Here is a 72089-nt window from a genome sequence, read left to right as displayed (position 1 = left end):
TTGATTCGGAGGGCTCCGGTTGTCTACCTCGGCCTGTTGTTGCCTTCTTATAGATCACTTTTTGGAGGGCGAGGGGTAAGGTGATTTTTCCTCTACCTCTGGAAGGTTCACCCCTCCCCTTTGATGTATCACCACAACCATATGATCTAACCATATTCTGCAAAAAATAGCAGTAAGAGTCAGTTCTAGTTAAGTGCAGGTAAGCAAACAAATTTCAGAACAAAACATGTTGCAGGTTGAGGAAGTGCGGACCGCACATTTTTGAGTGCAGCCGCATATGGGGTTGTGCGGACTGCATAATTTGAAAGTGCGGCCGCAATAATGATTCTGCGGTCCGCATAATTTTAAGTGCGGCCACACATCTGAAGTGCAGTTCGCACAATTTTGGGTGCGGCCGCACATTAAAACTTCAAAAATGGCAACTCTCTGAAGACAGTGAATTGCTTGATCTACGGCCGCATATATTTTTCTGCGGTCGTGGTTAAATTTTTGCGAACCGCACAATTTTGGGTGTAGCCGCATATTGAAACTTCAAAAATGACAATTCTCTGAAAATAGAGAATTGCTTGATCTGCGGCTGCACACACTTTTCTGCGGTCGCGGTTGAATTTCTGCGGACCGCACAATTTCAAGTGCGGTCCACACAATCATTCTACATCAAATGCCCTAGCCTACTGATCTGCGGACCGCACAATTCCTTCTGCGGCCGCACAATACAAAAATTTATCGGGCAGATTCTAGAGTTTCTACTTTTACGCACAATTTGGACATGGTAGTAGCAATTAAACTATATCAACCAAATACCCATCCCTCATATAGCAACTAGGAGTTTACCCACACAAATTATAGTCCACATGGTTATGAATTTGACAATTGGAAATAACTAAACAAATTATCAACTAAATTAAGAAAATTGAAAAATTCTAAGGATGATTTGAACATACCAGTAATGAAGTGGTGTTAAGGAGTGATCAAAGATGATGAAATGAGTGTTAGATGCGTGAATCAGTTGAGTGCACTGTGTTTGCCTTTGTGTTAAATGTTCAGAGTTCTTAAAGTCTCAATAGTAGTGAGAAGGATACTATTTATACTTGACCGGTTAGGGAAAGAGTTCAAGAGATGAGTGCGGCCGCACAATTTCATGTACAGTCCGCACTCATTTACCTGTTACACATTTACCCTTTGTTGATCTGCGGTCCGCATATTTTTTAGTGCGACCGTAGATTTTGTTGCAGATCGCACATTTCCTTGTGCGACTGCACTTTGGCCATTTCTCTAACAGGCAAATTTCAGAGAGTTTGCAATGTTTTAATATCTAGTTGTGCGGCCGCAGATCCCTTTCTATTGTGGCATTCAAAATTGTGCGGTCCGCACTTTTTTCACACTTAGCCATTTTTTCTAAGCACAGTCCTTGTAAAGCACAATCATTCCTACAACATACTTCAAAACCAGTTAGCACAAAAGAAGACCTATCTAAAGAAGAAGAAAAAGAACAAGAAAAAGAAACATGGGTTGCCTCCCAGGAAGCGCATGATTTAACGTCGCGACACGATGCAGATTACCATCACTTCAAATGAATCACTACCACCACGTGTCCATCATCAGCTTGTCCCAAATAGTGCTTCACCCGGTGACCATTGACTCGGAATACCTCATCATTTTTGTTCTTTAATTCCAATGCACCAAAAGGTGTCACACCCACAATTTCAAAGGGACCATTCCATTTGGATTTCAACTTTCTGGGAAACATCTTCAATCGTGAATTGAACAACAACACAAGATCACCTTCTTTAAACTCCTTTTTCCGAATGTACTTGTCATGGAGGTACTTCACCTTCTCCTTGTATAAGGACGAACTTGTATATGCATGGTACCAGAATTCATCTAGCTCATTCAACTGTGCAACCCGCAATGCGGCAGCTGCATCCCAATCAAGATTTAGCTTCTTCAAAGCTCACATGGCCTTGTGCTCAAATTCCACCGGAAGGTGACAAGCTTTTCCAAACACCAACCGGTATGGAGACATTCTGATAGAAGTTTTGAAAGCAGTCCGATAAGCCCATAGTGCATCATCAAGCTTCTTTGACCAATCTATCCGATTAGCATTTACTGTTTTGGACAAAATACTCTTTATTTCCCGGTTGGAGACTTCCACTTTACCACTTTCTTGAGGGTGATAGGGAATCGTAACTTTATGAGTGACACCAAACTTGGTGACTAAGGTATCAAAAGCTTTGTTGCAAAAATGTGATCCCCCATCACTTATGATAGCCCTTGGAGTATCAAATCTTGTGAAAATATTCTTCTTCAAAAACGCCACCACACTTATCACTTTATTGTTGGGTATAGAAACGGCTTCAACCAATTTTGACACATAATCAACAGCTACCAAGATGTAGGTGTTTCCACAAGAACTCACAAAGGGACCCATGAAGTCAATACCCCACACATCGAAAATATCAATCTCCAAAATGGTGGTGAGGGGCATTTCATTTTTCTTTGAGATTCCACCGGCCCTTTGACATTCATCACAATGCTTGACGAGATCACTTGCATCTTTGTAAAGAGTGGGCCAATAGAAACTGCAACTTAACACTTTGGTCGTCGTTCTTGCTCCACCATGGTGACCACCATATGGCGAAGAATGACAAGCCCCAAGAATTTCACATTGTTCCTCCTCTGGTACACATATTCTAATCACTCCATCCGTACAAATCCGGAAAAGGTACGGTTCATCCCAATAATAGTCTTGACAATCCCGTTTGAGCTTCTTCCTTTGGTTTGAAGAGAAGCCATCCGGGATAATACCACTCATAAGAAAATTTGCTAGATCCGCGAACCATGGCACCTCTTTCATTGAAATGGCTAAGAGTTGCTCATCGGGGAAGGAGTTATTGATATCAAGGCCATCATGCGGCCTCCCCTCCTCCTCCAAACGAGAAAAGTGGTCTGCCACTTGGTTTTCACTTCCTTTTCGGTCTTGGATGTCTATATAAAACTCTTGAAACAAAAGCACTCATCTCATCAATCGGGATTTGGAATCTTTCTTGCTCATAAGGTAACGAAGTGTCGCATGATCCGTGTGGACAATCACTTTTACACCCATCAAGTACGGGCGGAACTTCTCAATAGCAAACAAAATGGCAATGAGCTCTTTTTCGGTCAAAGTGTAATTGACTTGGGCATCATTCATTGTCTTACTAGCATAGTATACCGGATGAAAGATCTTGTTGATACGTTTCCCCAGAACTGCTCCAACCGTCACATCACTAGCATCACACATGAGGTCAAAAGTAATGCTCCAATTTGGGGCGGTGATAATGCGAGTAGTTGTCAACTTGAACTTGAGCAATTCGAATGCTCTCATGCAATCATCATTGAAGTGAAATTTAGCATCTTTCTCCAAAATCTTGCACAAGGGGTTCACCACCTTGGAAATATCCTTTATGAAACGCCGGTAGAACCCCGCGTGACCCAAGAAACTTCTCACGCCCTTCACGGATATTGGAGGTTGAAGTTTAGAAATCACCTCTATTTTTGCCTTGTCGACCTCAATCTCCTTCTTTGAAATCTTGCGTCCAAGGACAATACCCTCCTCGACCATGAAATGGCATTTCTCCCAACTCAATACCAAGTTCGTCTCTTCACATCTTGCCAAGACCTTATCTAAATTTTCCAAGCAATCATCAAAGGAATCCCCGACTATAGAAAAGTCATCCATGAAGACTTCAAGGTAGTCCTCTACCATATTCATAAAGATCGCCATCATACACCATTGAAAAGTTGCCGGTGCATTGCATAAGCCAAATGGCATCCTCTTGAAAGCGAAAGTGCCATAGGGACAAGTGAAGGTTGTTTTCTCTTGATCTTCCAGGGCAATAAGGATTTGATTGTATCCTGAATATCCATCTAGAAAGTAATAGAACGCCCGGTCGGCCAACCTATCAAGCATTTGGTCAAGAAAGGGCAATGGGAAATGGTCTTTCCTTGTGACTTTGTTTAGCTTCCGATAGTCCATACATACTCTCCACCCAATTATGCCCCTCTTCTTCGAAACGCATTGCACTAGAGTAGTTCACGAACTGTCAGAAATGGGGTAAACAACCCCAACATCTAACCACTTTATGATCTCCTTTTTGACCACCTCTTGAATTGCTTCATTGAGTCTCATTTGATGTTCAATGGAGGGTTTGGCATCTTCCTCCAAATTTATCTTGTGCATGCAAAATGCGAGGCTTATTCCCCGAATATCTGCCAAAGTCCACCCAATAGCTTTCTTCCTCTTGTTGAGCACCGCCAATGTAGAGTCAACCTGCACGTTAGTTAAACAAGAGGAAAGAATAACCGGTAAAGTAGAACAAGGGCCAACAAATTCATATCTGAGATGTGGAGGCAATGGCTTCAACTCCAAGATAGGAGGCTCTTCAATTGAAGGCTTTGTAGGGGGGGTTTTCCTATTTTTGAGATCCAAGGAAAGTTTCTGAGGTGCATAATTGTATGACCCGATCCCTTGCAAAGAATTTACACATTCCATGAAGCCATTCATTTCCTCATCATAAATATTTAGCAAAACGGCCTCCAATATGTCACCCACATTAATCGTGGCACTTGTATTATCAATAATAACATCGGTAACCAAGTCCACAAACGAACATACTTCATTGTTATTCGGTTGTCTCATAGATTTGCACACGTGGAACACCGCCTTTTCATCACCCACCCGGAAAGTGAGTTCATCGGCTTCCACATCAACAAGAGCCTTTTCCGTAGCAAGTAAAGGTCTACCAAGAATAATCGGCACCTCATAGTCCACTTCACAATCAAGAATAACAAAATCCGCCGGGAGAATGAATTTATCAACACGAACCAACACATCATCAATTATACCCAACGGTCTCTTCATGGTACAATCCGCCATTTGTAATCTCATAGATGTGGGTCTTGGTTGCCTAATTCCCAAAGTCTTAAACACCGAATATGGCATCAAATTGATACTTGCCCCAAGATCACAAAGAAATTTAGCAAAGTTGGCACTTCCAATGGTACAAGGGATTGTGAAAGTGCCGAGATCTTCCAATTTAGGAGCCATTGAATGCATAATTGCACTCACTTGATAGTCATCTTTATAGTTTCACAATTCATCGACCGCTTCTTTGTCACCAAGTCCTTCATGAACTTTGCATAACCGAGCATTTGCTCCAAAGTCTCAACCAATGGCACATTAATAGATAGACTCTTCATCATGTCAATGAACTTTTTGAATTGATTCTCGCCATTTTTATTGGCAAGCTCTTGAGGATATGGAAGAGGAGGTCTTGGCATTGGTGCCTTAGCCTTTGGCACTACCGGTTCCGCTATGTCAACAATGTGCTCCCTAGACGGGTTCACTTTCTCTTGAGTCTCCTCCATATAGTCATCAATATCAATTCTTACTTCATTATTTGCTTGCACCACATTGTTCGGGACCTCATCTTCTTGTACCACTTGCTCATCATCTACAAATTTCCTTTGACTTGAGGTGGGGGCATCCCCACCTTTTCCACTCCTTGTAGTAACAGCCATGGCATATCCGTGTTGTTCCCACCCTTTGGGTTTACCACTGTGTCACTTGGTAGTGCCCCCTTAGGACGAGTGTTTAAAGCTTGCGAGATTTGCCCAATTGAACTTCTAAATTGCGAATTGAAGTGTTGTGAGAGGCTAGTTGGGCATCAGAGTTGGCATTGTTCTCCATCATTTGTTTGAACATGTTCTCAATTCGTCCCATCTCATTTTTGAAAGAGCTTGGACCATGGGAAGGATAAGAAGGCGGGTTGCTCGATTGTTGATACATCGGGGGACTTTGAAAGCCCGACCCCCGATTTCCTTGGTTATTATTCCATACCCCTTGGTTGTTACCTCCCCAATATCTTTGACTATTGCCACTCTAATTGCCTTGGTTATTTTGACCATTCCAATTTCCTTGATTGTTTTGATTGTTCCAATTCCCTTAGTTGTTACCACAATTCCAATTGCCTTGGTTGCTAGAATTCCAATTCCCTTGATTACCATGAGGTCGCCATTGTTGTTGATTCGGACCTTGAGAGTTGTTTCTTTGACCTTGGAAGTTGTTCACATATTGTACTTCCTCCTCTTGTTCATTGTAAGATTCATCTTGATCAAACCCACTATCTTCTTGCACATAATGTTCCGCACGATTTTGCACTTGAGGACCACTTTTGCCTTCTCTTGTTTACCATCATATTAACTCCTTCCATTGCATTGACTTTCTTAGGACCTTGCACTTGTTGAAGTTGAGCCGGCTAATTGATTCATTGTGGTGGTCAACTCGGCAATTGCTTGCCCATGATCATGCAATTCTTTATGTAGGTGAATCACGTTTGGATCACCTTGAGGAACATTTGCTCTACTTTGCCATGTCTATGAAGTATCCACTATTTCATCTAAGATCTCACAAACTTCCGAATATGGCATTGTCATGAAATTTCCACCGACAAGTTTGTTGACCACGCATTGATTGGTAGTATTGATCCCCATGTAGAAAGTTTATTGAATCATAGCCTCCGTCATGTCATTGTTTGGGCACTCTTTTACCATAGTTCGGTACCTCTCCCATATTTCATGCAATGGCTCATTGGGTTCTTGCTTGAATGCTAGAATCTCATCTCTAAGAGTAGCCATATGCCCGGGAGAAAAGAACTTGGAAATAAATTTCTCTGCCAATTCATCCCAAGTACGGATGGAATGGTTTGGCAACCTTTCTAACCAATCCAAGGCTTTCCCCCGTAGACAGAAAGGAAATAGCCTCAACCTTAAAGTATCCTCAGAGAAGAATCCCTGTTGCTCTAGCAATGTGAGCATAACATTAGTGATTTGAAAGTTGCCCGCCTTAATGTAGGGCGGGACTATGGAACTTGCATACCCTTCATTTGGCAACACCCGGTGTGGAGCCGCTCTTGGTGGAGGTGGGGCCGGAACGGGAACGTTGTCTTGAGGCGGTCAGCCTCGTCTATTTGCTTGAGGTTCAAGAGGAACCTCTTCAACTTGGTCATCTTCCACGTCCACATCCCCCAAAGGCATGTTTCCGAGAGGATCATTATTGTTGAGAGCCATTATTTCACCTATAATTGTTTCACCAAAAAGATTAGTAATACGGAAGGAAAAGAAGATAATTCACACACAAAACTAAATATATAGCTAAATTCATTTTTAGCTCCCCGGCAACGGCGCCAAAAATTGATCTCGTCCAAGACACACCTCTATTTGAGGTTATGAAACGGTCGATGCAATAGTAATACCCAACAGAGAGTCGGGGTCAAATTCCAGAGGGAGCTATCTGAATAGGATTTAGAAGTATATATTGTGGTGAATGAGCTTGAACTATCTTAAATTACACTTCCACAATATTTGGTTGATTCTAGATCTAGTTTAAACTAAGATTGCAAGATAAATAATTAAAACTAAGAAATTATTTTTGTTGTTGCTTTCAAATAGTGTAAAAGGCATAGGGATATGACCTTCACCTAGGTGTTTGCCTAATGGGTTGTAAACTGTAAATCTTGTTTCGTTGGTCGGGGTGTATTATAGCTATCAACACTCAAGTACCCACTCAATACCTCTCGGTAAGAGAGTGATTTTGCCCAATTTGACTTTCTCAAGTCCAAATGGGTATTGAACAAAATAGTTGATAAAATGCTCAAGTCGGGTTTTAATATCTCTAGGTTCAACCCTTTAATTGGGACTATCAATCTCTTGATTTTGTCCCAAATTCTTGTTAGCCAAGATTTCCTAGACTAAGTCTCTCTTTCTCAAGAAGAGACCAAGTCAAATAGGAATGAACTAATGTTTGCAACCATTAATTCTACAATCAAAAGTAAGAACAAGGCTAAATAATAAACTCTCAACCATAAACAAGCCATAAATCAAACGCCCATTAGGTTTACACACTAGGGTTGGGTCACAACCCTAGTTAGAAATCTAGCTACTCATAATGGGTATAGAAGAAAATAAAGAAGAAAAGATGATAAAACTCATATTGCGAGATTAAAAGATAAAAATTCAATGTTAAATCACCAAAGTAAGCTAAAGTTTCCTAAAGAGGCAAGTAAAAATGGCTACAGGACTTTCAATATTTCAAAGACCTAACTTCGTGAAACTAATCTATTTATACAAAGCTGGAATTTTCGAACAAAAATGCCCTTTCGGAGGTTCTGCTGCTGCATAATTCCATGTGCGGTCCGCACTTCTCTTCAGTCTTGACAGGAGTTGACTCTGCCGCCGCACAATTCTAGATTGCGGCCGCATCTCTCATATTCTACGGTCTGCACAATTCTTGATGCAGCCGCACAGGGCTCTTCTGCGGACCGCACATTTCTGAATGCGGCCGCGTAGCTAATTTCTACGGCAACACAATTATTGTGCAGTCTGCATTTCCTTTTGAGCTTGAAATGAGATTCACTGAACTTTAGCTCTTGCATAGCTTTTGCATCCGCACAATAATTGTGCGGTACGCACTTTGCACTTGAACTCTGTTTTCCTTCACATTCTGCGGCCGCAGATAAAAATCTGCGATCTGCACTTGAGCTTTTGTGCCTGATTTTTGTCCTTGAGTTCAGATCACTCCTTTTTAGTTGGATTTCATCTTAGTGGCTCATTTTCCAATACTCATGCAATTAAGCATATTTTATCAGTTTTCGGGAATACAATTAAATACTTTTGGACTAAAACGAGAGCTAAAAAACACTAATAAGTAGTCAAAATCTCCACTTATGAATAGCCGCCTCACGTACTCGGCGGTAGTTTTCATACGAGCCTCGGCTGCTTCGACATCAGCCCTATACTGGGCGACCATCTCTTTATCATCGACCCTGGTTGCTTCTCACTTGGACCACGTTATTTTGAGCTCCTTGCCAAGGGTATCTCGTTCAGCGATGGCCGAGCCCAATTGAGCTTGAAGGTCCTCGTTTTGTCAATCCCGTGCATCGGCCTTCTCTTTTTCCACTCGGAGTTAAACTTCTACTGATGTCAGTTGTACGTGGGCGGTCTTCTTCTTCGAAGCCAGCTTGTCCATTTTGCCCTTCCAAACATCGGCCATGGCTTGGACCTCATTCATTTCAGCTCGGAGTTGGTCGATCCGGTCAATCTTCTGCTGAAACTAAGAGATTTGGTCGTTAGTTGCCATGGCTAAGTCTTCATTGCTAACTTCAAAAACCTTTACCTTTTCGACCAAGTCGGCATGCTCCTTCTTAGCCGCATCCAGCTTGACCTGGAGATTCTTGACGACCCCTTCGTGTTGCTCGCTGAGAAGCTTATACATGTTTCTTTTCTCGGCAAGCTCCTTGACCTCAGCCTCAAGCTGGTTAACCTCGGTCAGGTACCGAAGAAAGCATCCATGATGGAGTACCGAGGCCTGCGAAAGGGTAAAAGAAAGAAATGAGAAATATCAAGGACTAAGTCAAAGGTCGAAAGAGCGTAATGATACCTTACCTGATTCAGTGCCTGTTGCGCCTTGTTGAACAGGCACGGTACGTCCACCTCTTTCATTTTCGCCTGGTCTTCTTCATTCACCGGGAATCAACGGTGTCTCTCTACTCCCACGAGAGCAGAGAAAACCCAGGCATCCTTCGGGACAGTGATAATTATCGACCTCTTACGGCCGGGGTCCGTACTCGGGGCAGGAAATTGGTTGACTAAATTTGGGCTCGAGTTTAGCCCTCTGACCTCTGAAGATGAATCCTTTCTCGGCACTTCTAGGTCGCCCAACCCGGAAAAGTCTTCCAAGACAGATGAGTCCACACATTCAAAAAAGGAACGAAGGGGATCGTCCACGCCATGAGACCCTTCGTTAGATTTATCCTTCCTTTCTTGGTCTTCTTCGAACATAGACTCGGTATAATAGGGTGTCCTCGAGATCTCAGTTATAATGGGCACTTCCTTCGGTGCAGAACTGGCATCTTGGGAAGTTTCACCCCGGGGATCCGCGTTGGCTTTCTGAGTTGGAGGGGGTCGGTCTCGCGAGTCTCCCCCTCAGATGCCTCTCAATCCCCGGGATAGGTGGTCATTGCATGAGTTACGAAGATAGATTCCTTCTCCGGCTCATCCCTAAGCAGAAGGAGAGAGTCGGAGGCTAGCACACGGGAGTTGGATCCCGTCCTGGGCTTGCAGATCACCCGCTTCTTCGGTTTCTTTGCCTCGGAGCTCGGGGAGCCCGAGGGCTTTCTTTTTCTTTTCTTCTTTCCCTACGTGATGGAAACGGAGGGATCAACGGGCGGGGGAACATCTTCGTCCCCTTCCGAAAGCTTAAGTTTGGTGGTCTTAGGAAAACCTACAATGATAAAGAAGAGGGATTAGTGTAATATAAAACGGATACATAATGTTGGTTATTCGGGAAGAGACCTTACCATGAGAACGGGCTTCCCATCGACCCTTTGAGAGTCTGCACCACATGCGCTCGAATTAGGACATCTGAGTGTAGATGCCCTTGATCCATTTCTTTAACCGGGGGACTGCATTCAGAACCCGGGCAACAACTGCAAAACCATAAACATAAATGAGAAGATCGAAATAAAAGAAGAAGAAATTTTGATGAAGGAGTTGCACTTACGAAACGCATTCCATTCCTTAGAAAATGGCATGTATTATGAGGAGATCAAATCCTTGGTCTTCACTTGGATGAAGCGTCCCTGCCAGCCACGGTCTTAGTATTCGTTGTTACTGGAGAAGGGGGACTTGCTGGGTTGGCGTGTAAGCTTGATCAGTCTCCCTCGAAACATACAGGGACTGTATAATTGGAGCAGGTGGTCGATCGTGAACCGACGAGATTCGGTCTTGTTCACGAAGTAACAAAGGAGAGTCACGATCCTCTACAGTGATGGATAGATCTGTCCGAGGCACACTTCGTAATTCTTGCAAAATTCCAGGACAATCGGGTCCACCGGGCCCAATATGAAGGGATAAGTATAAACACTTAAGTACCCCTTCACATGGGTAGTAACGGCGTCCTCAGACCCGGGGACTACCACATACTTGCCTTCCCAACCGCAGTCCTTACGAACTATGGGAAGAACGTCCTTGGTCACCGAATATATATATCTCAAGATCCCTTTGCCCCGGTCCTGTTTGCGAGAGGGCTTCTCGACCTTGAAGTCGTCAGCAATCGAACAACCCCCGGGGATAAACACCGATAAATGAGGCTCGGGGGCAGGTTCGTTAACAGCCGATTTGAGGGCCACCGCCTCGGGGGCGACCTTTTCAGTACCAGTGGCCAATTGGGAAGATGAAAAAGCAACTTCTTGAGGAACGATTTTAAATGTTTTCGCCATTTTCATTTGAGAGATTTTGAAATTTTGATGAATAAACACGAAGCTTAGGAGAAATGGGTTTTGGAGATGAAGAACGGGGTATGAAGATTTGAAGAAGTTTTTGGTAGAAATTTGGAGATTGCTATGAAGATTGAATAACAGGGATGAAGATTTGAAGATTTAATGAAGGTTTTGATAATGGTTAATGGCTCGAATAGTGGCTTGATCGGAAAGAAGAAAAAGGAAAATGGAAATGGGCTTTTATAGGGAAACATCGACGCTTCGCATTCGGAGATAACCTGCCGATAAGCGACACGTGTCCAAAGTCAGAACGACGTGATTGATGTGACGTTTCGGTTCCCCGTCGTAACTTATAAAGGAAGGAACCAGAGTCATCTATCGTTTCCCATCGTTTTGGCTAGCCTACTCTATGAGAAACGAGGGGACTATCTGTATACAGGTAAAACTGAGCCTGTCGCATGACTCGACTTCCCGGTGAGTCGAGAGGAGTGGGAAGATGACTGTAACGTATCGGAGTCAGAACGAAGACCCCTTGTTTTAGGGATCAGGCAAACACATGTCCTCGGGGATATCGGGGCCATGTCTTTGAGGTTCGTATTAAGGGTTGAGACTTCGGAGAGCATCATCGAGCAGCTGCACACGACTAACAAAGGGTCGTGATATCCATACCCAATCGGATATTATAGCGCGAATCTCCACTCGTATCAGTGATCGGCGTAACGGAAGATTTTTATCTTTTTTAGAATTGTACTTAGGGTAAAACTCTCCTACTATATAAAGGGGAAAAATGATTATTCATGGACACATTGTAACACGCATATCAAGGTAATATACTCTTATTTTCTATGTTATTCAAAGTTCTTACTTTTGTTCATCAGTTCTCCATTATTGTAAGCCCGGGATCGAAGGCAGGCATTTTATTAAGCTGTTACTAAGTCCGGGATCACTTCCCTTAATTGATTTGACAATTTATTACATCATTTGTCTGTTTAATCTAATGTTATTTATCATTTGTATTAAATTAATCCGCATATCCTTAAAATCACATATAAATTCAATTGTTATCCATTTTTTTTAGGGTAAACTAAATAAAAGATAAATGTTCTTTTTTTTCTTTAACCATATCTAGTATTTCGAACTCACCGGCCCGTCTAAAATAATTAATGTATCTCATAGAACTTGAAACAATAAATTTTACTCTGATCCCAATTTGTTTGAAGTTGAGACATAGTTATTATTGTTATTGTTGTATTTATTTAAAGGTATCATTTTCATTTCTCCACAATCTTATTTTAAAGAATCACTATTAGCTATCTCGCTCGCTCTAAAAGCAGCAGCGTAAGATATAATTAATGTGTAGTATAGTCATATTATCATATACGTCCAATAGAATAATGGAGATGCTTTGTTCATAATGGACACAATCCTACCCAAAATATTTAGAGAAATATATTTTTAGCCGCTTTTAAAAATAAAAGTCGACAGAAAGTATATTTTTTATATACATGTGTATTATATACAAAAAAATACATATTTTATATATATTTTTGCTAGCAAATGCAATTAATTTAATTTCAACCGACTAACCAATTTTGTATTCTACTCAAATATGTTAACTCATGACAGACAAAGGACACAACAGCAAAGCGAAACGTAGATCTGATATTGAATTTAACTAAATATACTATACTTTAGTTGCTCGCTTTTACAAAGTGTTCACAATTACTCACAAGCATTAGCACTAACAATATGCTTTCCACCATCATCCAACAATATAATTAACCAAAAAAGGTTGTAAGACATTTCTCATTTGTATGCAATGATCCAATCTTTAATCCTTGACAAAAATCTCGGATTTGCATTTTTAACGGAAAAATTACACAACAACAAATTGAAAATAGACTAAAAATACTAAGGAGCGGATGGGATGGCCGGAACCTTTACCCTAATCAGACATATTGGATTCGAGTACTACAAATATAGAAACTCAAGATAGGAAGTACTCCTCATTTTAATGGATCTAACACAACATGAATCTGGATTAGTTGACCCGTACTTTTCCGAACACCAAATGCATCAAGAAAAAAGGAAAATGGAACTAGAAAATGAATTTAGATACTTATGATAGTATTCATTGTACGCTTCAACTAAGGATTTTTTTCATTCAACCATGCCAACATATCATTACGAACAAATCTCAATATTTTCATCGATCACTCCAAATAACAATGAAGTGAAACTGAATTAAAAATCCACCAAGGAGCGGGTCAGATTGATGGAATCTTTAACCCTTAACCAAAATCTCGGGTTTGCATATTTAAAGGAAAAATTAGAAAACAACGAACTGAAAATGGCTGAAAATGGACTAAAAACATCAATGGAGCGGGTGAGATGGCTGGAATCCTTACAATTATAATCAGACGTCTCAAATTCGAGTACTGCAAACATAGAAACTCAAGGTAGGGAGTGCTTGACACTCCACATCGCGAATCCAAATTAGTCGGAATCTCTCATTCAACCACGCCAACATATCATTAGGAACAATCTCAACATTTTCATCAGTTTCTCCAAACAACAAGGAATGTACCATCCCATCATAAATCTTGATTGTCTTGTCTTTACTTTTAGCCTTTTGCTACAATTCCTTGCTCACTTCTGGATCAGTAACAACATCAGCACTCCCATGTAGAACCAAAAATGGAATACTTACATCATAAAGTTTAGTACTAACAAAATCAGTCACATGCATAAGTTCCACAACTGTCCCTAATCTTGGTTTTCCAATATAGCCATTTGGGTTCATTCTTGCAATTTCTCTCTTTTCTGAGACTTTTACAGATTTATCCAAAAGATCAGTTGTTGGTACAATAGCCAAAGTTGGTGCAAATCTTGCAAAAAATGTCAAGATTTGTGGAATTGGACATTTTGGTCTCATATTTTCTGAAATCTTGCACATGGGGGCCCTTAAAATTGCACCATTTAACTTAATGTTGTTCCTAAAATGGATTAATAGGGTAATAGCACCACCCATTGACTCACCAAAAAGGAATCTTGGTAAATTTTGGAATTCAGAATTTTTGGTTAGGACTGAAATAAAATATGAGATACAATCATCTACAACAAGATTTACATTTGGTACATAGGATTTGAGACTTTGAGATAGGCCATGACCTTCAATGTCAAGTGCAAAACAAGCAAATCCATCTTTTGCTTAAAAAATTGGAGTTTCTTGAAATATCCAGCAAATGTCATTTCCATAACCATGTACCATAAAAATGATACCTTTATAATTAGGAGGAGAAGTATTTTTTGGTAGCCATGATTTTGTGAAAAGGGATAGGCCTCTAGGTGAAGTGAAAAAAGATTTGGTTGATTTGATATTTTGGAGAGTGTAATACTCTTCTTCTGTTGTATTTCCCCAGTAATGAATTTTTTGAGTTTGATTTAGGTGTGTGTTTTGGTTTTCCTCCATTTTTGGTTGGATATTTTTCTTTGGTGTTGATCATGAAAATGATAGAGGCAACATGTTCCCATTTTTCTCCTTTATTTTTTTTTGGTTTTTGTCTTTTTCTGTTCTTCTTGTTCTCTCTTTTTTTAAAGTACATAAATTTGGTATTTTTCAAAAAGGAAAAGGGGTCAAGTTGTTTATGTACAATCTGAAATTAAATAACTTTATTCTCCATTACACTTTTGATTTATAGAGTATTACCCCGTCCTTGGGAGAAAATCTCATTTTTTCGGGACCACTAAGAAGCTTCAACCTAAGGGTAAAACTACAACAACACAATAACTAACTCAGTAGGATTAGTGTAACCATATAAAGTGTGGTTTAAAAAGGGTAGTGTGTATGCTGATCAAAGGCGGACCTAAGTTGGGGGTGGGGGTCATCGGAACTCGTTATCTTCGGCAAAAAGATTGTATATATATTTTATATATATCTATATATATAGTGAGGACCCATTAAATATTTTATGCGCCCCCCTAAAATCTTAAAATCTGGACAGAGGAGCCGGTTCGTAGAAGTGTTAAAGTACCTTCACATTCTTGATGACCCAGTTTTGAATCCAATTTCTTATATGCATAATTTTTTATTTTATTTTTAAAGTGGAGCCTCGTGATGCTCAAATCCTTGGTCCACCTTTGACGAAGACCTTACTCCTATTTGTAAAGGTAGAGAGAAAGTTTTCAACACATCATCGGCTCAAAAATGATAAAAAAGAAGCAATAGCATTAATATGATAACTGAGGGTAATTTTAAACTGTAGTAAAAAAATAGAGGAGTAAATTTGGACTTATTTTTCTCAAAGAGTTTAAACATGTGAAGTCCACTTATTTGGAGCTGGATCTCTACGGATGATAAGGACAAAACGAGACAATATAGTAACAGCAAGAATATGAATAGTTCAAAATTTAGATGAGGAGAAAATTTGAACAATTTCAAATAGTGTAGAGACAGACTTCATGTTTTTTTTAGTGAATCTAGGGCCACGGGTAATGTTGGGGGCTTGGAGCAATGGAAAAATTGTCTCTGACTTATAGGTCACGGGTTCAAGCCGTAGAATCAACCGTTGATGCTTGAACCAGGATAGGCTATCTATGTTACATCCTTTTGGGTGCAATCTTTCTCCGGACCATGCGTGATACTTGGTGCACTATTTTTTTTTAAAAAAGAATGGCCAAATTTGAAATGAGTCGGTATAGTTTACAACCCCAACCAACTCCATTTAATCACCCACCGCTACTAATCGTTAATTAAAATAAGGTTTGGCTGACATAAATTCCTTTTCCAAAGTTTCCACGCGATTTATTTGTAAAAATAGCACGGGCTAGCTAGTTTTTGGACTGGTCATTCAAAAATAGTCAGTGTTTGCCAAGTCATTGAAAAATAGCCACTGTTTTGCTGCAATAGAGACCGGTTCAGCATAATATACTGGAGTTCGGTGCACGTGTGTATGAACTTCCAGCATATTATGCTAGAACTCCAACACGCGAAAAGTTCCAGCATAATATACTGGAGATTCGAGCACCTGTGTATGAACTTCCAGCATATTATACTGGACCGGTATACTTTGCTGGAACTCCTATATATTATGCTGGAGTTCCAGTATACTTATGCTGGAACTCCAGTATTGGAGTTCTAGTATACTTTGCTGGAACTCCAGTATATTATGTTGGAGTTCTAGTATACTTATGTTGGAACTCCAGTATAATATACTGGAATATTTTCCGGATTTTGAACTGTGTTTTCGTTCAGATTTATCTTTACATAAAAAGTGGCTAAAATTTAATTACTTTTGAACGTGTGACTATTTTTGAATGACCACTTGTAAATCTGGCTATTTTTGAATTTCTCCCGATTTATTTTTATAAGCATGTGCACTATTTCTTTAATTGTGCATTAGCATTTCTTTTTGTTTTTTTAACGCTGGTCCTTGTCAATAATATTGAAATACAAATCGACAAACTTGCTCTTGTTTCCTCCTGTCCTTTTATGGCAAGTTTGAGCGGGTGTATCTTTATTAAGGAGCGTTTTTCCTCCCAATATGGAACTTTCTGGCGTGAATTCGAATTTAGTCGGGTACCAATACATATATCGAACACCGAATAAAAAATAAAATAAAAAAGTTCCTCCTATCAATATTTCACTTGTGAGACCGAACAAGTTTTTCTACATTATAATAATTGTGCTAAATTTATTTTCCACTCTTAATACAGTAAGTGCTAATAAGAATGTTTGAACAAATACTGTATAAATTCAAAATAGAAAGAGGAGCAAAATCACAAAAAAGTTTATAACTAGTGGAATATAAAAAATGATAGCTCTATGCACAAAGCATCTTGCGTTCACGCAGGATCCAGGAAAGAGTTGTACCTAAGTGATGTGATATAGAAAAACCACTCTAATACAAACATTAGTGGTTACTTTCATGACTCAAAACTGTGATCTATAGGTCATACAAAGATAATTTTACCATTGTTTTGAGATTTCCCTTCTACTAGTGAAAAAGAGTTTACTATTTTATTAAAAATAAAACGAAGCGATCATGTTTTTTTCTCGATTGAAAAGAGATGTTATTGACTAATCGAAGAAGCACTTCAATAAACATATTTGATATTGACTGATTCAATTACTGCACGGTTCATATCATTCTTCAAGCTTGATCTTTGTTGCAGCTCATAGAATATAGCTCCATTTTAATACCCAACTTAGGTTATCAAGACATATAACTGTTTAATAAACGGATAATTTCAGAGACCTCTATCCAGCTTTCGCTTTATCGCACTGACCTCCCTTGTGGTTTACAATATTACGCCTAACTCTTTGATTTTCTTGTAACTATTCTTTACACTCATTTAAAATAAATATAAATAAAATACAATTTGACAAATTTGCCCTTTTTAATGTTAATTTTAATTAGTAATAAACATTATCAACATAACTTACTTAACAACAACACAACAACAACAACAACAACAACAACAACATACCCAGTATAGTCCCACAAGTGGGGTTTGGGGAGTGTAGTATGTACGCATACCTTATTCCTACATGGGGAGGTAGAGAGACTATTTCCGATAGACCCTTGGCTCAAGATAAGGTGGAAAAGAAAGGGGGGGGGGAAGAAAGACGAGGGAGACAAAAGACGATAAGAAAAAAAGAATAAAAGTAGTATCAGATAGTAACAATCAGCGAGCAACAACTTTCAGTAAAAGGGAGGAAGAGTAGCATCAAATAGTAGTAATCAGGGAGCAACAATTTCCAATAGTAATTTTCAAAATCAATGGACGAGGTTGCTAAGTACCACATATAATAACAAACTAAAAGGAAGTAACTTTCAACCAAAAAACAAGAATAATACTAGTACTACTGGTAAACCTAGGAGCAACTCACAACTATCTGTCAACCCACCACCTTAATCTTCGACCTCCACACATTCATATCGCTAGTCATGTCCTCAGTTAGGTGAAGCATCAACATGTCTTGCCTAATCACCTCTCCCCAATACTTCTTTGGCCTACCCCTGCATTTCCTCAAGCCCGACATGGTCAACCTCTCACACCTCCTGACCTGGGCATCTAAGTCTCTCCTTCTCACATGCCCAAACCATAGCAGCCTCGATTCCCGCAACTTGGCTTCTACGGATGCCACTCCCACCTTGTCCCTAATAACTTCATTCCTGATCTTGTCTTTCCTGGTATGTCCACACATCCATCTCAACATCCTCATTTCAGTTACGCTCATCTTCTGGACATGGGACTTCTTGACGGGCTAACATTCAACTCCATACAACATAGTCCGTCTAACCACCACCCTGTAGAATTTTCCCTTAAGTCTAGGCGGCACTTTCTTATCGCATAGAACCCTCGAAGCTAGCCTCCATCTCATCCAGCTCGCTCCAATGCGATGGGTAACATCCTCGTCAATATCCCCATTGCCTTGGATTATAGACCCAAGATACTTAAAACTATCTCTCGTGGAAATGACTTGGGTATCAATCTTTACTTCCACTTCTTCTTCATGCCTCTCATCACTGAACTTGCACTCCAAGTATTCAGTTTTTGACCTACTCAACTTGAAACCTTTAGACTCCAGCATTTGTCTCCAAACTTCCAACTTAGTATTAACTCCACCTCGCGTCTCGTTAATCAGAACTATATCGTCAGCAAATAACATACACCATGGCACCCTCCCTTGTATGTGTCGTGTCAGCACATCCAACGCTAGTAAAATGACCATAAATTCCTCATATGATATCGAAACTTGATAACTTCCACACGGAAATGATCCGAGTCTCCTCTCGCATTCCCCACCCGAGTCTTAGCACCTTCGTACATGTCCTTAATCACCCTAATGTACACTACTGGGACTCCGCTAACCTCCAAACATCTCCATAGCACCTCCCTCGGGACTTTGACATAAGCCTTCTCAAGATCAATGAACACCATGTGCAAGTCCTTTTTCCTCTCCCTATACTGCTCCACCAATCGTCTCACAAGGTGAATGGCTTCTGTAGTTGACCGTCCTGGCATAAATCCGAACTGGTTCTCAGTGATAGATACACATGTCCTCACTCTCTTCTCCACCACCCTCTCCCGAACCTTCATAGTGTGACTCAGCAGCTTGATACCCCTATAGTTATTGCAGTTCTGGATATCACCTTTGTTTTTGTACAATGAAATCATCAAAATACACCTCCAATCTTCGGGCATCTTCTTCGTCTTGAAAATGACGTTAAACAGGCTAGTAAGCCACTCCATGCCTACCCTACCTGATACTTTCCAAAATTCCACTGGGATCTCGTCAGGTCCAGTCGCCTTACCCCTGCTCATCTTCCGTATAGCCACATCAACCTCCTCACAACTAATACGCCTACAAAACCCAAAATCTCTCCGACTCTCTGAGTTTTCCAACTCGCCCAGCACGATGTTCATATCCCCTTCCTCGTTTAAGAGTCTATGAAAATACTGCTACCATCTATGCCTGATACATGCCTCTTCCACCAATACCTTACCATCTTCGTCTTTGACGTACCTCACTCGATCCAGGTCCCGAGCCTTTCTCTCCCTAATCTTGGATAACTTTTATAACTTCTTATCCCCTCATTTGCCCCCAAGATCCTCATATAATCTTTCAAAAGTTGCAGTCTTAGCCGCCGTGACCGAGTGCTTTGCCTCTCTCCTCGCCTTCTTGTAACACTCCCTATACGACCTTCGCTCTTCCTCGTCCATTCTCCCCACTAGCTTCAAATACGTCGTTTTCTTAGCTTCCACTTTTCCTTTGACCTCCGCATTCCACCACCAGTCTCCTTTGTGGCCGACCGAATAACCCTTCGAGACCCCTAATACTTCCATAGCAGTTTCCCTAATGCAGTTCATTGTTGTTGTTCACATACTACTCGCATCCCCACTGCTCCTCCAGGCCTCCATAACCAACATATTCTCCCCCAACTCCTAAGCTTTTCCCTTAGTCAAGGCTTCCCACTTGATCTTAGGTTGGTTGTACACCATTCTCTTCTTCTTTACTCCTTTGACCCCAAGTCCATTACCAAGAGCATATGCTATGAGATATAACGGAACGTACAAGAGGGGGGGGGGGTGAATTGTTGACTATTTAAAAATTAATCAACTAACACAAGTATTAGTTGATTGATCACAATGCAGAATAAAAGTAAGAATTAAAGAAGAGTAAATAACACAGCGATTTATACTGGTTCGGTACCGTTGTAGTACTTACATCCAGTTTCCCTTAGGTCACAAGGGTTCCCTTAAGATCTTTAAAAATGTTACAACACAGATGGTTTTAACGCGTTCACCACCAATGAACAGTATTACACTTTGAGTTCTGAGTAATTGACACAACTCTCTTTTGTGTTCTAGATATGTCTATCTTGTGAGACACTGATAACTAAAGATTATAGTGTTTGAACTAAGAAGTAGACAGACTTAGAATACAATGTATATAGTTGCGCAAGTCTTCTTCTTGAAAGTATCGGCCTTCTTATAGGAGAAAAAAGAGTCGTTGAGTCTTCAGCGAAATCAGAGACACGAGATCTTTGCAAAAGGGTTTTGACCCAAGGGGTGCCTCTTCGAATCCTGCTCTTTGAAGAGTCCAGATTCAATTGTGACTTTCCTCGTCACAGCTTGAATTAAGGAGCCATTTACGCCTGGAGTGAGCTTCATTTTGGACACAGAATAATTGCTGGCGAGCTTCTTGATTTGAGTATCCATGATTGGCAATCTAAGTTCCTTTGATTGAGGCCGAATAAATTTGCTTCTCTTGATTGACCATTAATGTAGCAACAACATCATCATTCGAATCCTGATTGATCATTATTTGCTATTTCGAATCCTGTAGCAATCACATCTTGCTGAGCATCTCCATTCTTTCCTTTTTGTTAGTCCTGCAAATATATCATAAGATAATATTGTCATCACTGAAACTTGAACTTAAACCTATCAATCTCCCTCTTTTTGATGATGACAATCAAGAAGGAGTAAACAGTAATTTAAGATACTTCCCTTTGAAGATATTGCTCCCCATGAGTTATGTTGCTCCCCCTGAGATTATGTTGTTTCCATCTTCTCCTGAATAACTGTAATTGCAAGTCCTCCTGCTGGTGGTGTTTACTCACATTTTTTTCTTCCCCTTTGACATCAATCAAAAAGGAAAGAAAAGCATACAAAATAATATAGGATAAAAAGTACAATCTAATAAGGTGGTTAGAGTAGCAAAAGTAGTGCCTTCAGCAGAGGCTTAGTTAGTACAGACCCAAAAAAAAAATCTAAGAGAAACCACCAACAAAAATAAGCATAAGCAAAATAATTGTTTGTCATAACGTCATGGCAAAATGCATTAACCTCTTCCCAGGAAGTATTTGAGGGTGTTAATCACTTTGGTGCAGAAGGAGTCATAGGAATTTTCAACGTCCTTGACGAGTTTGTCCATCTTTTCACTCATAGAATTGAAAGCCCTAGTTCCTTGTCTCCGTGTGGCTCTAATGTCCATCCTGAGCTTGGCCACATCTGTACCTGTCTCCTTGGTTACATCCCTGATTTTATCTACATGTTCTTTCATCTCAACAAGAAGCAGCTTGACTCCATCAAGGTAATATTGAATTTGTTGAAGATTCTGAGAGGCAGTCGACTGAGAAGTTGGTTGATCATTTTGGACTTCAACTGGCGCTGGAGCACTTTCAACCTTGGCTCGCCTAACCCATCCATCATCACCCAGAGTGTACCCCATCATTGAAAAGGCTGTCTTATCATAAGTACTGGTGATGTACTTGGGTGTAAAGGGTGCCAAGTTTACTTTCATGACTTCTAGAATATGAGAGATGAGAAGACCATAGAGCAGACATGCAGTAGAGGAGGATATGTCCCTGATACTCTCAAGCATATAATGACGAATCCACATAAGCCAATCAAGACATTTATTATTAACCAGACAGTAAAGGACAAATATATCTCTAGTGGACAAAGAGCTAAGGGGCCCAGATCTGGGAAGAAGAGTAGTGGCAATCATGTGGGCCAAGACACGGTGTTCAAACTTAAGATTTTTGGGGCCAATGTCAGGGGGTTATCAAATAGAAAATTTTTTGCTTCATCAAAAGACACTTCAAAGTCTTTGGGCCAAGAATTTTGGACAAACACATTATACCCACTAAACTTGGAGGAAAAGATCTTTTCAAATTGATACGAGTCCAAAACAATTCTAGTCCCTAAAACTATAGATTCCAAATCATCTTTATCATTCACGAAAATATTTGCATAAAACATTCTAATAGGTTCTTCATACACAGAGTTTCCAATAGTGCCAAAGAGAGGGGAAATGTGCTGAAAATCGATAATTGTAGTCACATCACAATGAAGACTTTTCATAAGAGAGAGACTTACAGAGCGTCCATAAGCCATGAATTTTGACTTGTAGGACTCAAACCTTTCCTTTTCACTTGGGCCATAGAAGATTAGCTTGTCCTCGGGACCAAATTCCAAGCGTTCCACTTTACCCTTCTTGCATGCAGCCTTTTTGGGGGTTTGCTCCATGGGTCTCTTGCCGGTATTTTTCTTGCTAATGGGAGGATTTTCAAATGATTCGCTGCTTTCATTGTCTATTCTGAGAAAATCTAAGTCAATGGACGACTCCACATCCATAGGCTCTTCAGTGATAAGAGGATTTTGGAACCTTCGACTGCGTTTGGTTGCAGAGGAGGGATTTCTTTTGGCCATGGTGTGAAGGGTTGTTTGGTAGAGAATGAGAGGAGTATTGGAGACGGAGGGTTTTTATTGAATATTTTGGGAAGAGCGAAGAGACGCCTTGGTTAATGGAAAGGCCAAGTTCAGACGGAAGTGATGGTTCAGAAGTGACTGATCGGCGGTACTTGCAATAATTATGCTTACACAGAAAAGTAATTAGATCACATATAAGTAAGGAAATAAAATATTCTATCATAGGGTAAAATATTTTAAACACTCAAGGAAATATTTGATTTACAAATTTGGTACAATGCCAATCTTTTTTCGGAGAAGGCAAAATCTTTATTCCAAAAGAGGTTTTGTAAAAATATCAGCAAGTTGAGAATCAGTACTAATAAACTCTAAAATAATGTCACCTTTTGCTACATGATCACGGATAAAGGATGTTTAATTTCTATATGCTTTGCTCTAGAATGATGCACAGAATTCTTTGATAAACAGATAGCACTAGTATTGTCATAAAAGATAGGAGTGGATGTAAGAGATAAATCATAATCAAGAAGTTGGTGCATAATCCATAGAACTTGTGTACAACAGCTTTCAACGGCTAGGCATTCTGCCTAAATCATTGATAGTATAACACAATTTTGTTTCTTGCTGTGCCAAGACACTAATGCATTTCCTAACAATTGACATGTCCCACTGGTACTCTTCTTGTCAATCTTGTCTCCTGCAAAATCAGCATCTTAAAAGCCTCTTAGAGAGAAATTGTTAGAGTGATCATACCATAGTCCTAGTTCAGATGTACCAATTAAATATCTAATAATTCATTTAACAGCAGAGAAATGGGATTCTTTAGGAGCCGACTGAAATCTAGCACATTTGCATACACTGAACATGATATCTGGTCGACTGGCAGTTAAATATAATAGAGATCCAATCATCCTTCTATACATGGTTTCATCAACCAGTTTTCCATTGCTAGCTTCATCTAGCACGGTAGTTGGACTCATTGGAGTACCAATAGCCTTAGCATCTTCCATACCAAACTTTTTGATAAGCTCGTTGGTATACTTGGTTTGGCAAATGAAAATCCCTTTAGGGGACTGCTTGATTTGAAGCCCAAGGAAGAAGGTCAGTTCTCCCATCATGCTCATTTCAAATTCTCCTTTCATGGAAAGAGCAAATTCTTCACAAAGAACAGAGTTAGGGCTACCAAAAATAATATCATCTACATAAATTTGAGTAATAAGATTACCTGAACTAGATTGCTTAATGAAAAGGGTTGTATCGATATTACCTCGTTTGAAACCTTGATTTAAAAGGAAAGATCTTAACATTTCATACCATGCTCGAGGAGCTTGTTTGAGACCGTACAGGGTTTTAGTCAGCTTGTATACATGATTTGGAAAGGTGGCATTTGCAAAGACAGGTGGTTGCTTCACATATACTTCTTTAGAGATATAACCATTTAGGAACGCATTTTTAGCATCCATTTGAAATAATTTGAATCCTTTGTGAGCAGCGAAGGCGAATAGTATTTGAATGGATTCAAGTCTTGCCACATGCGCAAAGGTTTCATCATAGTCGATTCCTTCCTATTGAGAATAACCTTGAGCCACTAGTCTTGCTTTATTTCAAACAACTTGACCTGATTCATTCAATTTGTTTCTGAAGACCCACTTAGTTCCAACAACAGAAGAGTTTTGAGGCTTTGGAACTAATTTTCATACTTTATTTCTTTCAAACTGGTCTAATTCTTCTTTCATAGCACTAATCTAATGAGAATCCTTTAGAGCTTCATCCACTTTCTTGGGCTCAATTTGAGAAATCTGAGCTACATGAGATTTGTTCTTTTAAAATCTCCTTGTAGTTATTCCCTCCTGTGGATCTCCTATAATGAATTTGTGAGGATATCCCGGTTTACTCTTCCATTCATTTGGAGTATTTACCGAAGTCACCCTTTCTTCGGTAGTCGACTGATCTGGCTGGGGTAGGTCAATATCTTCTGGTGGTACTTCAGCTGATTGAGTCTGTTGATTAGCTTACTCATTTTGATGATCCTTACCTATAATAACTGACTTAGGAGCACAGGAATTTTTCTCATCTTCAGGAATATGTTCATTCCTTGGGCGAGGGTTAGTATCAACAAAAACAACAAGAATAGATTCTTCAATATATAAGGTTCTCTTATTATAAACTCTGTAAGCTCTACTTGAAGGAGAGTAACCAAGAAATATACCTTCATTACTCTTTGGATCAAACTTACCAAGATTATCCTTCCTATTGTTATGGATGAAGCATTTGCATCCAAAGGGGTGGAAATAGCTGATATTTGGTTTCTTACCATTCCACAGTTCATAAGTAGTCTTTTTGAGAATTGGTCGAATCAGACATCTGTTGATGATGTGACATGCTATACTCACAGCCTCTGCCCCAAAAATGATGAGGTTGAGAGTTTTCCACGATCATGGTTCTTTCCATATCCTGCAAGGTTCTGTTTTTATGCTCTGCTACTCCATTTTGCTGAGGTGATCTTGGTGAAGAGAAGTTGTGAGAGATTCCTTGATCGTTGCACTAATTTTCAAAAGCTCTACTTTCAAACTCTCCTCCATGATCACTTCTGATAGTAGAGATGTTGTATCTCTTTTCTCGTTGAACCTTCTTACAGAAAACTTCAAAATTCTTTAGAGCATCATCTTTATGACTAAGAAACATAACCCAGGTAAATCTAGAGAAATCATCTACATTAACAAAAGCATATTTCTTACCTACTATACTAGCAGTTCTAGTAGGACCAAATAAATCCATATGCAACAATTGAAGAGGTTTAGAGGTAGAAACAATGTTTTTGACTTTGAAAGATGAGCGAGTTTGTTTTCTAGTTGACATGCATCACAGATATGATCTTTCGAAAAATCTAATTTTGGGAGTCCAATAATAAGATCATGTTTAGATAGGTTTTGAATAGTATGCATGCTTGCATGGCCAAGTTTTCTAAGTTCTTGATAATGTAGACATTTCTGTCTCTATTACCTGAGAGAATGATATTGCCTGATTCGTCTTCTATAAACCAACCATGTTTCTTAAAATGAACCTCATAATCGTTGCCACATAGTTGACTGATACTGAGAAGATTATAGCCAAGTTCATCAACTAGGTAGACTTCATCTACATCACATGTTGAGCTTAAAGGAACTTTTCCAACACCAATAACATTTCCTTTGTATTTATCACCAAAAGTAACTGTTCCTCCATCTAGCTTGGTGACTGATTTGAACAGTTATTTGTCACCCGTCATATGTCTGGAACACGCGCTGTCGAGATACTAATTTCCTTTTCAATTCTTCTTGCGGTGTTCCTGCAAAACAAAATTACTCATTTTTAGGTACCCAAGCTTGCTTGGGTCCTGAATGGTTAGACTGCTGAGTGTTAGTTTGATTTGAAGATTTTGGTCTCCAGACCCATATCCTGTTATTTTTGAACCTGCAATAATTTGAGGTGTGGCCTCTTTTACCACAATAGGAGCAGGATGAGTTGTTAGAGTTACCAGTACTACTTTCAGCTCTAATTCTGTTCCTGCAATTGTAAGTACTATGGCCATTTTTACCACAAAAGGAACAAGCGATTTTCTTCTTGTGATGAGCATTCTGATTGTCTTGACTGGACTGAGACTCGTGGTCTTTTGCAAGCCATTCAATTGAAGCTTAAGTTCATTTACTTCATCTTGAAGCATATCACGCTCAATTTCACACACTTCTAGTTTCAAGGCCCAGTCTTTCTTCTCTCTCTCTTTTTCTCTCTTGGTTCTTCTAAGCGCATTTACTACTCTTTCTATGTCTGCAAGAGAAATATCAACAAATTCTTGAAGTTCATAACAAATAGGGCATAAAGGAGTACATACCTCACTAGTTCCTTCATCTGACAATGAACGAGGTTCTCTTGAGTTGTCTTCCTCATCGTTGATGTATGCCATTAGTCCAAGTTCTCTTGAATCTTCCTTGTCACTTAGAACCATGAAACATATGTTAGCAATTTTCTCGTGATCAGATTCTTCCTCATCACTCCATGCCCCGAAAGCTTTCTTCTTTTGCATGCTTCTGCTAAGCTTCTTCTTTAATTCCGGACAGTCAGCTTGAATGTGACCAAACTTTCCACATTCGTAACACCTTCCATCATTTTTATCAGCTTCATTGCTCATCCTTCCTTTCCTGAAGTTGGACTTCCCTCTTCTATTATTTCTGTTTCTTCTTATCATGCTGGTTACGATTTGAGAGAGCATTGCAATGTTTTCATCTTGTTCTCCTCCTTCTTCTTCTTCTTCATTTTCTGGCTCAGCCACAGTTGCCTTGAAAGCAACAGTTTTCTTCTTCTCTTGAATTTGTCTGTCCACCTCTGAGCTCATCATAAGAAATTTTCTCCAGATCTTGACATTCCAACGTAATGACCTTTGGCTGCCAAATTGTAGGTAAGCTTCTGAGGATCTTTCTAGATCGCCACTTTTAATAGGTCTTCCAAATGATTTGAGGTCTCCAAGTATTTTGCTAAACCTGGAAAATATTTCTTCTACAGATTCACCATCCTTCATTTGAAATAACTCATAATCCCGAACCAAGAGGTTTATCCTAGTCTCTTTCACTTTGTTGGTTCCTTCGTAAGTGACTTCTAGTTTATCCTACATTTCTTTTACAGTTTTGCAACTTGATATCTTTTCATATTCTACTCCACTGATAGCATTGTACAGTAGATTGTTTGCTTTTGCATTAACAGTGATGACAACAGCTTGTTTATCAGTGTAATCATCCAAGTCAAGAGGATCAGTAGATACGATGACTTGACCGTTTGCATCCTTCTTGGGAGGAATTGGAAGATTTTCCTTTTTGATCACACGTCATACTTTGATGTCATATGACATAGTATACGTTTCCATGCGAACTTTCCAATAAGAGAAATGCTGACCGTTGAAGTAAGGGGGTCGAACCTGAGAGGTTTCTTCTTGAAAGAGAGCACCAACAATAGTATTGGATCCCATGATCTTTTCCTTACTAGCGACTAGGCAAGATTGTGAGCCTTGCTCTGATACTAATTAAACGTACAAGAGGGGGGGGTGAATTATTGACTATTTAAAAATTAGTCGACTAACACAAGTATTAGTTGACTGATCATAATGCAGAATAAAACTAAGCAGTAAAGAAGAATAAATAACACACAGCGATTTATACTGGTTCGATACCGTTATGGTACTTATATCCAGTTTTTCTTGGGTCACAAAGGTTCCCTTAAGATCTTTAAAAATGTTACAACACAGATGGTTTTAACGCGTTCACCACCAACGAACAGTATCACACTTTGAGTTCTGAGTAATTGACACAACTCTCTTTTGTGTTCTAGATCTTTCTATCTTGTGAGACACTGATAACTAAAGATTACAGTGTTTGAACTAAGAAGTAGACAGACTTAGAATACAATGTATGTAGTTGCGCAAGTCTTCTTTTTGAAAGTATCGGCCTTCTTATAGGAGAAAAAAGAGTCATTGAGTCTTCAGCGAAATTAGAGGCACGAGATCTTTGCAAAAGGGTTTTGACCCAAGGGGTGCCTTTTCGAATCCTGCTCTTTGAAGAGTCCGAATTCGATTGTGACTTTCCTTGTCATAACTTGAATTAAGGAGCCATTTACTCCTGGAGTGAGCTTCATTTTGGACACAGAATAATTGTTGGCGAGCTTCTTGATTTGAGTATCCATAATTGGCAATTTGAGTTCCTTTGATTGAGGACGAATAAATTTGCTTCTCTTGATTGACCATTGATGTAGCAACATCATCATCATTTGAATCTTGATCATTATTTTCTATTTCGAATCCTGTAGCAATCACATCTTGCTGAGCATCTCCATTCTTTCCTTTTTGTTAGTCCTGCAAATATATCATAAGATAATATTGTCATCATTGAAACTTGAACTTAAACCTATCAAAACACTCACTTGGGATAACCTTGCAATCCGTACAAAGGCCCTTATCACCTCTCCTGAGGAGAAGAAAATCAATCTGGGTCTTGGTAACCCTATTCCGAAAAGTAACCAAGTGTTCCTCCCTCTTCTTAAAACCCGTGTTAGCGAGCATCAAGTCAAAATCTTTAGCAAACTCCAACAACGACGTACCGCCCTCGTTCCTAACCCCGAACCCGAATCCGCCATGCACCTCGTCACAGCCCCTAGCTGTCTCCCCAACATGACCATTAAAGTCACCCCTATGAAAATCTTCTCGGACTGCGGGATACCATGCACAATCTCATCCAAATCCTCCCAGAAGCACCTTTTAACCTCCTCACACAGTCCCGCTTGAGGCGCATAGGCACTAATCACATTAAAAGTGAACCCATTAACCACTAGCTTAATAATCAATAGCCTATCATTCCGACATCCACCACTAACTCCCTAAGATCCCTATCAACTAAAATACCTACCCCGTTCTTGTCACCAACACCCCTTGAATACCAAAGCTTATACTCATTAACATCCCGAGCCTTCGTACCCCCCATCTAGTCTCCTCCCCCTTCATCTAGTCTCCTGGATACATGCTATATTAATCTCTCGCTTTAAAAATAAATCTACACCAATAAGTTAATTTAAATATAGATACGTGTGTAAAGCTTATCATTATTCTGCATGCATGTGTCTTTTCCATTAAATAAAGTAAACTAGTTACTTCTGAAAGGTCTCAAGTAGCTTCTCTGTACCTTTACTAGTTCATCGGCGGCTTCATTTTTCACGGCAACCCAATATTTTCCGGCGACCGACGTCAAATTTTATAAGAACACTCCCCAAATTAAAGAGGAAGCTGATGAGAATGACCAGAAAAGATTTTAGTAAGGATATCCACACACCGAGAAGAAAAAGGATTCAACAAATAGAGTAAAATCATCCAAAATTGCTGGTTAACGACGTCAAATTTGAATCCTATATGCTTTTCATTCATGAAAGACGGGTATATATAAGGAAAATGAGTTTTTCAACATTTGGACAACGAAATCTAGTGGAATTTGAAAGAGAAATTAGATCTAAGCTTGAATGAATGGTCAATAGGGGAGATGGCTGATGAATTTGCATTTATGAATGGAGAGGAACAAAAATAAGAACGTGGAAGTTTGCAGAGAAGAGGACTTCCCACTCAAGGAAATGCGTTTTTATTTTTAAGAAAATTAATTGAAAGAAATTAACATTAAAAAGGAAAATTTGTCAAATTGTATTTTATTTATATTTATTTTAAATGAGTTTAAAGAATGATTATAAGAAAATCAAAATAAGGGAGGTAGGCGTAATATTGTAAACCACAAGGGAGGTCAGTGTGATAGGGCGAAACCTGGAGGGAGGTCTCTGAAATTATCCGTTTAATAAATTGTTAGACGTTATTATATATTAAAATTGATGCATTAGCTAAATATTAAATTTAAATTGTTTGTAAACATGAAATTATTTATTCATGTGTATTTTTTAGCTGAATGGAGTTTTGCTAATTTCGGCTTTACGTGTATCACAATCTTCAATTCTATGGTTAAAAGTTCGTCTCATTAATACTATTTGGGATTTTTCACTTTATAACTACTCCATCTTTACAATTTTCCTTTTAAAAAATTATATTGAAATAATAACTCGAAGTAATCATGAAGAAATTTATCAGAAGCTTCTTCAGAGAGATATCTTAAATCTTAATCTTTGCTTAGATTTAATCCTTGCTTTGTGGCTTTGCGCTAATCGTACTTGAAAGTAATAATTCTTAAAGAAAATGATTTCTTCTCTTAATTCTTAATTAATCATCAAAATTTCTTGCTTATTTATGTACATTAATAATGGGAGACAAAAAGATTGTTGATAAGAGGGAACATTCATGCATGGCTACAAACATGATTTATTTGTTCACTATGTGGACCTCTCAATCACATAAATTAGTATTAGATAGCTAATGTATACTCTTTCTGTCACATGAGCTCTAATCATCACACTTTAAACCCCACAAATCCTAAATATTCTTTAAGCAATTCTAAAAATCACAAAATAAAAGAAAATAGAAGGGGAATTTGGAACAACAGTAAAGTTATCTCAGTGTGACCTATATGTCAAGGGTTCGAGCCGTGGAACCAATTACGGATGCTTGCATCAGGGTAAGCTGTGTTGCTTACATTACACCCCCTTGTGATGCAGCCCTTCGCCGAACCTGCGTCAATGCGGGATGCTTCATGCACCGGGTTGACCTTTACGAGATAAAAAAATCCATTATTTGAAAAAGGCATAGTGTTGTAACCCCATTACAACTTAAAAAAGAAAGTTAATTGTATATAAACCTTCTTTATGATCTAAAAAGCTAATCTTGTTCTTTAAAAGTCTTATTCTTGAATAGTCTATTGTAATAACATAAAGATTACCCTAAAAATACACATATAATGTAATAATTTTAAATCAAAGTTGGTCCTACGCACGCTTGGTTATAATGTTTTAGAACATGATTAATAGTAGCTCTCACTAATCCTACACACGAGGTAGGCGGCTACTACTTTTTTCATTTGGGGATAAGAAATCAGAGTCGGAGCCAGAATTTGAAACTTATGAGTTCAGTATTCTAATTCTTTTGAGTTAGTGAGTTCTAAATTAATAATTTGTAAATAATTCAATATTTTTTTAAAGATAAATACAGGATTTGGACAAAAATTACTGAGTTCATCTGAACCCGTATATGAAGGGCTAGCTCCGCCCCTTTTAGAAATTAAACTTGTTTCAAACTCCTAAAATTTAACTGAGGATGGTATAATATGGAAAGATAAAAATGTGAATATGACCTTGTAAATAAATCACTTGCTTCCAATAACGGGTAGATCGGTGGCAAAGTCGGAATTATGCTAAAGGTGTTTGGGAATATTCAATTTATAGGTATAAAAAGTTAAATATAACTTTTATATATATATATATATATATATATATATATATATATATATATATAACAGTGCTCTGTTGAATAGCCTTCGTCGGTTGTAGCTCAGCCATAGGAAAAAGGCAGACTTAGATTCTAATTTGTTGGTTCTACTTTTAGATTTTTACAACTGAAATCATTACACTTCTAAAATTATGAGTTCAAAATGTAACAATTTTAAAATTTTCATAATTTTTCACATTTATACTTATATTTTTTGTGTCAAAAATCATAGGTTCGGTTAAACTCCTAGCTGACATGCTCCATACATCACTTATACCGAATGGTTAAACCTAAGGGTGTACAAACCGAATCGGAAAACCGCACCAAATCAAAAAATCAAACCAAACCGATTAAAAACTCGATTAGATTTGTTTTGATTTGGTTTGGTATTGAGTAAAGAAATCCGAACTAAATCGGCATATAAATATATAATTTTTATATATACTTTTAAGACTTTTCATAGAATTTTCTGTAAAAAAAAAAATATTTAGAAATATTTGCAATTCTCTTATGATGTAATATTTAGTTAAATATAAAGTGCTCTATTTTTATTAACTTAAAATAATGGGTTGTATGATCACTTTCTTATCAAATGTTAGTGAAATGTGTCAATCTCTTTGTTCTTCCATATTCATATGCCAAGATCTATTAAATTTTTATATCTTTTTTGAATTTGAAGAGGCATTTCGATAATTTAAAACTAAATAAAATATTATTATATATGTATCATATTGATTTTTATGTTTAATTATTAAATGCAGTTAACCTTGAAAGTGTACACCAACGAAAAATTATTATCAGACGACTCAAAAAAAAATAACTATCATATGTTACTATGAAAATTTTCCCATAAGAATATGTTAACAGATCACATGTTTGTCAATTTTTTTATTTTTTACTAAACATACATTTATTTATCAAAAATTTAACAAAGTAAGATTGAAATAATATTCATGTAACAAAAAAACCTCGAAAAACCCGACAAAACCGAACCAATCCAAACTGAAATAGTTGATTTAGTTTGATTTTGATAAAAACTGAACCAACCCGGTCCATAAAACAAAACAAAAAAAAGCTTAACATATAATTGCATTAGCACAACATTCCAACAATGTAATTCCAAAATAGAAAAAAAGGGCAGATGTATTTTCTAGATTTTTGTAGTAGGTAATAAAGTGGCCCTAAGACAGCTCTCTCTTGTGATCCTGCTAGGTATTTTGCCATCTTGAAAGTTATTGATCTTAGCTTGAACTTATGGTACAAATTTAAAGTAATAAAAACATAAGGGGCCTAATGTTTTTCTTTAGTATTTTCATAAGTGGTTAGCATGTGTTGATCTCAATGGAAAATTTAGGGCATTTTCAAAAAAACATCTATTGATTTGGAAAACACCTTTTGGGTCCTTTTTCTTCTATAAATATGATTATATCAATTAAATATCAAAAGGGGTTAGCTTTTCATAATCTTTCTATCTGTTACATCTCATCAAGGCAATTCTTTAGCATTTCTTCAAATACTTTGGAGGCCTTTACTGAGTACATCCAAGAGTATGATCTAACGGTCAATTAAATGGGTGAAAAACTACGGGACAAATCACAACAGAGACAAAAAAATATGCTATATAATTTCTTTCAATCTGCATAAGCTTTGGTACAACAATAATAACAATCCGAGTGTAATCCCGCAAGTGGGCTCTGGGGAGGATAGTGTATACGTAGACCTTATCCCTACCTTGTGAAGGTAGATAGACTGTTTCCGAGAGACCCTTGGCTCAGAAAAAATATAGTCACAACATAATTGAAAAGAAATACATCAATGGAGAAGCCAGGTAAAAAGAAGCAATAACAACAGCATGATAATAAAACAATCGAAGCAAAAAAGACAACTGGTAGAGATCTACGTATAAGAAAATACGAGAGTAATGTTGATACTACAGGTATGAAAAGACTGCATAAGCTTTCGTAGTTAGATTATCTTGTATTCCGGTGCTGGTGGGAGACAACAAGTGCCTTGTGGAATAGTTGAGATAAGGCAAACTATCTTGAACACCACCATTATCAAAATAGAAAAGTACATAGCTTTTTTCAAGAACTCATAGTCACACATGCATTTTTGGAATTAGATACCAAAATAAACTTTTTAAAAAAAATGTTATCTTAAATATGAGGGTGGATTGTTGTTAAAGGGGTTAAGCAAGCAAAGCTAATGATGCACGAAGGCTGGCTTTGTATTCATAATAATAATAAAGCTATGAATTGACACTTTATAGATGTAATGGACCCTATGATGATAACCAACAAAATAGCTCAGAATAAGATGTGATTTTGACACTTTTTAGCTTTCAAATATCTGCCTATTTATACCTCTAACTGAATTTAGCATTCTATCAAACTCACCTTACAAATATAGAGCAACTGTCACTTTTGTTGAAAAAAAGATGGATCTTGATTCAAATCCAACAATTTCACAAGCACATCCTGAGACAATGGACTTCCTTTCACGCGCATGGTGCAGCTTTGCAGTTCAAGCTTTCCAACCGGAGATGCAAGATCAAGCTCTCGTTATCCATGAAAGTTCAATCAAGAATTCAATCATTGACAACAAACCTCCTCTTCTGGTAAGATAATAACTCGCAAATCATATTTAATATGACACAAAAAAAAAGGTTGTCCGGTACACTAAGCTCCCGCTATAGGGGGTCCGGGGAAGGGTCGGACCATAAGTGTCTATTGTACGCAGCCTTACCCTGCATTTCTGCCGGAGGCTGTTTCCACGGCTCGAACCCGTGACCTCCTGGTCACATGGAAACAACTTTACCAGTCACGCCAAGGCTCCCCTGCCTTTAATATGACACAATTACTACAAAACATTGAGGTTCATATTTAGCATTAATATATCATGTTGGTGATCACAGAAGATGGAGAAGAGTATGAAGATGGATGATACAGATAAGTCAATACCGCCATGGAAATCCAACGATGTCAAGGTAAGAAATAGAGTACAAAAGCTGTACACTATCACCTCAGATTAATTCAGAAAAGGCTAATGACACACTTTCATTTGTTCGTTAGTCGTGGATATGGATGCAGCAAGCAATGCATCCAGAGTTGAATTACAACAGCTATTTCCAGAAAAAATGGGTAAGTGCAGAAACATTCAATTATCAAAAGCTACAGTTATTGGATTTAAGTAACATGCACTACAAAAAAAACTGGAATTAGCTACAAACTTTGTTGCTAATCTGTCGTTAAATCGCTAGTACCTAATAGAATTTCTTGATAAACTGTCGCTAACCCATCGCTAAATAAGATTAGCAACGGAATTTTCTGTTTAGCTATAGAATTTGTCGGTCGCTAATTCCTATTTTTTTAGTAGTGATGGTGAAAATAAACTAAGTGAGGAGAGCTTGTTTCATGCAGATGCCATGGAAAATAGGACCATTAAAGAATGTGTCAATCAAGAAATGGTTCAAAGAAATTAAGCAGAAGAGGAAAGAAGAGAAGAGATTACAGAAGGCTGAAGTACATGCAGCAATATCAGTGGCAGGTGTTGCAGCCGCATTAGCCGCCATCGCTGCTGAAAACGTGAACCGTGATGAAACAGGAGGTACCAAGGAGTCGGCTGTGGCGTCTGCAGCTGCATTGGTCGCGGCACAATGCGCGAAAGTGGCAGAAGCTATGGGGGCAAAGAGGGACCAACTTAGCGGTGTCATTGGCTCAGCTATGAGTGGCACAAATGCTAGCGACATTCTGACGCTTACAGCTGCAGCTACGACCTGTAATGGCTTCTCTCCACGTCTTAAAATACATAGTGTGCATAAATATAATGTGTATACCAACTAAGCTGTTACAAAACCTAACTTACCAATATCTAAACATAAAGAAAATGCAACTAAAACTCGCCTTTTTGTACTTGCACCGCTACTGTCTCAGCACTCAGAGGAGCAGAAACACTCAAAGCAAGAGCTGGCTTCAAGAATATACTAAATGGAAGCACACCAGTTCTCCCAATTGAAGATAGCAATGACTACAACTTTAACTATGAGAAGTGCAGATCAATTCTCTCTAAGGGGGCAGAGCTCTATATCGAGAAATCAGATGGTATGTCTATTTCTCTATAATTAATATCTACCACATATGTTGTCAGGAGTTTGGACAGAAAATTGCTGCCGATGAGCATTAAGAGAGGGATCAATATATCGTATTTCCAGATTCAGAGGCAAAAGTTATACTAGGAAATGATAGTTAATAATGAATGAAGCTTGATTCTCTGAAATTTTTGTTGGATAAGCCTATATTGCTCGGGCTCTGCAAAAATGTCATCGGGTGCATGTCGGATCCTCCAAATGTAGTGTATTTTTGGAGGATCCGCCACGAGTGTGGCAACATTTTTGGAGAGCCGGCACAACATAGGGATAATCAGCTGATGCTTTGTGTTTTGCTACATTGAACAGGACGATCCAAGCTAAGGTCGGTGTCTATAATCTTAAATGGTGAAGCCAAGGTATGAATATAATTGAAATCCTTATGTCTCTTCAGCTGATATTCACTTGTTACCTACCTACTAATATGAGTTAGCTCCAATAACATAGCAGCGTCTTAATATCAAGGAAAATAACAACGATTTCGAAAGGCAAAACTAAAGCACCATTCTCTTCTCTGTTTTATTTCAATAATAACCCAAAAAAGGAAGAGTGAGGTCACAGACAACATCTCAGTACCATGTGTTTCAATCTAAGTTGCTCGGACTCGGATGCCAGTGTTCGATACAGGTGCGGATCTAGAGGTCGGATCCTAAATTTCGGGGGTACGGATCTAGGTAAAGATAGGGGTGCAGGGATTCGGCTAAAAATAATTCAAACATCTAAAAATAGAGTTATAAAAATATGTCTAAATTATGAGACATTATGTGAAAAACTTACAAAGTATTCCGAGAAGGAGAAAACATTGATTAAGAGGAGAATCCGAGAAGGAGATAAACTGTAAAGGATTGATATAGAAATTTCTATATGCAAGGTATTCCATTCTTCAATTTCACCCTAGCTTTTGTTTTGATTTCAGAAATCATTGTATCTGTCCCTAATTTCTCCGTCGATTTTAGTCAAAATACCCAAAACTGGTTGACTAGATCCAGTACAGACCCCCCACACACGTCGTGTCGACATGGGTGCGGCACCGAAAGTGAAGAGTCCGAGCAACTCAGGTTCCAATACAAACCTAAATTCCTTTCTTATATTACAGGTTATCCTAAGAACAAGGAAGGCAACTATGTTGAAGGCCTTCTCAAGACAAAAGGAAAGTATGTCCTTATATGCAATATTGTTTCTTCACCTCAGCATTTCTTGCACTTCTCGCATTATACATTTGTACACAAAGCTTTCTATTATGCTAATTTACAAATTTATGAACAACTGCACTTCCGATTGTAGGTGTTGTATTAGACCTACATGTCGAGCTGTATAAGGATTCTAACGGAGCAGAAACAGATAGTTGCTATCTTATTGTGCTAACAACAAACAGGGGAATCATCAAGCTCGACATGATGGATGATCACCAGCGATACAGAACGTGGTCAATGGCTATTAACCAAATGCTGACGCTCTCTACTTCATTTCCAAAATACGAGCTTCAATTTTACAAAAGCTAAACTTAATAAAGATTTATGGCATCAGCATATTCGTTGTACGAGTTTTGTCGCGTAATTATAGGTTATATAGCATTCTAGCTTCTAAGTTCTCTGATCTGTTAATAGCTACATATTCGGGTTTTGTTTTTGGACTAGTTACGTGTTGGTTAATTCTATTATTTGCTTCAACCCAATATGGTTTTTCATGTTTTTCTTCGACCATAATCTTTTTATTTGATGAATTAATTCTCTGCTTCAAATTATGTACCTAAACTCCTAAAGCTCCTCAAGTAATGATGTGGAAAACACAACAACAACAACAACAACAACAACAATAACAAATCCATTATAGTCTCACAAGTGAGGTCTGAGGAGGATAGTGTGTACGCATACCTTATCCCTACCTTGAAGGTAGATTGTTTCCGATAGACCCTCGGCTCAAGGAAAGATGAAAAGAAAGTAGTAGTAACAAGCAGTAACAACAACAAGATAATAAGCAAACGAAGCGAAAGGAACAGCATGTAGTAATCGAAATCTAATAATAATAGACTACAAGACTAACACTAATACTACTGGTATGAGAACATTATGCATACAGCATTAGCTAAATAGGAAGCATCCTACCAAGGAAAAAGACAAGTTTAATATAGCTCTCCTTTACTCAGAACTGACTCTGAATTGCATTGAAATCCTCGTGATGAGTTATCAAATGCCACTTGTCTCTGTTGGAAATTGTCTTGAACGGCAATACCAATGAACATGGTTGACATAAGGCAATCAGTGGACAAACTAAGCAGAATGGAGAGAAAGTAATGTTTCCAGACTAAAGCTGAGTCCCATTTGCTGAAATAGAGAAAGAAAAGAACACGAATAAACTAAACCAAAGAGGAAGTTCTAGCCACTATAGTTCATATGAACTGATGTACTCACATCTATGCATCGCATCACACATTGAAAACATCATATCTTGATGCATCATACATAGTCAGACATATGAATAGAGACAGGTACTAGTGAGAATTAAAATGTGGACACCGAGGCAAGAAAAGTAGAGTCAAAATAATCTTCTTTTCTTCTTTCCAAATCTTTCTTGTGTTTTTCTTTAGCTTTCTTACAAAATTTAAATAATCAAACCATGTGTACAAAATTTTCTAAGTTCCTGCCAAATAGCAGAAACTCCAGTCCATTCTCCAGGAACAAAAGAAATAAAGAATCGAAATATAAACCATAAGGCAAATGATAATAGAAACCATTTACACCTAGAATAGTTAGAGAAAAATTAAACACCAACTTGTAGATTCTATTTTGCTCATCAAGAACAGAATCACTGGCCTTTCAATGCATACACAGCAACAGATGCCTGAAGTTCTCGATCCACCTTGAAGTGAGCATGGAAAAACTTTTTTATCTGTCAATCACACAAACATGCTTAAATAAGCATATGCTGAACTCCCGTTTTTTCCACAACGAAAAGAGAAAATATAAACTTTTTAGAAGCAGATCGAGATGAAAGAAAAGAAACCTCTTGGAAATTATGCAAATCTAGAAAATCCTTTAGTAGTTTTTCCTGTGAGTCAAATAGCACAATGTGACTAGGTATAGACCAGTTCTTAGCAAATTCTGTTGCGAAACCAGCTGGATCCACCAAGAACTGGTCAGACTCATCTAGAGCTCCCTTCTCTTCACTGTAGAGACGAATGGCACAAACAAAAGTACAACTTCGGTTAGCCAAAAGCCCAAAACAAAAGAGGATAGCCAGAAAGGCTAAGATATTCAGATTAAATTGGCTGTTTAGAGTACATACCTTGGCGTGCAATCCAAGAAACGCATAGGAATGTTACGGTGAAGAGTTGAGTAGTAAGGTGTCGCGTGGCAGGGCGTCAAAAAGAGGATATTTTTCACTTTCCCATTGTTCGCCTCTATAGAAAGGTAGTTCATTACATCCTCCGTCCCTCTCTGTAGCAAGAGGAAGAGGTTACAGACAGGAAAATTAATTTCATGGAAATAATAATTTTCTGATGCTTAACACATACAAAAGAAAAAGGAACAAACTACAGCAATCAAACTTTATAGATTACCATATTCATAATGTAATAAATACTGATTAAGGAAATAAAAGTGGAAATATGTGTTGCATTCTTTGATACAAAAAAAATCTTGCTTTTGCAAAAGGTGAGAAAAGAAAGTCGGATTCTTGAGATACCTGATGAACCATACTCATGTAAAATGCCATCAGAATATTGCTAACTACAAGGAACAGGACGGCCAGTTGCAATTTTCCTGAGCACCTGTCATCAGTGCTTGCAGATTTTTTACCTCGGCCGTTAGACCGCTCTCCAATTGTTGCCAACCAGTATCCAGAGAACATCAAAGCTATTGGAAGCACAGGGAGGACAAACCTGTGTTTCGGACCGTTCAGAAAATGAAAAATACTTATTCGATCAAATATGCCTATGACATTATGGAATGCAAAGATGTAATTTGAACAAGTACCTGAACTCTTTGTGACCCAACAAGCTGTAAATTGCCAAACACCAAGCGACTAGACCAGATAACTTCCACTGCTTAGACTTGAAAACGCCAGCAAGTGAAAATGGTAAGAATGTGAAGATCATAACTGTAAAACCCTGAGTGAAGTACCAATGCCACACGTGAGTTCCATAATAGTCTCCACCAGAAGAGAGAAAATTGAACTTCAGAAAGTTCAAAGGCACAAGGACCCAAGTGCCATACATCCAGCGATCCACCAGAAAAGTAAGTCCTAGAATTAATGTCCTGATTTCATGTGTTAGAAGAGGCAAAAGATTTTGTCAGTATGTAATTTTACAGTAATAAACAACAGATCAACTGCAAACACAAATACCGAAATCAATCATAAAGATCAAATTGAAGTTTATATATTGAGAAGTAATGACACTTACCCGATTGGAATCACCTCAAGGAGAATAAATTTCAGCTTATCGCGTGCCATGTACAGCTCTAGGAAGCCAATATAGATCCATGTAATTGCACTTGTAGGTCGGATTGCACATGCTAATGCAGCTACAGCTAGAGCACATTTTCTGGAACCGGGAGATATTTTACTAGCAGATGTTCTAATGCAAGGCCAGTAGTACAGGCTCACAACAGTAAGAACAGTCTCCAGACTATTGGATAAAGTACGCGTGATACAGAAAAACATGAACCAGTTTGTCAACTGGACAAAAAGCTGCAGATAATTAAGTACTTTAGTGTCGACGATATTTGGAGTGAAGCATCAGTAGTTAAATGTATAAAACACGAATTAGAGCACGAGCATTTGTGGATCTTTGAGTAACAAAAAGAAAAAAAAATAACAAAAAGGCAGAATCAAGAAAATAATATGTGTTACAAACGAGAAGGATACCGTAAATTTTGCAACACGGTCACCAAATAACTCTTGAGAGAGCTTAAACAAATAGACGTCCCCAGTAGCTGAAAATGTTGACTGCAGCAGCCGTGGAGCCCTTATCTGGAAGAATGGAGATTTTACTAAGCATTGCAGGAAGAACGTCTAACTCATACACTTATATAAAGCAATTATCAATTACTGAACTAAATGTGCAAAAAGACAAGCGAAAATCGCCCATCAAAAAGCAGCATATACTATATCTTACTTTTAGTTGCACCATTTTGCATTTCAAGTAAGGGAAATGGGTACTGAGGTAACAGAGTTAAGCTGTCTATAAAATGTATTCCAGAGGATATTAACGCAAATGCTGAAGTCTTATCGTATTTATATAGTAATAAGCTGTCTATAAAATGTACTCCAGAGGATATTAATGCAAACGCTGAAGCCTTATCGTATTTATATAGTAATAGCTCCAAAGGCGGAGAGGAACTTAAATTCAGTAAAGATTCTAATGACGTCTTTACTATAGTACAATATTACATAAAGTATAGAATAATGTACGGAAAATGTTTCCTTTTCAAGAGAGTAGAACAAAAATTTTGGATAACCCAAATAGAAAGTAGGACAATTAGAACTAAACGGAGTAAAAGGGCAGCCCGGTGCACTAAGCTCTCGCTATGCGCGGGGTCCGGGAAAGGGCCGGACCACAAGGGTTTATCGTAGCATTTCTGCAAGAGGTTGTTTCCACGGCTTGAACCCGTGACCTCCTGGTCACATGGCAACAATTTTACCAGTTATGCCAAGGCTCCCCTTCATGACTTGAAAAGAGTAAAATATCAATAACCAATCTCAACATCTCCATTGACACCCTAAAATTTCTAATTTCATAAATGTGAGAGCTTCTGCACTATAGTATCAGCTTTGTTATCAATTCCACTCTACAAAATGAACTTATAAACTAAAGACATATAGAAAACAGTTAGAATTTATAACTCTATGTGAGTGTGTGTGTGTGTCTATATCCATTTACATGGTCATATTAAGAGCCAACCAAAAACAATAATAAAGGTTAAATCTTGCAGAGCTACACAATAAAAATTCAATCTTTAAGATTTAATTCACAATAATAAACTCCATAAAATTTAAAGAGCCAAAAAATTGTAAAAATAATTACCATGAACCAAGGTTTGTCAAGATGAAAAAAGGCAAGAACTTTATACAATACAGCAAATATTACTGGATGCAAATAACTCCTTATACCCTTTTTCCATTCCCACGTCAAATGTCCATATCTGCAAAATTTCATCTCAAAAATGGTTAAAATCCAAATAAAAAATAAATTCAAGAAACACAAGGAACTGGGAAAAGGAACACAAACCCAAATGTGATTTGATGTGCAACTTCAAGGGCTTGCCAGTGTTCATCTGGGTTGAAATATGTTTGAACCAATAAAGCATTTATAAATCTAAAACATAAACAAAGGGTAAAAACTTTTTTTAATAAAGGGTGTGTGAATTTGTTGTTTTTAGAAGGTTTTGAAACATTGGTGTTGTGTCTGATGTTGGTAATATTGGATGAAACATTAGGATTTTTTCTCTGTTTCATTGTGAAAATTGGGATCGTTAAATTTCAAGATTTGGAAATCGATTTCTTTTTCTTAAAAGAGGAGGGAGATTTGGGCAGTTTATTAAAAAGAAGATTTTAATTGGATTTCTGGTGTTAGCTTAGAAGAAAAAACAAGAGAACTTTTAGGTGCTATTTTTAAAAAGCTGCTATTTTAACAAACTCAATAGAGAAGGTGGAATTTTTGGGTGAAAATGTTTTTTCCTCTTCAACTTTATGTTATGCTTATTAGTTATTATCAGAATATTTTTTATAAAGCGACAAATTCTAGTAAAATCATAGATTGTCTATGTGTTACATGAAATTATTCATATATTATATATGATTTGCCTAAGTGATTTTCGGTTGATCGCTTCTTCGTTAATACTAGGATCGCTTTTACAAAGCGAAAGATTCTCGTGAAATCACAGATCACCTATGTGTTACCAAATAATCGCCCATGTATTATCTATATCATAGATCGCCTATGTATTACCTAAAAATCATACATGTGTATTATCTGCGGTTGATCAGTTGTTAGTTATTACCATGATCCTTTTTTTTTTTTACAAAGTGAAAAATCCTCTTGAAATAATAGATTACCTTTGTGTTACCTAGAAATTGCCAATGAATTATTTATGACCGCCTAAGTGATCTCCGGTTAATCGCTTATTAGTTATTATCAGGATTATTTCTCGTGAAATCATAGATCGCTTAAGTAATCTCCAGGTGATCGCCTATTAGTTATTATTAGGATCTTTTCTCGTGAAATCATAGATCGCCCAAGTATTATTCATAATCACCTAAGTGATCTCGAGTTGATAACTTATTAGTTATTACTAGGATCGAATTTTTATAAAGTGAGAAATCCTTATGAAATCATAGATCGTTGTGTGTTATTTTGAAATAGTTCATGTATTATTTCTGATATTGATCCCTTATTAGTTAGCTTAGGCTCTGAAGAATTAGTTAGCTTCATTTTATCAAAAGGACCATTGCTTGAAACAATAAAATGATGCTAAATCTATAGTCAATTTAATTGTTGCATATTTATAGTATGTATATACAGGAAACAAGCAAAACATCTAACATGTTCAATATGATATGTAAGAAGATGGACACAAATAATGCATGGAGAAATTACTTGCAATAAAAATCTACAAGAAATGATACATTTGTAGCTACTTTCAAATACATGGCACAATCCCCTCCCCCACCACCTCATGTAGCTATTGATTCACTTGGACTTCATGGTCGAGGACTTCCAAACACATCGTAAGCTAAACTGTTGCCGACAAATAACCAATATAATAACGCTATAGAATGACCCGATATTGAGGGTAGAAATGAGAATTTTGTGTATATTCTACATCAAAACATCTTAAGAGTTGGAAAGATCTGTCCACAAAAGAAGCCTACGAGGTCGATCTAAGAACCTTGCTTGCCATGCAGGTTCCTCGTTCTCGTATACAAAGCCACATTTCATGTACAACTTCTTCGCCGGCTCATTGTCAATGGCAACATGGACATATAAATCACTTATTCCTGAAAGAAATATCGCAAAAGAATACCGTTAGTAATCAACTCAAGTGAATCGTTTCACTATGTAGTTAAGCAGCGATAGTAACATGTACTGTAATACGACGAAAAACATACAGTAGTTTACTGTGAATCCAGAGGAAAGAAAGAACCAATGAAGAATTCCGAGGCGTATAGTTCTTAAATGCATTTAAGATATAAGAAATGGTGTATGGAACAAAATGCTGCACTATATCTCGAGATAGACCTGTTAGGAGCTCAATAATGGTAGAGATAACACTCTCCATTTTTCTTGCATAAGAATATAATTATACAAACTCCGGTACAATTAACAATAGCTAAGATCCGTTCATCAAAATTGAGCAAAAGGGCAGTCCGGTGCATGAAGTATCCCGCATTCACGCAGGGTCCAGACAAGGGCAGCATCCCAAGGGGTGTGATGTAAGCGGCCTATCCTGATGCAAGCATCAATAGCTGATTCCACGGCTCGAACCTGTAACCTATGCGTCACACGGAGACCAGAGGCGGATCCAGGATTTTGGCAGGATGGGTGCACTAATAAGAAGAGGTGAATCCAAAATATAAATTTTACGGGTTCAACCTTTAGTTCTTACGATTGCGTACTCATTGCACTTTTGGAATTATAAGTTCAAATTTTTGTTTTTTAAATAGTAATTTTCTTACATCTATATCCATTTTTCATGTTGAAATCAGTTGAACCCATTGATTATATGCTACACCATACACTGCTACTAGTTTTAATATACACATGTTTAATCATATAAGATTTTACAGCGACAAAAGAAGATTAGGAATTTCAATGTGTGAAAATTTTGAAAGAATTAATCAAACAAAAAAGAAAAAACACTTAATTAATACACAAAAAATAACACCAGACACGCCCATCTCCCATGGGCGTCTACTTCTAGAAAAAAAAAAAGGAAAAAATAACAAGATTGACATAAGATTTGAACTCACAATCTCACCTAGAAAGGTACACTCAATAACCATCACATCATATAATACTTTACTAATGGGTGCACACACATATATTTAAATATTTTTTTAAAAAATATAGCATTACTATAAATGATTTAGGGCGGGGAACATGGGTTCACGTGCCCCATGGAACCCCCCTAGATACGCCCCCTGACGGAGACAACTTTATTGTTGCTTCAAAACTCCCCTTCCTAATCAAACTTGAGCACTTAGCACAATCGGACACTTCATATTGGACCTTTTTTTTATAAGTTAATCTGCCTTGGAGAGGCCGGGGGTTTGCCATTTATCCCTTCCATGTATATTAATAACCAAAAAATAAGACGTATAGTGCACGCGACATAATACTTTCCTCCTCGACTCTTACATGAGCATTAAACACCAACTTAAGCATAGTTAGTTTGCCGTACAGTGAACCTACTTAGTGTTGGACTGAGGCACTTGATTTTGAATAAAAACGTATGGAGCAGTTTTATCTGATAACAAACGTAGTTATAGATTTTCATGCTTAGCATAGCTTGTTATACACAGACACATATAAGGTCGATCAAAAATTATGTTGCGCGTACTCTCCAAAATGTTGCCGCACCGGTGTCGGATCCTTCAAAAATACACTACTTTTGGAGGATCCGACACACACCCAGCCACCTTTTCGGAGAGTCCGAGCAGATAAAAAACACACATACATAAATGGTAAAGCAAGAGTGAATACCCATGTCTTTAGCAACCGTCTTCGCTTTAGAAATAAGAGCACATCCCAGGCCATTTCTTTGCATTTCTTTAGCAACACATACATTACTCACGTATCCCCTAGCAAAATCAGCTCCAATTCCCTGTTTGGATACAGTAGAATGATAAAGTTACTTATACAAAGAATCTTTGCTGTTAGAAATTCAAGGATCAATAAGTAATGTAAATGCAGACAACACGACACATTTATGTACAACATGATGATACCTTTGGTTTCATTCCTGTGATTTCATCAGGAAGTCTGATGCACTGGTTAATATCCAGTGTCCCAACGACAACTAGTTCCACATTATCTTGAGAAAACTGCAAGTAATGGAAACTTGAAAAAATTAAATAGCATTACATAGAGTAAAATCTGACTTGACTCCTAATACAGATGCAAGCAATGTACAGTGAATATGTATATTTTTGGAAATAGTGGTGCCGGGCCAACTCGTGTGCACCTCGACTATTCCACTGGGTACATGCTACTTCCTAGTAGCATAGGTACCGAGTAACTCTGGCCGTCAAGACTAGGCAAATGGGAAGAAATTATCCAACATTATTTCTCTCCGGAGATGCTTAGAGGCAAAAGGCTACCTACATTATTTCTCTCTGAGCAGTTTCCAGTTGTTATGGGATTACACCAAGGTTCTGCGCTCAGCCCGTTCTTATTTGCCCCGGTGATGGACGCGTTAACACACCATATTCAAGGGGAGGTGCCATGGTGTATGTTATTCGCCGATAACATAGTTCTAATTGATGAGTCGCGAACCAGTGTTAACGAGAGGTTAGAGGTCTGGAGACAGGCCCTATAGTCTAAGGGTTTCAAGTTGAGCAGGACGAAGCCGGAATACCTGGAGTGTAAGTTCAGCATTGAACCGAGGGAAGTGGGCGTAGAAGTAAGGCTTGAATCACAGGTCATACCAAGTAGTGGCAATTTCAAGTACCTTGGGTCGGTTATCCAGAGGGAAAAGGAGATTGACGAGAATGTCACACACTGTATTGGGGTGGGGTAGATGAAGTGGAGATTAGCATCTAGAATCTTGTATGATAAGAGAGTGCCACCGATACTCAAAGGTAAGTTTTAGAAAGCGGTGGTTAGACCGGCCATGATGTATGGGGTTGAGTGTTGACCTGTTAAGAACTCACATATCCAGAAGATGAAAGTAGCACAAATGAGGATGTTGAGGTGGATGTGTGGTCACACTAGGATGGGTAAGATTAGGAATGAAGATATTCGGGAGAAGGTGGGCGTGGCTCCCATTGAAGACAAGATGCGGGAAGCGAGGCTCAGATGGTTCGGACACTTACAAAGGAGAAGCCTAGATGCTCCGGTAAGGAGGTGTGAGCGGCTGGCTTTGGAGGGCATGAGAAGAGGTAGAGGACGGCCTAAGAAGTATTGGGGAGAGGTGATCAGACCGGACATGACGAGGCTTCAGATTTCCGAGGACATGGCTCTTGATAGGAAGTTGTGGAGGTCGAGTATTAGGGTTGTAGGCTAGGAGGTAGTTGAGTCTCCCTTACTTCGTACCTTTGTGAGGCTAGTCTGGTAGGGGTTTTGTCGATGTCAGCTAGTGGCAATGTTATGTCTTACTACTCCTTTGTTTACTATAGTGCTAGGTCTATGTACTGTCTATCGTGTTTGCTTTGCATCTACTTTCTCATTTCCATAATGTTATTTTTCCTATGGTTTCTATTGGTGATACTGATATTGTCTCTTTTCGTTTTCTTGAGCCGAGGGTCTTTCGAAAACAGTCTCTTTACTCCCTCGTGGTAGGGTTAAGGTTTGCGTACACACTACCCTCCCCAGACCCCACTAGTGGGATTTCACTCAGTTCATTGATAGACGCTAAATACAACATAACAAAAATAACATACCCAGTGTGATCCCATAGGTGGAGTCTGCAAAGGGTGGGATGTACGCAAACCTTACCCTACCTTGTGTAAGGTAGAGAGGTGGTTCCCGATAGACCATCGGCTCAAGAAAAGCGTTTTCAAAACAGAATTGAAAAATACAAGAGTGTAAAAGCTTTATGAAAATACTGAAGAAAGGAAAAGTATTGACAACAAAAATAGTAAAAATAACCAAAGGAACGATAGACGCTAAATACAGCAAATATATTATGCCTATGAATCCTCAGTAACATGCATGACCCCCATAATTCAGTGAATAGGAACTGGAATAATCTATATGTACCAGGTTTCGTGAACCTGAAAGGCGAGCCATCAGAAGTTAACAAAATATGTGATTACGAGGCCGTAGCCTAGAGCTCTCATAGTCAATTCTCCAAGTTTTTTCAAGTAGTAAAAACCTCTTGCAGCTACAGCGTCAACAATCAGGATCATGACTATTATAAATTTCATAAAATCTCATATTTTCTCATAAAACACTTACACCTCAATCCCAAACTAGTTGGAGTCGGATATGTAAATCCTAAGTATTAATTTTGTTCCTTTCGAGCCCATTTTATTCTAGAAGACCCAAGAAATTTAATGTTTAGAGGATTATCATTATTAAACTATACTTTACTCTGGACTTCCACCAACCGCAATCCACCTCCTTTATCTAGGCTTTGTTCTGGCTATGTGAAACTCACGTAGGCGGAATTCTTCCACAATCAACTTATCCCCAAAAGAAATGCTAGTGTTTTTTCCAATATGAAGGAGTTCATCATCAGAACCACTGCATCATTAAATGGATTGCTTTAAAGCGATTATCTTTTGCAAGGAAATTTTATACAAATCTGCTTATATACACTCATCAATGATCTCTCAATCTCAGCACAGATACTTCCTAATCTCCCTCCCCTTCCCACCATAGCCTTCGCAACAATTCCACCGCTCTATCCACTAGGAGTCTAGACAGTAACCACTTAAAAGCTTCAATAAACCTGGATTCCCAGCCAATGACACTATCACTTACCACTGAACTTATAAAGACTACAACTGGAATAGGATAATATCAGCATCCGTTTTATTTTAAGTTGGGTCCTTATGCTTGTTTATTGAGAAAAATGGCAGCCCGGTGCACTAAGCTCCCGCTATGTGCGGGGTCGGGGAAGGGCCGAACCACAAGGGTCTATTGTATGCAGTCTTACCCTGCATTTCTGCAAGAGGCTGTTTCGTGAGCTGCAGCAGCTTTTCGAGTCACACAAAAGTCCTCTAAATAAATAAAAAACATAAGTGTCGGAGTATAAAGGAATTCATGATTTGTGTGTAAACTAACAAGATGAACCCATTGCAATTGACTCATTCAAGTTGAAAATGAATAACTCCTAGAACCTCCGGATTGTTATTCTTGTTTTTTTTTTCTAAAAAAGACGCGCCATTTACTCTATAAGGAAGACAGACGCCTCATTTAAAGGACTAAAAGAGAAAACCAGCCAAACTAATCCATCCCCATCCATACATAGCATTTCCAGTAAAGCTGAGGTCGATCGACTAGATATACTAGTTGCATAAAGGATCAATGATGTTTTCCTAAAGAAAGAAAGAAATAAACCAAAATGTAAAGATACTTACTTTTGATAAGTAAGGTAAAGTATTATTCGCATAAATTGAAGTCCAAACACTAAGCTAGTATAGCGAAGAACCCTGCTGTAAATGTAATGGTGCTTACTTTACAAGAAGTACTCAAATCATATGCAACATTTGAGACTTTTGAAAATGGAAGGGTAGCATTGACGCAAGAAACTCTTCCAAAGCCGACTCTTTTCCCAGCGATACGTTCCGTCAATGCTTCAAACTCGCGTTCAGTCAGGTACTTTGTATGATCCTAATAGAACTTGATAAAGATGATATAACAATCAGTATTTACTTTAACAGGATCAGCTCCATATTCAAAAGATCAGAAAATTTAGAACATAACTTGTAAATGATGAAAACCACCTTATCTTAGTTGTCAAAAAAGCTAAACACATTACAACATGCTAGTCAAACAAAGAAAACATTTTTCTTTAACTGGAACTAACATTGCCACACACAAAAAATAGACAAATAAGAATTCTTGGATTAAGAAAAAAGAGAAACCCAATAATCTGTTCACATCAATTACAATAAAACTCAAATATATTAATATATAATTTAAATACAAAAAAGGAACTTCTTTTCTTTTTTGGATGAAGAAAAAAAAAAGAGAATAAATTATACTACTAAACATATAAGTTGATTTTTAATATTCTTGGCAAGATAAATTCACAAGCTCTCACATAAATTACAATAAATTCCAAATATTAATAACAACAGAGAATACTAAATATAAAAATCCACCTTTTTTTCTTGGATGAAGGTAAAAAGAGAACGAAATAGGGCCAAATATACCTATTTAATATAAGAAAAAGTTTAAATATACCCCTCATTATATTTTAGATCCAAATATACCTTTATCGTTATACTATTGGTTCAAATATAGTTAAGTTTGTCCAAGGTGGACATCCAATCCTAAATGGCACATACATTTGACGAGGTCGATGCCACACCTCAGCGCCCCAAACCCATTTTACTCCCCCCTTCTATTTTTTTTCCACCACTAAAATTTCCTTCCCCTTCACCGACGTTGCCGCCACCGTGAACAATATTGTACTGTGCAGCTATATACATAAATTCTTACACCAAATACAATAAAATTCAACAGAATTAAGCAGAAAAAACAGAAACTATGTCTATTTACGCTAACAATAAATAACTAAATTTAGCTATAGGAAAAAAAAGAAAAAAAAAATGGACCAAGAGCAACTCACTTCTGTGTTGAGAGTGTCATGTTGGAAATCATAGAAAATTCTAACACGAAGAGAAGAAGCAGCCCATAATTCATTTTCAGATTTAGCTTCAGATATACATAAAAAAGATTTATCAATCAATATTGGGTGTGGGGTAGGTGAAGAAATTTGTTGGGAAAGTTGTTGAGAGGAACAAAGAACAAAAGAACGAAGAGGGGTACTACTTCTACAGCCATAAGTATTATAGATGATGTTGGTGTTGTGTAATTTGGAGCTAAGGTACAGAGAAGAAGCTTGTGGTGAGTATGAAAATGGTGTAATGAGGATTGCCATTTTTTCTCTTTGCTTTGTTTTGGTCCAAGCTTTTTCTAGCTTAATTTGATTTTTTATTTTTTTTTGGACTATGTTTTCAATATTTCTAAAGAGAATCTCATTTGTAATGGGAAAATCCAAAATTATTTTTTTTTCTCCTAAAAAGTAAATATTCACAAAGAGGCAATAGAAGTGCACATTTTAAAATTTAGAAATGGTAGGACGGAAATTAATAAATTTCCAGTTAAGTATTTCACATTTTTCATATAAAACAGTGAATGCCCAATAATCTTTCGGGGGTTGGTATGTCTTATTAGCGCTTGGTCTGGAAAAGGCCGATCAGAGAAAGGACTCCTATAATTCGGATGTAAAGCTCAATTACTTTATTTAATATGATAAAGATAGGTTTGTCACTTTATTATTATATTTAATATGATAAAAATAATTATTGTAATTTTAATATTATAGTAGATAAAATTTGGTGATCATACATTAAAGTAACGGGTGAAGTTCACAAATAGTTATTTTTAAGACTCCTATTTAAAAAATAGCCGAAGTTTATAAAGTTTTTAAAATCTAATCGTTTCAGAATCAATCTTCAAACTTCATACTTGGCTATAAAGTTTCAATTGTGGGTCAGAACTAGGCTTATGGTCTGAAGTCTGAATGCAATTCAAAGTCAAACTTTCGGCTAAAAAGCATAAGCAGTTTGAAGTTTGTCAAAATTGGCTAAAATTTAAATAACTTTTAAAAACTAAATATATTTTAAATAAGTGCTAAAAGCGGCCATACTCGTACAAACAGAAAAGCCCATATAGCTGGAGAGAAGCCCGTCAAAAGTGGGCCTCTGTAGCTCCATACCCTGTTAGTTACTTTTAGAAAAAATTATTGTATATAGCCGCTCCTAAAAATAATAGTCGGCAATATATATATATATATATATATATATATATATATATATTATTTTATTTTTTATTTTATTATTATTATTATTTTATTTTTTTTATACAACCATCATCACTCTTCTTTGATTTCGTTATTATGAAAAAGGGTCTAGAACTATTTAGTGGTATTTTATCAAAAAAATATGAGTCACTACCGAACATAGCTGTTTTTCAGAACAACTCTACTAAAAATAAAGTCAAACACATCAAAAAAAAAAAAAAATTGACAACAAAGCTAACACTAACTCTTTCAAGATTATTTCTAAAATTAACGCTCGAGGGTATGACTTAGTGATCAAAGTATATACAATATTTTTAGATCAAGTGCAGATTTTGACGGAGACGAATAACACTAGTTAATTTTTTTCTATTTTTTATAAGCATTGATTAAATTACTCAGTATATGTACATGTGGAAGGTGACAGATACATAATAAAATATGATAGATACCAACAAACTAGTCCTAACACCTCCGTTATTAAATAAATTAAATTCAAAACCAAATCAAATGGGTTAAACAAATAATTAAAATAAGAAATACTTCATTTAATAACCAGGACCTATGTTAGGGTCTGAAAGTTTGTACTTACCTTTTTTTATTACAGATTGGTACGTATAGTTTTGGACTAATTTGCCAGGCTAATATCCTAGTGGAATAATTGCTTTCTTATTCAAATTCCAAGTTCCAAGCTCCTACTTTTAATCACTTTATATCTACAATAATTGTCAGTCAGGCTAAAAACTGTATCTACATATTTCCCAATATAAACACTCAGAAAAAGAAACAAGACGTGCATTTTTTGCGGATTGAAAACTCACTTTACACTCTTTTCTAAACTATATAATCCTTAGCAAAATCAGCTTTTACTTACAAAGCTATTCTATGTTTTACTTGACCCAAAAAAATCACAAGATCTTCTTTGGTAGTGTAGATTCATTCATTCCTTGGATATTGTGTTAACACTAGGGTAGTTTGGTAAGATATATTAAGGAAAATAGTATATGTATTAGTTTTGGTGTTATTAATTTCTTATTTTGTAGTGTTTTATACACCCTATTCAATATTCCCTCTGTCCCAAATTAGTTGTCATATTTCGCTTATTGAGATTCAATTTAACTAATCATCTCAAATAAACTAGATTATATTAATTTAATATTTTGAAATTGAATTTTTGATCTTCAAAAAGAAAAAGTGCTGCAAATTGCAACTCTTCTCACGTTAATAAGATGAAAAAAATATTTTAAAATGTTGGTCAACGTTCAGATCGTTTAACTCTCGAGAAGAAAAATATGACAACTAATTTGGGATGAAGGGAGTGCTATTCTTATACATAGTAAACTATGGCATTAGCAATATCATAATTTTTAATATATGGATAAGCATGTATAAAAATCGAATTGTCCTTTCAAAACCTTTAATACACCAAACCAAATTAAACAGTCGATAAGAAATAATTCCAGTATAACTAATCTCAACATAACTAATCTTAACATTACTAATCTCAATATTACTAATACGCCTTATTCAATACTATTCTTATATACCTTACCAAACTACCCCTAACCTTCAAATGCTCTTTCAATGTAGGACAAAGGAAAGCTAAAAAGAAAAGTTTAACCATTGTGTATTTTGTAAGTATAAATAGAGAATTTATCATATAAATTCGAGTTTGATCTCAAGTATTTTTGTGACGTTTAGATATGCAAATGTAGCTATGTTATCAGATTATTCAATTTTTCTTTACCAAGCTTCCCCTCATAACATATTTATTTATTTAGATTTTGTAAATGTCTAAATTTAACCCTATATGGTAATTTTTTTTAAAGTACTTGTGTAATAGTTTCGGGCCATTGAATCCTTGCTGTTAGTAAATCACTAGTATTAGCACTCGCGTAGATGCGAAAACACTAACCATGTCAAATATTTGAGTTATTTGGATTATATATAAATAATCTTAAAATTTAAATTTTCTCGATAAATATGGATAATCATTGGATATTAATTAAGCAACACTACATGAAAAAGATTAACCATTTCTCAAATCTCCTAGTTATAATTTTTTTTTTTTTTGTATAATTCTCGTCGGTGTCATTGGATCCTAAAGATAGTAAGGAAGCAAAATAATAACTCATATTTATGGCAAAACAATCAAACGTTGAGACTATGAAGGACTCTTTGGATATGACTTCACTCTTTTACTACTACTTGAACTCTTATTTGGTGTGTTGATATCTTTCAAAAAATATTTCCATCTTAAAATTTCAGTTTCTAAAACTTTATTTTTCAATAATAATTATTTTTATAATAATATAAGTAAAAATTTTATCCTTAATTCAAAACTCATTTTAGTCGGCTATCTAAAAATTTAAAAAATTCTTTAGCCACTGAATTATTTTTTCCAGTATGACTCCATTTTGATATTTGATATTAACCATGTTAAATATTTGAGTTATTTGAATTATATGTAAATAACCATAATATTTAAACCTTCAAGATAATTATAGATAACCCTTTGATATTAATTAAGAAACACTACATGAAAAAAGACTAACATTTTCTCAAATCTCGTAGTGATAATTTTATTTTTGCACCTCTCTCATTGGTGTCACTGGAACCTAAAAATTGCCACAAAGTGAAATAATAACTCGTATTTACGGCAAAGCACAAATGTTGACACAATATGAACGATTCTTTGGTTACGACGTGACTCTTTTACTATGACTTGAACTTTGATTTGGTATGTTGTTATCTTTCAAAAATTATTTCTATTTTGAAATTTCAATTTCTAAAACTTTATATATATTTCAATAATGATTATATTTATAATGATGCAAGTAAAGATATTATCCTTAATATAAAATTCACTTTAATCGGCTATCTAAAAATTTAAATGATTATTTAGCCGGTGAAACTTTATTTCACTATGACTCCATTTTGAGTTTATCGATATCTCTAGCCACAGATTTTGAATTTTGAATACCCTATATATACATATTTTTTGTTCTTTGAATCATTAAATATTAAATTAGTTGATTGTTATTAATATAACATTGCATATATTATCTTAAAATTGCCAAGTAGTTTTTTTTGACACCATACTTGGCTTAACCTTAATGCAAACTACTCAAATTGTATTTAAATTTAAATTCAAATATTATATCAGTTTGTTAGTAATAGTAATTTTTTTAAAAACGACACACAATGTAAAGTAAAAACAATATTCTAAGATATCCTTATCTTATAATCTATGTATTTGAGTTGAAAAAAATATTTGAAATCAATGAGATCAGCTTGTAAAGTTTTTATACTCAACAAAGATGAAACAGATTTAGAAATTCGTTGTCATCTCTTATTTCTGGTTTTTAGATTATTATACATTTTTTTCTATATTATTTTCTTTTATCTTATTTTTATGTCTTTCTTTCTTTTATTACAAAAAGTTAATTTATTTCGCTATAAACGGATGAGTTTTAATTGAAATTGTCTACATAAGAATTTTATTTATATTTTTAATCTTTGGTTGAAATTCTTTCATATTTTTCTTTTGGCTTTATCTAATCAATCTAAATAGGTGCTCACACAACCACTTAAATTAAAAAAATTAAAGGATGTGTAATTTTATATATAATTCATATATAATATGTGTATAATCGTGTGTTATCGGTATATCATCTATATATATTAGCTATAAAAAGTAAATAATAAATATGACCGGATATTATGTAAATATTCCATAAGATTTCGATTTTTTGAGTTTATCCATGATATAACTTCTATTATAATAATTTTAAAAACTCTCTACTAAAATTCAAAATTATTTTATCTTTTTATTTTTAAAAATTACATTTATTTTAAAAAATAATCCCATTTCAAAATAATTTGTTTACATTTTAAAAAAATATTCATGTCATACCAATATTTTTTTAAAATATACTGTTTGTTACACTTGAAAATCACTATAGAAACTATCAATTAGAAACCAATATCTCTCTTGCTGAATTCGAGAAAAAAAATCTTTCACATAATCTAATGATTCAAAACTAATATTCTTCAATTCAGCTAAATGAAGAGGTTTCAGCTTATACACTTCAATACCGAGAAAGTGCCAAATTGAAGTTAATGATAGCAATTTTATAGCCAAATTTTTGTTATTTGTTTGATGTCCATTTATACAAATTGACTCTTCAAACAATTATTCTTCAAAAATGAAAAAAAATAACTTTTTTTAATATTGACTGATTTTTGTGTTAATTCTTTCTCCAGCATGTAGGTTTACTTTATTATATATGTAAGTAAACTTTTATTCGATTTTTAAACTCTTTTTTGTTATCTTGATAAACATAGACGTGTACCCTGTATATTACATTTAGTTTAAAAGAAATTCGCTTTATTCAAATCTAGCTATAATGTTTTAAAGAACTATAATTATAGGGTTTTAAATGTGAAAGGATTCTATAGTTATATGGAGTAGTGTTTTTTCTTTTTTGCCATAAGCGAAGTAATATTTAAATAATTAGAAAGGATAACATGATAACAAAAGATAACATGTGATCATTACCTGTCACGACCCCAAAATACCCTTCGTAGGATGTCGTGATGGCACCTAGTTTCTAAGACTAGGTAAGCTTATCAATGCGGAATAATAATAAATATATGAAATAAATAAACTACAATTCAAATAATTTCAACTCCCAAAACCCAGTAGAAATAAATCACAAGCTTCTAAGAATTTATTCTCAATCTCTCTATATATCAAGGTCTAAAGAAAAATAAGGAAGCAACACAAAAATGATAGAAGGGGACTCCGGAGTCTGCGGACGCTGACAGATATACCTCGAAGTCTCCGTGCGCAGGTAACTCGCTGACGTCTAGGCTGGTAAAATGTACCTGGATCTGCACAAAAAGATGTGCAGAAGCATAGTATGAGTACACCACAGCGGTACCCAGTAAGTGCCAAGCCTAACCTCGGTAGAGTAGTGACGAGGTCAGGTGAGGCCCTACTGGAATATAATAATGGCATGGTAAAATGTTTTACAATATAGTAAAATAAAATAATATTGGAAATGAATCAAGTAGTGTATCACCATTTAATTAAGCAAAATAATGACAAATAATATCTCGTGGAAACAAAACAGAATTTCAAATAATATCTCGTGAAAACAAAACCGAATTTCCTTTAAACTTTAAGAAAATCACAACAAATAATTAAGGCAACTGCGACCATAAATCAATATCACCAAGGGCACTCTCGAGGTACCGCCTCGTAGTCCCAAATAATAAATAAATTCACAATATCTCATTTTCTTATCTCACCGCGGGAGCCTTCACAATTTATTTGAAAGAAAATATTTTTTCCGAAATAGCATCCCGCGTTTTAGCCATCCTTATCACACCGCATGACTTCTAGTAATTTCCCCTACTAGCCACACGTATCAAGCCACCCTTATCTCAGCGCATGCATATTCGATACCCAGACCTTATACCACCGCATGCGTATCAATATCACAATATATCACAATTTGCACCTCAAGTGCTCAAATAATGTAACTTGCCAAAATAATTCAACAACAATATTTTTTCACAATAAAGAGCTCACGGCTCATGCCAAAATAAATCATCAATAATATTTTTTCACAATAAAGAGCTCACGGCTCCACCACAATGAGTACAAAAATCTTACAAAATATTCAAGAATAAATAATTCAGAAAAATAATATTTCAAAATCTTTAATGCGTTGCTTCAATATCAAATTTAAAATGTCAAATACTTCATATTAATAATGTTTAATTTAAAGAAAATCACCATTCAAATAATGCACAAAATAAAAGAAACCAAGTTTCAACTAAACAGGTATAACAATTAGCAGGAAAAGGTCAAACAAATTTAAGGTATATATCTCAGATCAATGATGAAGAATATAACAAGATAAAATAATTTAATAAATGCGCAACAATGATCTACACAATTTAAAAATATAATCTTTCACATTTAACCCGTGTACACACTCGTCACCTCGTGTACACGACTTTCAACATATTTCAATAATTACATTAATATCAATTCTAGGAAATATTTTCCACACACAAGGTTAGACAAGTCACTTACCTCGACTTGCTCCAATTTAACCAAGTAGTATACTTTTTCCTCGATTTTTCGATTCCGATCGACTCGTATCTAGTAATAATTAATTCGATACAGTTAACAAAAATTATAGAATCAATTCCATAAGAAAATACTATATTTTTCAACAAAATCCGAAATTAACTCAAAAATGGCATGTAGGGCCCATGTCTCGGAATCCGGCGAAAGTTACGAAATATGAACGCTCATTCAACTACGAGTCCAACCATACCATTTTTACAAAAATCTGACATCAACTTGACCTCCAAATCTCAAATTCTCATTTTGAAATCCCTAGGCCCAAATCCTTTAATTTCACCTCAAAAACATGTAATCTATTCGAAATATTCAATGATAATACAATATAATTGACTAACAATGATCACATGTGACTTACCTCAAGTTTTCCTGTGAATTCTCTCTAAACAATCGCCCAAAACCGTGTTGAAAATGTCCAAATGATAAAAATATCGGAACCCCTCTATTTTTGTAATTCGGTTAGTGCTTTCGCACCTGCGGACAAAATTCTCGCACCTGCGGTCCCGTATCTGCGGAAATTTCTCAGCCCAGCTGCCTTCGCTTCTGCGAGCTTTGGACCGCATCTGCGCCTTCGCAGGTGCGGAAAATTCCATCGCACCTGCGGACCTGCCCGCACCTGCGCCCTTCCTCTCGCTTCTGCGCAACATGAGCCGCATCTGCGGCTCCAACTGGGCAGCCCTTCATCCGCTTTTGCGAGCCACAGCTCGCTTGTGCGAGTCCACACCTGCGGTCAGTCCCTCCGCAGGTGCGATGACACCAGAAGCTGCAAATTTCAGAATTTGCCTAAGTCCAAAAATTGATCCGATTTCGATCCGGATCGCACTCGGGGTACTCGGGACCCCGTCCGAAAATACCAACAAGTCCTAAATCATCATACGAACTTAGTCGAGTCTTCAAATCACATCCAACAACACTAAAAACACGAATCACACATAGATTCAAGCCTAATAAATCTTAAGAATTTTCAACTTCTACATTCGATGTCGAAGCCTAACAAATCAAGTCCGATTGACCTCAAATTTTGTACACAAGTCATAAATAACATAACGGAGCTGTTAAAATTTTCAGAACTAGATTCCGATCCGATATCAAAAAGTCAACTCCCCGGTCAAACTTCCAAACTTAAATTCCTATTTTAGCCATTTCAAGCCTAATTTCATTACGGACTTCCAAATAAAATTTTCGATCACGCTCCTAAGTCCAAAATCACCATACGGAGCTGTTGGAATCATCAAATTCTATTCCGGGGTCGTTTGCACAAAATTCGACATCCGGTCACTATTTGAATTTAAACTTTTAATTTTTCTTCAAAATTCCATACCTCGGGCTAGGGACCTCGGAATTTGATTCCGGGCATACGTTCAAGTCCCAAATTACGATACGGACCTACTGAAACTGTCAAAATACTAATCCGAGTCCGTTTACTAAAAATATTGACCAAGGTCAACTCAGTTGAGTTTTAAAGCTCTAATTCATATTTTAATTCATTTTTTCGCATAAAAACTTTTCAAAAAATTGTACGGACTGTGTACACAAGTCGAATAATGATAAATAGTGCTTTTCGAGTTCTTAGAACACAGAATTAATTATTAAATTTAAAGATAACATTTTGGGTCATCAAATTCTCCACCTCTAAAATAAACGTTCGTCCTCGAACGGAGTTAGAAGAAATACCTGAGCTGGTGAATAAGTGTGGATAACAGCTACTTATATCATGCTCGGTCTCCCAAGTCGCCTCTTCGACCGGATGACCCCTCTACTGAACCTTCACGGAAGCAATGTTCTTTGACCTCAGCTTTCGAACCTGCCTATCCAAAATAGCCACTGGTTCCTCAACATAAGACAGATCCTTGTCCAACTGAACCAAACTGAAGTCTAACACATGAGACAGATCGCCGTGATATTTTCGAAGCATGGAAACATGGAATACCGGATGAACGGTATGAAGACTAGGTGGTAGTGCAAGTCTGTAAGCCACCTCTCCAACTCTCTCAAGAATCTCAAAAGGCCCAATATACCTAGGGCTCAACTTGCCCTTCTTTCCGAACCTCATCACACCCTTCATAGGCGAAACCCGGAGCAATACCCGCTCACCAACCATGAATGCAATATCACGAACCTTCCGATCCGCATAACTCTTCTGTCTATATTGGGTTGTACGAAGTCGATCCTGAATCAACTTAACCTTTTCCAAGGCATCCTGAATCAAGTCGGTACCCAATAGTCTAGCCTCGCCCGGCTCGAACCAACCCACAGGAGACCGGCACTGCCTACCATACAAGGCCTCATACGAAGCCATCTGAATGTTTGACTGGTAACTGTTGTTGTAAGCAAACTCCGCAAGTGGTAATAACTGATCCCAAGCATCCCCAAAATCTATCACACACGCACGAAGCATATCCTCCAGTATCTGAATAGTGCATTCGGACTGCCCGTCCGTCTGAGGGTGAAATGATATACTTAACTCTACCCGAGTACCCAATTCACGTTGTACTGCCCTCCAAAACTGTGAGGTAAACTGTGTACCCCGGTCAGAGATGATAGATACCGATACACCGTGAAGTCTAACAATCTAGCGAATATATACCTGAGCCAGCTGCTCTGAAGAGTAAGTAGTAATCACAGGAATGAAATGAGCTGATTTGGTCAGCCTATCCACAATCACCCAAACTGCATCAATCTTCCGCTGAGTCCGTGGGAGCCCAACAACAAAATCCATAGTGATCCGCTCCTATTTCCATTCTAGAATCTCTAACTTCTGAAGTAATCCACCCGGTCGCTGATGCTCAGATTTCACCTGTTGAAAATTTAGAAACCGAGATACATACTCTACTATGTCTTTCTTCATCCGCCTCCACTAATAGTGCTGTCTCAAGTCCCGATACATCTTTGCAGCACCCGGATGAATGGAGTACCACGAACTGTGAGCCTCCTGGAGAATCACCTCATGCAAGCCATCTACATTGGGTACACATAGCCTGCCCTGCATACGTAGTACACCGTCATCTCCAATAGTGACTTCCTTGGCATCACCGTGCTGAACTGTATCCTTAAGGACAATCAAATAAGGGTCATCATACTGGCGCTCCCTGATATGATCATAAAGAGAAGACTGATAAACCACACAAGCCAAAACTCGACTCGGCTCGAAAATATCCAACCTGACAAACTGGTTGGCTAAGGCCTGAACATCCAAGGCTAGAGGCCTCTATGATACCGGTAAATATGCTAAGCTGCCCAAACTCTCCGTCTTACGACTCAAGGCATCGGCCACTACATTGGCCTTCCCATGATGATAGAGAATGGTGATATCATAATCCTTAATCAACTCCAACCATCTCCGCTGCCTCAAATTAAGATCCTTCTATTTAAACAGATGTTGTAGACTCCGGTGATCAGTGTAGACCTCACAATGGACACTATACAAATAATGCAGCCAAATATTTAAGGCATGAACAATAACTGCTAACTCCAGGTCATGTACATGATAATTCTTCTCATGCACCTTTAACTGTCTGGACGCGTAGGCAATCACCCTACCATCTTGCATCAACACTGCGCCGAGACCAATACGCGATGTGTCACAATACACAGTATAAAACCCTATACCTGTAGGTAATACCAATATTGGGGCTGTAGTCAAAGCTGTCTTCAGCTTTTGAAAGCTCTCCTCACATTCCTTGGTCTACCTGAACGGAGCACCCTTCTGGTTTAATTTGGTCATAGATGTAGCAATAGAAGAGAAACCCTTTACAAATCGGCGATAATATCCTGCCAAACCAAGAAACTCCGGATTTTCATAACTGAGGACGGTCTGGACCAATTCTGCACTGCTTCAATCTTCTTCGGATCTACCTTGATCCCCTCGCATGAAACTATATGACCCAAAAATCCCACTGAATCAAGCTAGAATTCACACTTTGAGAATTTTGCGTATAACTTTTTTTCTCTCAAAATCTGAAGCACGGTGCTCAGGTGTTGTTCATGATCTTCCCGACTCCGGGAATACACCAGAATGTCGTCAATAAACACAATGACGAAAGAATCAAGATAGGGGTGAAATACACTATTCATTAAGTGCATAAATATTGTTGGGGCGTTGGTCATCCCAAAAGACATCACAAGGAACTCGTAATGACCATATCGATTCCTGAAAGCAGTCTTCGGGATATCTGGATCCCGAATCTTCAATTGATGATAGCCTGAATGTAAGTCGATCTTAGAGAATACTCTGGCACCCTGAAGCTGATCAAATAGGTCATCAATACGTGGCAATGGATACCTGTTCTTCACGGTAACCTTGTTCAGCTGGCGGTAATCAATACATATCCGCATAGAACCGTCCTTCTTCTTTACAAATAAGATAGAAGCACCCCAAGGCGATACACTGGGCCGAATAAATCCCTTATCCAGTAATTCCTGTAACTATTCTTTTAATTCTTTCAACTCTGTTGGGCCCATACGGTATGGTGGAATAGAAATGGGCTGAGTGCCTGGTAACAAATCAATGCCAAAATCAATACCCCTGTCAGGTGGCATACTTGGAGGATCCGCTGGAAATACATCGGGAAAATCCCTTACTATAGGAACTAACTCCACGGTAGGAGTATCAATACTAACATCTTTTACATAGGCCAGATACGCATCACACCCCTTCTCAACAATTTGTTGAGCTTTAAGAAATGAAACAACCCTGCTAGGAACATGATTCGAGGTACCTCTCCACTCTAGCCACGGTAGACCTGGCATAGCCAATGTCACTATCTTGGCGTAACAATCAAGAATAGAATGATAGGGCGACAACCAGTCCATGCCCAAAATAATATCGAAATCCACCATACTGAGCAATAATAAATCAGCTCTGGTCTCAAAACCACTGATAACAATTAAACATGACCGATACACAAGGTCCACAATAATATATTCACCCACTGGTGTAGATACATAAATAGAAGAACTCAAGGAATCACGTGATACGCTCAAATACGGGGCAAAATAAGATGACACATAAGAGTAAGTGGAGCCTGAATCAAATAAGACCGATGCATCTCTATGACAGACCGGAATAATACATGTGATAACAGAATCGGATGCAACAGCATCTGTCCTAGCAGGAAGGGCATAATATCTGGTCTGGCCTCTCCCTCTAGGGCGACCTCTATCTGCCTGACCTCCATCTCTAGCTGGCTGTGCAGGTGGAGTGGCAACTGGTGCAGTAATCATGGCCTGAGAACCTGAGGACCCTGCGGAATAGGTGGGGCCTGAGAAATCTGTGGAGGTGCACCCCTCCTAAGTCTGGGCAATCCCTCATGATATGACGAGTGTCACCACGCTCAAAATAAGCCCTCGCAGTACGTGGATGCTGGGACTGGCTCGGGCCTAATCTACTAGACTGCCCGCTGAAAGCACCCCGTACCAGAGGTACAGAAGACACTGGCGGTGCATAATATGGAACCTGAGGTCTGGGAGTAGCCGGAATACTACTGGAAGCTGGAAGTGCTGAATGAATAGGATAGCTCACATAACCTCTACCATGACGGGCTGCAACTGGGGCACGAGAATTATTATATGTGCCAGAATCTCGGGGTCTCTTAGCTTCCCTCTCTTCCCTCTCCCGAGTCCGCATACCTTCCAATCTCCTAGCAATTGACACCACCTGTTGGTATGTGATATCCATCTCTAGCTCTCGGGCCATACTGTATCTGATACTAGGGTGAAGACCCTCAATAAATCTGCGAACCTGCTCTCGAACAGTAGCAACTAAGGCTGGTGCATGCCTAGCCAAATCACTGAATCGGACCGCATATTCTGACACGGTCATAGAATCCTGGCGCAGCTGCTCAAACTCTGTGCGCCATGCATCTCTAAGACACTGAGGAACATACTCCCTTAAGAACATATCTGAAAATTAAGTCCAAGTAAGTGAAGATGCCTCAACGGGACTATCCAACTCATATGCCCGCCACCACTGGTAGGTTGCTCCTCTAAACTGGAATGCCGTGAAAGAAACCCCATTGGAATCCACAATACCCATAGTACGAATGATACGGTGACATTCCTCTAGAAAACCGTGAGCATCCTCTGAAGCTAAACCGCTGAAAGTGGGAAGGTGGTACTTCTTATACCTCTCGAGCCTGAGCTGCTCCCCCTCTGAAACTGCTGTCCTAATCTCAGGCCAAACTGGGACAACTGGCTGCACTGGTAAAACCTCTGGGGCATGGTCAACTTGGGCCCGTGGCTCTGGAGTACGGGCGGCGGGAGTATACGCTCCTCCCCCAGCCTGAGATGTGGCAGGAGCAAGTGGAATTAATCCTGCCTGAGCTAAAGTGCCAAACATGCTCAAAAACTGGGCAAGAGTCTCCTGAAGTGCAGGAGTAGTAACAGGCATCTCGGGTGCCTGCTCTCCAACTGGAGCTACTGGTGGCTCTGGTGCAACAGCTCGTGCATGTGCTCTAGCTGCACCACGTGGTCTTCCTGGGCCTCTGACTCGACTTCTGCCCCGTCCCCGAAATCTTGCGGCTCCAACAGGGGGCGCAAGTGTCTGATCATCAGATCCAGTTGTGCGTGTCCTCACCAACTGTGAGAGAATAGAAAGACAATTGTTTAGAACTTTGAAATCAACAAAGGCACATGATAAGGAATCAAAGAAGTTAATATTTCCTAACAGTTCCATAGCCTCTCGAAGATAAGTACAGACGTCTCCGTACCGATCCGCAAGACTCTACTAAACCTGCTTGTGACTCATAACACCTTTGAACCTAGTGCTTTGATACCAACTTGTCAGGACCCCAAATTCCCTCCGTAGGATGTCATGATGGCACCTAGTTTCTAAGACTAGGTAAGCCTATCAATATGGAATAATAATAAATATATGAAATAAATAAACTACAATTCAAACAATTTCAACTCCCCAAACCCGGTAGAAATAAGTCACAAGCTTCTAAGAATTTATTCTCAATGTCTCTATATATCAAGGTCTAAAGAAAAACAAGGAAGCAACATAAAAATAATAGAAGGGGACTCCGGAGTCTGCGGACGCTGACAGATATACCTCGAAGTCTCCGTGCGCAGGTAGCTCACTAACGTCTAGGCTGGTAAGATGTACCTGGATCTGCACAAAAAGATGTACAGAAGCATAGTATGAGTACACCACAGCGGTACCCAGTAAGTGCCAAGCCTAACCTCTGTAGAGTAGTGACGAGGTCAGGTGAGGCCCTACTGGAATATAATAATGGCATGGTAAAATGTTTAACAATATAATAAAATAAAATAATATTGGAAATGAATCAAGTAGTGTATCACCATTTAATTAAGCAAAATAATGACAAATAATATCTCGTGGAAACAAAACAGAATTTCAAATAATATCTCGTGGAAACAAAATCGAATTTCCTTTAAATTTTAAGAAAATCACAACAAATAATCAAGGCAACTGCGATCATAAATCAATATCAACAAGGGCACTCTCGAGGTACTGCCTCGTAGTCCCAAATCATAAACAAATTCACAATATCTCATTTCCTTATCTCACCGCGGGAGCCTTCACAATTTATTTGAAAGAAAATATTTTTTCCGAAATAGCATCCCGTGTTTTAGCCATCCTTATCACACCGCATGACTTCTAGTAGTTCCCCCTACTAGCCACGCGTATCAAGCCACCCTTATCTCACCGCATGCGTTTCTATACCCAGACCTTATACCACCGCATGCGTATCAATATCACAATATATCACAATTTGCACCTCAAGTGCTCAAATAATGTAACTTGCCAAAATAATTCAACAACAATATTTTTTCACAATAAAGAGCTCACGGCTCATGCCAAAATAAATCATCAATAATATTTTTCCACAATAAAGAGCTCATGGCTCCACCACAATGGGTACAAAAATTTTACAAAATATTCAAGAATAAATAATTCAGGAAAATAATATTTCAAAATCTTTAATACGTTGCTTCAATATCAAATTTAAAATGTCAAATACTTCATATTAATAATGTTTAATTTAAAGAAAATCATCATTCAAATAATGCACAAAATAAAAGAAACCAAGTTTCAACTAAACATGTATAACAATTAGCAGAAAAAGGTCAAACAAATTTGAGGTATATATCTCAGATCAATGATGAAGAATATAACAAGATAAAATAATTTAATAAATGCGCAACAATGATCTACACAATTTAAAATATAATCTTTCACATTTAGCCCGTGTACACACTCGTCACCTCGTATACATGACTTTCAACACATTTTAATAATCACATTAATATCAATTCTAGGAAAACTTTCCCCACACAAGGTTAGATAAGTCACTTACCTTGACTTGCTCCCATTTAACCAAGTAGTATGCTTTTTCCTCGATTTTTCGATTCCGATCGACTCGTATCTAGTCATAATTAATTAGATACAGTCAACACAAATTATAGAATCAATTCCATAAGAAAATACTACATTTTTCAACAAAATCCGAAATTAACTCAAAAATGGCTCGTGGGTCCCACGTATCGGAATCCAGTGAAAGTTACAAAATATTAACGCTCATTCAACTACGAGTCCAACCATACCATTTTTATAAAAATCCGACATCAACTTGACCTCCAAATCTCAAATTCTCATTTTGAAATCCCTAGGCCCAAATCCTCTAATTTCACCTCAAAAACATGTAATCTATTCGAAATATTCAATGATTATCCAATATAATTGACTAAAAATGATCACATGTGACTTACCTCAAGTTTCCCCATGAATTCTCTCTGAAAAATCGCCCAAAACCGTGTTGAAAATGTCCAAATGACAAAATATCGGAACCCCTCTGTTTTTGTAATCTGGTTAGTGCTTTTGCACCTGCGGACAAAATTCTCGCACCTGCGGTCCCACATCTGCGAAAATTGCTAAACCCAGCTGCCTTTGCTTCAGCGAGCTTTGGACCGCATCTGCACCTTCGAAGGTGCGGAAAATTCCTTCGCACCCGCGGACCTGCCCGCACCTGCGCCCTTCCTCTCGCTTCTGCGCAATATGAGCCGCATCTGTGGCTCCAACTGGGCAGCCCTTCGTCCACTTCTGCGAGCCACAACTCGCTTGTGCGAGTCTGCACCTGCGGCCAGTCCCTCCGCAGGTGCGATGACATCAGAAGCATTTGCCTAAGTCAAAAAATTGATCCGATTTCGATCTGGATCGCACTCGGGGTACTCGGGACCCCGACCGAAAATACCAACAAGTCCTAAATCATCATACGAACTTAGTCGAGTCTTCAAATCACATCCAACAACACTAAAAACATGAATCACACATAGATTCAAGCGTAATAAATCTTAAGAATTTCCAACTTCTACATTCGATATCGAAACCTATCAAATCAAGTCCGATTGATCTCAAATTTTGTACACAAGTCATAAATGACATAACGGAGCTGTTAAAATTTTCAGAACTGGATTCCGACCCGAAATTCAAAAAGTCAACTCCCCGGTCAAACTTTCAAACTTAAATTCCTATTTTAGCCATTTCAAGCCTAATTTCATTACGGACTTCCAAATAAAATTTCTTATCACGGTCCTAAGTCCAAAATTACCATACGGAGCTGTTGGAATCATCAAAATTCTATTCCGGGGTCATTTGCACAAAATTCGATATCCGGTCACTATTTGAATTTAAACTTTTAATTTTTCTTCAAAATTCCATATCTCGGGCTAGGGACCTCAGAATTTGATTCCGGGCATACGCCCAAGTCTCAAATCACGATACGGACCTACCGAAACTATCAAAACACTGATCCGAGTCCATTTGCTAAAAAATGTTGACCAAGGTCAACTCAATTGAGTTTTAAAGCTCTAATTCACATTTTAATTCATTTTTTCGCATAAAAACTTTTCGAAAAATTTTACGGACTGCGCACACAAGTCGATTAATGATAAATAGTGCTTTTTGAGGTCTTAAAATACAGAATTAATTATTAAATTTAAAGATGACATTTTGGGTCATCACATTACCCGAATTAAGTATGATAACATGATAACACAAGATAAATTTCTTTTTTATTTTAATTCAAATTTAAAAACTTTATCTACAAATTCAATATTATCCTTTAATTCAAATTCAGTTTATACACACACACTTCTATTTCTATTTGATTAACGTAGTCAAATATAAAGTAAAGTTACCATATACTATTGGTATTTATTAACTTGCCACTTGGCTTAATCACAATGCCAAATATGCATGGTAACTTTATTCCTTTATATATATATATATATATATATATATATATATATATATATATAAAAATTTATTGTTATATATATATATATATTTGACTATAGAATAAAGTTATCATATACTATTGACCATCATTAACTTGACACTTGGCTTAACCACAATGCTAAATATATATGGTAACTTTATTCCTTTAATATAGATATAGATTTTGTATTTAACCTTGACAATAATAAAAATCTAGCACAAATTGGAAAGTTTCTAAACTCGGTCAAAATCCTGTTTAATTTATTAGTTGGCTTGCCTAGCTATAGTGTTGGGCGCCATCACGACCTATAGGTGAAATTGGGTCGTGACAATATCAGTCCAATGGTTTTTATGATCCCTTTTTAGCCTATCATATAAGGGAGCTAAATCACGAGACAAATTTTTATAAAAAAGTGATATATAATTGGTTTATACTGACCTAAAGTGGAGCGATATTGTCACGGCCCAATTTCACCTATAGGCCGTGATGGCGCCCAACACTATAGCTAGGCAAGTCAACTAATAAATTAAACATATATTGATAAAATTTAAATTCAAGAAAAATAATAAAACACCAAATTCTACCAATGTGTGTGCCAAGACCTGGTGTCACAAGTGTATGAGCATCTAGTAGATTATACAAAACTCCAAATACTGTCTAAAATTAAAATAGACAGAATTAAAAATACAAGAAGAGGCACTGGTAACTGCAGGACGGCTCAGAAAGGCAGCTCACCACTACGCCCCTGGATAACGAGGATGTGCAATGATATGTCCTCCACTAGTATCTGTCTCAGATCCTGCACAAAAAGTGCAGCAAGTGTAGCATGAGTACGAAAATAATGTGTACCCAGTAAGTATCAAGCCTAATCTCGAACTGGTAGAGACGAGATGACCGACTTTGACACTCACTAAGGGTCAACGATAATAAATGAAATAAATTATAATTATTCAAATCAGCATGATTCACATAGTTAACAATAATTTTATTCAATTAGCAGAAGTAATAAAAATCCTTCAAATGCAACAATTTTCAATCTATTAATTAAATCCTTCAATTTCAATAAAATTTCTAATTTATCAATGTCACGACCCGAAATTCCCACCTTCGGACCGTGATGGCGCCTAACATTTCACTTGCTAGGCAAGCCAATGTTAGAATAATATTATCCATTTTAAAACAAATTTTAAATTTATTAATAATCAAAGAAACAAATGCGGAAGTAAAGTCTGAAATATAGTGAATAATCCATAAAAATAACGGTGTCTAAATACCATCCCAAAATTAGTGTCACAAGTGCACGAGTTTCTAGAATAATATAAATAAAGGTCTGAATAAAATCTGAAAATAAACACACAGATAAAGTAAAGTAGACGGGGAGTTCAGAACTGCGGACGCCGTGCAGTTATACCTCAAGTCTCCTCTGGTAGCTGAAATCCGTGCAAGTCTATAGTACGCCGCTGGGACCAACTCCGAAATCTACACAAGAAGTACAGAGTGTAGTATCCGTACAACTAACCCCATGTACTGGTAAGTGCTGAGCCTAACCTCGACGAAGTAGTGACGAGGCTAAGGCGGGTCACTTACATTAACTTGTATGCAATATTAGTAACAACAACAAATAATAGAATTAAATCAAGTAACTCATTTATAATAATTGAAGCTAACTCAGCAGTCATAACCAATTATCATTTCCATCAATTTCCGTTGCAGCATGCAACCCGCTCTCACAAATATATTCATATTCAATTTTGTTGCGGCGTGCAACCCGCTCCTCCAATATATTCATTTTAATCAAGTCTGTTGCGGCGTGCAACCCGATCCCCCAATATATATATATCGACTTTTAAATAAGTCTGTTGCGGCGTGCAACCCGATCTTCTAATATGGACTTTTAATAAGTCTGTTGCGGTGTGCAACCCGATCCTCCAATATGGACTTTTAATAAGTCCGTTGCGGCGTGCAACCCGATCCTCCAATATGGACTTTTAATAAGTCTGTTGTGGCGTGCAACCCGATCCTCCAAAATGGACTTTTAATAAGTCTGTTGCGGTGAGCAACCCGCTCCTCCAATATATTCATTTACCAATTCTTATAGAATAAATTTTCCCAATAAATGCAATAATTAATATAAAATTATAAGACAACGAGCATACAATAGTTATGATTTAATTATGAAACAAACAATGACAATTAGCAAGTTATTATGAAAATTAGAGAGAAAATAAATAATTTAATATTTAATAAGTTAAATATCAAATAACAATTAAGACACATAATTCAAATAGCATGTAACAATAAATACAGGAATTCGAGAATTAATAATTTACAAAGAATAGGAGAGAAATAATGATTATAATAATTAATTCATGATTTAAAACGATTTATGATTTTTTAAGTAATTATGCAAATAATTAATTTGACGACGTATAGACACTCATCACCTCGCCTATACATCGTTTACATGCATTTCATATAACAAATAATTTAAGGGATCTATTCCCTCAAGTCAAGGTTAACCAAGACACTTACCTCGCTTTGTAAATTCCAATAATTTATTCGACCACAACTTTTTCTTTTGAATTTATCTCCAAAAGCGTCAAATCTATTCACAAATAATTCGATATACTCAATATGAATTAGGAATTATTTCCATATGAATTTACTAATTTTCCGGATAAAAATTCGAAATTTATTTAAATATGCGACAGTGGGACCCACATTTCAAATCCCAAAAAAACTTACGAAATCCGAACACCCGTTCCGATACGAGTTCAACCATACAAAATTTATCCAATTCCGATGTCAAATGGACCTTCAAATCTTAAATTTTCGTTTTTGGAAGATTTTAGAAAAATCTTATTTTTCTTTCCTAAATCACGGATTCATGATGTAAATGAGTATGGAATCATGAAATATAATCAATATAGGATAAGGAACACTTACTCCAATATTTTCCCGTGAAAATCGCCCAACATTCGCCTTACCCGAGCTCAAAAATGGAAAAGGGTTGAAAATGGGACGAATCCCATTTTCCAGAACTTAAGTTATGTTTCTAGAACTTTAACCCTTCGCGAACGCGGTCAGTGCCTCGCGTTCGCAAAGCACAAATTTGTGCTGTCCAATTTTACTCTTCGCGAACACGAGGGCTACCTCGTGAACGCGATGCTTGCCTAGCTTGGCCTTCGCGAACGCGAAGGCAATTTTCCTGGCCAGCCCCTTTCCCTTCGCGAGCGCGAGGCTTCGATCGCGAACGCGAAGCTTTGCACCTCGACCCCTTCGCGAACACGTTCCCTCTTTCGCGAACGCGAAGCACAATTCCATTTGTCTCATGTTTCTTCTTCGCGAACGCGAGACCCCTCTCGTGAACGCGAAGATGGATACTAGAAGCAGGTATCTGAAGTTTTTTCAAGTCCAAAAATGATCCGTTAACCCTCCGAAAATCACCCGAGCCCTCGGGGTTTCAAACCAAGAACATGCACACAAGTCCAAAAATCTCATACGAACTTACTCGCGCGATAAAATAGCCAAAATAACGCCTAGAACTACGAATTGAACCCCAAATCGAATGAAATTTTCAAGAAAACTTTAAAACTTATATTTTCACAACCGGATATCCGAATCATGTCAAATCAACTCCGTTTCTCGCCAAATTTGGCAGACAAGTCATAAATATTATAGTGGACCTATACCGGGCTCCAGAACAAAAATACGGATCCGGTGTCGATAAATCCAACATCAGTAACTTCTTAAAAATCATTAAGCTTTCAAACTTTTAATTTTTTATCAAAATTCTATATCTCGGGATATGGACCTCAGAATTCGATTCCGGATATTCGCCCAAGTCCCAAATCATGATACAGACCTACCCG

The 72089-nt window shown here is 37.5% G+C and overlaps 5 protein-coding genes and 1 pseudogene across 6 annotated transcripts; 1 reads left to right on the top strand and 5 right to left on the bottom strand.

Moving 5' to 3' along the window:
- Positions 1–13446: 13446 nt before the first annotated feature.
- LOC107820133 (caffeoylshikimate esterase-like) lies at positions 13447–14915 on the bottom strand (annotated as a pseudogene).
- Positions 14916–18219: 3304 nt separating this feature from the next.
- Positions 18220–19751, bottom strand: LOC107820127 (uncharacterized). Its single transcript, XM_075237607.1, has 4 exons — positions 19478–19751; positions 19145–19342; positions 18608–19040; positions 18220–18511 (listed from the first exon to the last, which is right to left on the bottom strand). The coding sequence occupies exons 1-4, from the start codon at positions 19749–19751 to the stop codon at positions 18220–18222; spliced, it is 1197 nt and encodes a 398-aa protein (XP_075093708.1).
- A 5306-nt stretch (positions 19752–25057) lies between these two features.
- Positions 25058–27600, bottom strand: LOC107820128 (uncharacterized). Its single transcript, XM_016646341.2, has 4 exons — positions 26499–27600; positions 26049–26282; positions 25618–25756; positions 25058–25295 (listed from the first exon to the last, which is right to left on the bottom strand). The coding sequence occupies exons 1-4, from the start codon at positions 27598–27600 to the stop codon at positions 25058–25060; spliced, it is 1713 nt and encodes a 570-aa protein (XP_016501827.2).
- A 6677-nt stretch (positions 27601–34277) lies between these two features.
- Positions 34278–37809, top strand: LOC107820130 (VAN3-binding protein-like). The gene is made up of 8 exons (XM_016646343.2): positions 34278–34591; positions 34889–34960; positions 35046–35114; positions 35394–35751; positions 35907–36074; positions 36428–36477; positions 37215–37272; positions 37403–37809. The coding sequence occupies exons 1-8, from the start codon at positions 34412–34414 to the stop codon at positions 37618–37620; spliced, it is 1173 nt and encodes a 390-aa protein (XP_016501829.1). The 5' UTR covers positions 34278–34411; the 3' UTR covers positions 37621–37809.
- A 280-nt stretch (positions 37810–38089) lies between these two features.
- LOC107820129 (mannosyltransferase APTG1) lies at positions 38090–42707 on the bottom strand. Of its 2 annotated transcripts, XM_016646342.2 has the most exons (10): positions 42348–42707; positions 42144–42261; positions 40985–41089; positions 40521–40807; positions 40093–40374; positions 39803–39998; positions 39404–39555; positions 39122–39284; positions 38891–39007; positions 38090–38442 (listed from the first exon to the last, which is right to left on the bottom strand). In XM_016646342.2, exons 1-9 carry the CDS (start codon positions 42572–42574, stop codon positions 38924–38926), a joined length of 1614 nt encoding a protein of 537 aa, XP_016501828.1. In that variant the 5' UTR covers positions 42575–42707; the 3' UTR covers positions 38090–38442; positions 38891–38923. The 2 variants fall into 2 exon arrangements, with proteins under 2 accessions (XP_016501828.1, XP_075092641.1); XM_075236540.1 differs by lacking the exon at positions 38090–38442 and having other exon boundaries at positions 38651–39007.
- Positions 42708–43700: 993 nt separating this feature from the next.
- On the bottom strand, positions 43701–50958 carry LOC107820131 (GCN5-related N-acetyltransferase 7, chloroplastic-like). The gene is made up of 5 exons (XM_016646344.2): positions 50581–50958; positions 49461–49616; positions 46067–46162; positions 45822–45942; positions 43701–44116 (listed from the first exon to the last, which is right to left on the bottom strand). Exons 1-5 carry the CDS (start codon positions 50890–50892, stop codon positions 43953–43955), a joined length of 849 nt encoding a protein of 282 aa, XP_016501830.2. The 5' UTR covers positions 50893–50958; the 3' UTR covers positions 43701–43952.
- Positions 50959–72089: the final 21131 nt, after the last annotated feature.

The sequence above is a fragment of the Nicotiana tabacum genome, chromosome 18 (genome assembly GCF_000715075.1).
Source record: "Nicotiana tabacum cultivar K326 chromosome 18, ASM71507v2, whole genome shotgun sequence".
Lineage (NCBI taxonomy): Eukaryota > Viridiplantae > Streptophyta > Magnoliopsida > Solanales > Solanaceae > Nicotiana > Nicotiana tabacum.
Note: the sequence above shows the minus strand (reverse complement) of the source record. Positions and strands in the feature narration are given on the sequence as shown.

Coding starts and splice junctions, on each gene's coding strand:
- LOC107820128 (XM_016646341.2), bottom strand. CDS start 27,600: ATGAAGGATGGTGAATCTGTAGAAGAAATATTTTCCAGGTTTAGCAAA. Junction 26,283..26,498: donor CACACCTCAAATTATTGCAG/GTTCAAAAATAA, acceptor TGTTCAAATCAG/TCACCAAGCTAGATGGAGGA. Junction 25,757..26,048: donor AGGCAATATCATTCTCTCAG/GTAATAGAGACA, acceptor TTGTTAATGTAG/ATGATTTCTCTAGATTTACC.
- LOC107820127 (XM_075237607.1), bottom strand. CDS start 19,751: ATGAACATCGTGCTGGGCGAGTTGGAAAACTCAGAGAGTCGGAGAGAT. Junction 19,041..19,144: donor GATTAAGGACATGTACGAAG/GTGCTAAGACTC, acceptor TCATTTTACTAG/CGTTGGATGTGCTGACACGA. Junction 18,512..18,607: donor GTGGTTAGACGGACTATGTT/GTATGGAGTTGA, acceptor TGGACATACCAG/GAAAGACAAGATCAGGAATG.
- LOC107820130 (XM_016646343.2), top strand. CDS start 34,412: ATGGATCTTGATTCAAATCCAACAATTTCACAAGCACATCCTGAGACA. Junction 35,115..35,393: donor GCTATTTCCAGAAAAAATGG/GTAAGTGCAGAA, acceptor TGTTTCATGCAG/ATGCCATGGAAAATAGGACC. Junction 37,273..37,402: donor CTTCTCAAGACAAAAGGAAA/GTATGTCCTTAT, acceptor TTCCGATTGTAG/GTGTTGTATTAGACCTACAT.
- LOC107820131 (XM_016646344.2), bottom strand. CDS start 50,892: ATGGCAATCCTCATTACACCATTTTCATACTCACCACAAGCTTCTTCT. Junction 46,163..49,460: donor ATTTGAGTACTTCTTGTAAA/GTAAGCACCATT, acceptor CATTACTTGCAG/TTTTCTCAAGATAATGTGGA. Junction 45,943..46,066: donor TCACAGGAATGAAACCAAAG/GTATCATCATGT, acceptor GTATCCAAACAG/GGAATTGGAGCTGATTTTGC.
- LOC107820129 (XM_016646342.2), bottom strand. CDS start 42,574: ATGAAACAGAGAAAAAATCCTAATGTTTCATCCAATATTACCAACATC. Junction 40,375..40,520: donor CTTGAGGTGATTCCAATCGG/GTAAGTGTCATT, acceptor ACATGAAATCAG/GACATTAATTCTAGGACTTA. Junction 39,285..39,403: donor TTCTTGGATTGCACGCCAAG/GTATGTACTCTA, acceptor TCGTCTCTACAG/TGAAGAGAAGGGAGCTCTAG.